General features: G+C 37.2%; 4 protein-coding genes, 1 long non-coding RNA gene and 1 pseudogene across 5 annotated transcripts; 1 reads left to right on the forward strand and 5 right to left on the reverse strand.

The window, feature by feature from the left end:
- Positions 1 to 8,736: 8,736 nt before the first annotated feature.
- Positions 8,737 to 10,049, reverse strand: LOC113295087. The gene is made up of 3 exons (XR_003332778.1): positions 9,793 to 10,049; positions 9,628 to 9,681; positions 8,737 to 8,960 (listed from the first exon to the last, which is right to left on the reverse strand). It is a non-coding gene; the product is annotated as an uncharacterized LOC113295087 (long non-coding RNA).
- A 5,786-nt stretch (positions 10,050 to 15,835) lies between these two features.
- On the reverse strand, positions 15,836 to 16,855 carry LOC113294194 (F-box/kelch-repeat protein At3g06240-like). Its single transcript, XM_026542606.1, has one exon. It carries the CDS (start codon positions 16,853 to 16,855, stop codon positions 15,836 to 15,838), a length of 1,020 nt encoding a protein of 339 aa, XP_026398391.1.
- A 6,813-nt stretch (positions 16,856 to 23,668) lies between these two features.
- LOC113300536 (hexokinase-1-like) lies at positions 23,669 to 26,837 on the reverse strand. The gene is made up of 5 exons (XM_026549745.1): positions 26,797 to 26,837; positions 25,063 to 25,435; positions 24,785 to 24,967; positions 24,574 to 24,648; positions 23,669 to 24,478 (listed from the first exon to the last, which is right to left on the reverse strand). The coding sequence occupies exons 1-5, from the start codon at positions 26,835 to 26,837 to the stop codon at positions 23,669 to 23,671; spliced, it is 1,482 nt and encodes a 493-aa protein (XP_026405530.1).
- A 4,143-nt stretch (positions 26,838 to 30,980) lies between these two features.
- LOC113292618 (hexokinase-1-like) lies at positions 30,981 to 32,357 on the forward strand. The gene has a single exon (XM_026541499.1). It carries the CDS (start codon positions 30,999 to 31,001, stop codon positions 32,355 to 32,357), a length of 1,359 nt encoding a protein of 452 aa, XP_026397284.1. The 5' UTR covers positions 30,981 to 30,998.
- Positions 32,358 to 32,881: 524 nt separating this feature from the next.
- On the reverse strand, positions 32,882 to 36,168 carry LOC113292572 (endoglucanase 13-like). The gene is given in 7 exon segments (XM_026541461.1): positions 32,882 to 33,199; positions 33,299 to 33,577; positions 33,668 to 33,817; positions 33,908 to 33,991; positions 34,090 to 34,503; positions 34,620 to 34,762; positions 36,132 to 36,168. Coding segments are annotated over 7 exon segments (1,425 nt in total).
- A 4,349-nt stretch (positions 36,169 to 40,517) lies between these two features.
- On the reverse strand, positions 40,518 to 47,363 carry LOC113294195 (annotated as a pseudogene).
- Between the last annotated feature and the right edge of the window lie 24,726 nt (positions 47,364 to 72,089).

Here is a 72,089-nt window from a genome sequence, read left to right on the forward strand (position 1 = left end):
TTGATTTTTGATCAGAATTCTCATATGAAATTAAATGGTTGTAAATGACGAATTAAATTGATAGACTCAAATTCCTCCAAACCATCTAAGAAAATAATCGAATTGCTCGAAGTTCATGGTTTAGTTAGTTTTCTGTTTAAGAAGGTGATGGTGATGGTTCCTGTTTCAGTGTTGTTATCATTGGGTTTCTTTAAAAAATCACAAGAAATTTTGAAGAAAAAAAAACACGAACAAGATCCACATTTAGGATTATGCTTTTATGGACTGAAAGTTAATTTGGGAGTAATTCGGACTCTTAGTTCTCTCTTGCAGTAGCAGTAATAATTTAGTTCATAGAAGGAAGTCAAGTGACCATTCATCCTCTTAATTCTCTGATTACTAATTATAATTTCAACTCCAGATAACCCCAACACCCAATTTTTCACCTATTTAAAGGAAACATCTTGATTTTGCTCTCTTTTGATTTGGGTATATTATTGTTACTCTAAAACCCTAATATTGAAGTCTCTGAATTTCATACCTGTTTTGATTAAAAAAACAAATTGAAATAGTAAAAGAAGTTGATGAAGATTGAAAAGGTGGGGGAGCTGTTTGGTGAAAAATAATCAATTGGATATCCAACAGTTTATTCTGTAAAATCAAACCCATTTTCATCTTCATCGTCTATACACCATCGTCATGATCTTTCTCTTCTTCTCTGCCACTATTATCTTCTTCATCAGGTACTGTAAGTTCAAGATCAAAAAAGGCATATCGTCGTCACCACCATCATCTTTTCTTCAACAAAGATTTGAAGATTTAAAGGAAAGAACCATCTTGATTTTGTTTTCTTTTTTTTTGTTCCTTGAAAAAGTAAAATTTTGTTTCGGTTTCTCTCTCCGGAAATCAACGTGTAACCACTTCATCTTTTTCGTTCAAACACGTCAACTAACCAGCTAAGCCCGCGAGCAAGTAGCGGGGAAAGAGCGATGCCCCTAGCGCGACTGGGGGAACAAACCTCAATTTTCAACATAGAATAACACCTACACAGACAAGAACTAATCTTCACTGGTGTACCCCTCCAAGAAACTTTTTTAAAATAAATTATGATGATTCTTTTCTTAATGAAAATAAAATTAGTGGAGCTGGACTAATTGTACGTGATTTTGATGAGGGCAAAATCCGACGTGGACATGAGAAACCAATAGGAAGTCCATATTTTTCCTTTTTTTTTTTTTTTTTTTGACAGATTCCAACAAATCTTAGTATGGATTTTATTATCTCATATGACCCTTCTCCAATCAAAAGAAAATCTTGTTAGTTATCAACTAATCTAAATTAGCGTCAATAAAAATCGACTATTGAAGGGAATGAGAAAAATATGATCTCCCGCATTAAAAAGAAGGAAAAAAAGTTGATCTCACGATTGAAAATCCTCCTCTTATAGACATTTTTGTTAACTTTTGAAACCTAAGTTTTTTTTTATTCTTATTTCAGCCGATCAACTCTGTATTCTGTAATAAGAAGTTGATTTAGCATCATATACATGTCACTCTAACAAATTTGTTTTTGTTACCCAGAGCAAGATAACAAATGATCCTTATGCCCCAATTCGGTAAGCAATGCAGTAATTGGTCCGACTCATGTGATGAATAATAATGAGAACTCAAATTGGTTGCAATATACTGATGTGACTGTTGCACATCACGCTGGGGAACTTCAATTTGCTGTTAATGATCCCAGAAGAACAGCTTTATTTTGGAGTGAAAGTTGAGGGAAGGTTCCAAATTCTTCTCTTCCCTTGCTTAAGTATTTTGTAAAACCAAAGCTCAGTTGAGGCTTTCAATCCGGTACACCCCACTTGACAGATTGCTTGATTTCAGTAGTGGAGTTGGGGCAATCCTGAATCTGATTACACTGGAGTTTTTGTATATATATATTCCTCTAAAAAAGATGGAAATTTTTATTTTATAAGATGCTCATATTCCCGATGGTTCTCTACGGTCTCTGAAGATTGATCACCAGCTACATTATGATCATGAGAAATATTGGAGTGATATTATGACAGCAATAAATCAGGAAAATCCTGTTACATCGTTGTGTACCATAAATTCAGATTGGTCCGAGATGCAGGATATGTTAAGATGTTTAAAGCTACCATTGATTTAGGAAAATATATATAGACAGTGAATAAGATTACCGATATTTAAAGGAAGGGTAATATAGGATGATAAAATCCATACTAAGAATTGTTAGAAACTATCGAAAAAAAGGAAGGGAAAATGCAGGATTCCTATTGGTCACCCACGCCCCCTTCGATTTTTGCCCCATCAAATATTTTCCCAAGGATCAAAATGCATCTACTTTGCAGAAATGAGCAGTCCGGAACATGCAGAATGAAAAGCTCTATGGGAAGAGATACGATGGGCTAAAGAGTTGAACTTGGAAAGGGTGGAATTTAATCCGGATTCAAAGCTTGTATCTGATGCAATTAACTTGGAGAGCTTTAGCATCGACTAGAGTATTCAAAATCTTATTCTAGATATAAAACATATTTATAAATCTTTAATATATTGACATTCTATCGAAACTAGCAAGAGTAGAAAGAATGAGCGGTATATGGCTTACGATTCTTCCTAGTATCATAGCTAATCAAGGAAATATTTCGTGTAAACACTCAATTTTAATTCAATGCAACTCTTCAGTTAAAAGAAAAAAAGGAATATTAGCAACGTGGGACTAGTGTCCTTCTACATAAATATTTTATTATTGCATGCAAATGCAACTACCAAAGCAAAACAAAGAATTATGCTTCACTTTGACAGCATCATTGCAATGTATAGAGGCCACGTCGACAAATATTTGTTGCTAATTGACATTTAGTGATGTTTCTGAACTGAAATGAAAGTCTGAAAGTGGTAGTGTCTAATATGCACAGACGTAAAGCTTCACAATTTCACTTTTATCTACCTTATTGCTTTAAAATATTTAAACTAGATAAGCATTGCCACGGTGGGACCGATTAAGAAACGCAAAATAAAGAAAACCTAAACATCATATAATTCTCATATTTATATCTATTTTAGTTAATATTACAAAAATATATAGATAACACAAGTAATGATGGGACCTAATAACTCTAAGATGTCTAGACCCCAAAGATAATCTTGGTATGTGAAACTTCCACACTGGCACTGCAAAACAAATGGTTCTTATTAACAAAAAATAAAAATAAAATAAAATAAAATAATAGATAAACATCTTAGCAAAAACACTATAATAGTAACAGAGAGAATTTCACCTTATGGCATTATATTGTTACATTTCATAGTTGTCTCGGTCTCTCTTCTTCTTTACGTTTGGAAGCTAGGCCTTTACAAGCACCGATTCTTGTAATTCGCTCGAAAGTGAACATGGCACAGAAAGCAAGGTCTCTCAGTTTTCTTGTCCGCAATAGTGCCGCACAGGTCAAACCAAGACTCTATCTTGATCATATATCCACCATAACCTGATCAAGTGTCAGTCCCTGACTTTTGTGAACCGTGATGGACCAACACAAAATGAGTGGTAATTGAGTTCGCTCACAAGTCACTCCTGAAGTTGATAGCCAGCTTGTTGTTTGGGGTGTGATTGGAATCACATTTCATTCTCTTCGAAATTTTGGACCAGTATATTTGTCGAAGTCCACCATAACAGCAACAAGCATTTTGCAGGCGACTTCTCTCCTTTTTTATATATAATGTCCACGACGTTTCCCCTCGAACCATTAACCAAACCATATTTTGTTGATAGGTTTTTCTGTAACATCACCCTTGCTCTCTCTGATAATAACAAAACTTATTGTAATCCTTTTGTTTCATCAGATTTTGCACGACTCGTTGTATCACAATTATTCTTCGATGTGATTCGTGAAACTGGTTTCCCAAGTCTCTTGAAGCATTCATGGTTGTAGTTAGACGCTTCAGACTAGGTGGGAAATAGACGAAGAGCATGCCTGAATCTATCTTGTTCTTAGTTTGGCAACAATGAAAGATCTCTAGTTCTAAACAATTGCCAATCCGTGGACATAGAACTGCCATCACTGAGTCGTTGTAGAGCATCTCTGAAAGCTGACTCTTCATCTCCCAATTGTCGGAAAACCTCTTCAATCCAGACACAGTGATCAAACAAAGAATAAGATACATATCCTAATAATTGGAGCGGACTATTCCCATCTTGAACATATAAGGGGGTATCAAAAACAGGTGGTAATCGTCGTATATCACCTACGAGCACAACAGACACATTGCCGAAAGGCTCACTATCTGCAAACACATCTCTACACCGCAGATTAATTTTTGCAAACATCTTTCTGCCAATCATACTGTATTCGCCAATCACAATCAACTTGGTGTCTTGAAAATCCTTTTGCATGTGTCTACACTGTTCATGGTCCAAATCTTTGTACGAATGACCTCTATCCATTGTTATTGCAAGTTCGTGGTGGATGGTTGCACCGCCAATGTTAAAAGCAGCTATACCATTTGGTGCCATAATATTAACAACTCTACTGTTTTGGAACAGTTTTCTTTTTGATTGGACAATAGCATTGATAAGAGTGGATTTACCTGTGCCTGCTCCTCCACTGACAATCAAGTGTATGGTTGAACCTTCTTTCATAGAGTGTAGAACCATATACACTGCTTTCTGTTGTGGGGACAAATAAATAAGAGGGACATTTAGATGGATAGGTAAATACTCTTGACCTTCCTTTTGCTCAGCTAGTCGCAATGTGTGAAAAAAATCTGCTATCATCATTTATGGAAGGGTAACGATCGAAACCTTCAGACCATTTATGCATAGCATTGTGAGTCCGTAACCCAAGTTCAACTTCACTTACCGGTGCAAAATTGGGAGCCAATCTTGATGCAATCATCCAATCCTCAGGTGATTCATCCTCTTGATAACTTTGATCTTCAAATTCATCATCAACAGTGCCAATATGTAAAGGTTGGATTTCAGTACCGAACCTAAGATCAAAATAACATTCAGACCACAAATGGAAACCTCGTTGCCCCTCTTGGTACTTTTGAAAAAACTATTTAACAAGACTGGTTGTCGGCAAAATGATTCCCATTTTTCAGTATTCGGCATGATATTACCATCCAACTCGGCATGATATTCACAATCTTATTCTAGATATAAAACATACGTTTAAATCTTTAATAAATTGGCATTGTAGTTATGTATCCAAGGAAGGAAAATAAAATCTCAGACATTCTATCGAAACTAGCAAGAGTAGAAAGAACGAGCGGTGTATGGCTTACGATTCTTCCTAGTAACATAGCTAATCAAGGAAATATTTCGTGTAAACGCTCAATTTTAATTCAATGCAACTTTTCAGTTTAAAAAAAGAAGAAGGAATATTAACAACGTGGGACTATTGTCCTTCCACATAAATCTACATAAATCTTTTTTTATTTATTGTATGCAAATGCAACAACCAAAGCAAAACAAGGAATTCTGCTTCACTTTGACAGCATCATTGCAATGTATAGAGGCCACCTCGACAAATATTTGTTGCTAATTGACGTTTAGTAATGTTTCTGAACTGAACTGAACTGAAAGTCTGAAAGTGGTAGCGTCTAAAATATGTTTCTCTTTTATCTATTTTATTGTTGCAAAATATTTAAATTACAGCTATTGACATGACTAGTGAGTCAACTAAAACCACGAGGGCTTCAGCAAAAACAAAAAAAAAAGAAAAAAAAAAAAACTAAATCCACATAGCACACACCAGTTTTAAATATGAAAACTCTTTTAAGTTTTAATGGGCCTTTTATTTTCAGGGTAAAAGCAGTACAACTTATTAAGCTCACTCACCCTCTTGTGAGTAGGAGAGTCCGATATCTGCTAATCGAAATATCGGTGGAATTCACAATTCCTTCCTCTATGGATATGATCAAATTAAAGAACTATTTTTTGGGACCATGATTTTTTTTGGGATCATCGTTTTATTTTGGGTAAAGACATTAGAAGTAAATCTAGGTCACCCCTTATCTAGATATTTATATTAGTATCTAAATTACCCTCCTGATTAATTTTGGGTAATGATTAGTTAGTGTAATGATTAGTGAGATGATTAAGTTAAAGATAATTAGTGAGATTAAAAAATCAGATGTTTTTTTTTTAAAAGAAGTAGAATTATTGAGAGAGTAAAGTTAGAGAAGATGAAGAAGGAAAACATGAAAAATGATGGATTTTACCAACCACAACCGGAGGAAGGGTATTTGAGTACCCACGTATGCTTCAAACTTAGATAATGTTGGTTGAATTGCTCCAAATTTTCAAAAAACTGTAAATTTTTAGAGTAGATTTTGGCTTGTTCGGTTACCTTATGTGAAGAACAGGTTACCGAACTCATCTGAAAGTGTAGTTCGGTTACTTCTTTCAAACACGCAGGTTACCGAACTCGCTCTTTAATGGAGGTTTTAATCGTTCGGAAAATAGACATGTTACCGAACTTTGTTTATAAGATTTACAGAGTAATGTTCGGTTGATTCGCAAACTTTAACCCAACAACATATCTAACCGAACTCCACATGTATGCAATTAGTGAAGAGTTCGGTTTGTCAAGATTTTTTGCGAACAAACTAACAGAGTAGGCAAAGTTCGGTTAAATCATAACTCGACATAGTGGGAAAAATAACACAATTCGGTTACATCTTTTTTTTTTGTATTATGGGTAGAGTTCGGTTACTAACTAGTTTTAGAAAATTTTGCGAACCAACCGAACACAATATATTCGTCTTAAATGAGGAGTTCGGTTGAAACTATTTTTTGCGAACCAACCGAACACAATATATTGGTTTTCAATGAGAAGTTCGATTAAAACTATTTTTCGAGTTCGGTTACGAAAGAATAAATTCGTGATAACTGAAGTCTTCTTCGTGTTTTTGGTTTCAGAATGTTCGGTTACAAAACTAGTTTGTTTTAAAACTATTCCTAACCGAACATGCCACTTTAACTTCCATTTAAACCATATTTTGATGATTTCTACTCAATTTACTCAATCATTTGATGATTTCTACTCAATTTACCCTATCAAAAATCGAATTAAAAACGATTGATGAGTTTTTCAATCGAACAAGGAACGTCAAGGAAAGAAAGAAGAAGAAAAAAATATTTTTTTTTCAAAACTAAAAAATTTCGATTCCCCTCCAATTTTTTATTTTGATTTTGATTTTGGTTAATAGATTCATTTAGATTAGATGTATATGATTAGATTTATATAGTTACTAGGTTAGTTTTAATTTAAATTAAAGTAAAGAGTAAATGTGTATTTACCTAATTTTAGGACACCCCTTATAAGTATAGAAAGGTTAGCCTAATAAGACCATGGTCCCAAAAAAAACTGTGGTCCCTAAAACCTCATTCAAAATAAACTGGAGTTTGAACTTGACTTGTTCCGGGACACGCCCAGTTGGGTAGGTTTGCTCGGAGGCAAGCCTGTACCCTTCAAGTATAAAATTGGAATAAAAACATAAAATGAGCAGACATTTAAACCAAGCAAACCGAGGTAAACTCTCATGGGCCATTAGATATGCATGTGCTACAAATTGCCCAAATTGACATGTCAATCAAAGTACAGAACACATCAAAGGGGAAGGCTCAAAAAAAATAATATTTTTATTGTCAGTCCCACAATTAATTTTAGATACCGTGACATCCAAAATTATCCGAAATTATTAAGAATCAATACATAACTCGTTATAGATACTATTTTCCACTCGTTATGCAACCTAATTTTTCAGGGGTATAATTGGCAATGCAACTTGGATATAACATATCTAAAAATTCGCGCCTTAGAATTTTACAAATTTTATATCATTGGAAATATTTTTAAGAGAACTACACAACGAGTACAAACAACAATATCAAATTTTTGTTTTTCATGAAAAAGTCGGAGGTGATCATCATCTTAGGCAAAATTTTCGAAAACTTGATACATAACCATTATGCAGCCACCAAAAAAGATGCATAACACATTCTGCAGACACATAACAAATTATGCAACCATTTTCTCGACTGCATAACAAACTATGCATCTGCATAACAAAGTTATGCATCTATAACAAGTTATGCATCCATTGTTTTGGTTAATTTCAATACTTAAAGAAAAAGTTGATGCATAATGTGTTATATATCCAACCATATTTTTGGATGCATATCAAGTTATGCATCAATTTTTTTATTTCAGTGCTTACAAAAAAACGGATGCATAATGCTTTATGCATCCGTTTTCACGACTGCATAACATGTTATGCAGATATTATTGTAGATGCATGACAAGTTATGCAGTCTTTTTTTTCTTTATTGATTCCAATAATCACAAAAAAGTTGTTGCGTAACGTGTTATGTAACTATTTTCTGGACTGCATAACAAGTTATGCAACAATTTTTGTAGATGCATAACAGGTTATGCAACCATGTTTATAGATGCATAACAAATTATTCGACCATTATAACCAACATGGACAATACATCCGTAACTTCCCAACCAGCAACACCAGCTCCTCAAACTCAGCTTATACAATCATTATCATCAAATACCACAAATGATGACATCTTAATAACAACTAGAACACTTCCGCAGCAGTGAGGGCCGACCAAACAAAAAAAATGACTAAAAACAAGTGATATTTGCCAAAACATAAAATACATAAGGAACCATATGGCACATTTGTGAAACCTCATACCGTATATTTTGAGGGGGTTAACCATCTATAATTTGTAAGAGAACTAGGAAAAATGTGGCCACAATCTAAAACATACAAGTTGTACTTTTAATAATACATGGCAATCATAATGTGCTAGTTACTCTCAAGTAGCAGCGGAAGTGACTTCATAACATCAATAAATAAGATTATTGGAAGCAGTGACTTCCTTCAGGACAGCATTAAGGCTCTCCTCAAACCCTCCACAAAATTTCGCTGCAGCAACTAATGAGCCCATGTATTAGCTTAAAAACAAGATATAGAAAGACCATATGCTAAATGAATTTGAAAGGAAAATAGACTCAATGGCTGTTCTTTTTTTTTTTTTTTTATGTTTGTTTCATACGTACTGCAAAGATTGATATGCTCCAAGCCTCCAACAATTTCACAACTTAAAACTGCACTAGTCCGACTATACTGTACTATTTTCATCCAACTATTCTAACTTAACCCGACTACTTTTTGGCTTAAATATAACTCCGGCAGTTCTATTGTAATACCAAGGGTAAATGTACTTTTTGGCAACAAAAATTGATCAAACTCGACATAAGTGATTGCTCTAAAACGAAACAAAACCCAGCAATCAAAACTATTTGCTACATGTTACGAGGATTTCACAACATTAAGTGATTTCTCTAAACTAAAAACCCAGTAACCAAAACCTCTTTATAATCAAATGATCCTAAAATTACAATCTAATTTCAGGTACTTGACAATCGGTTCTTTGAGGTATTTTATCAAACAATAATTGATCAATACTGTTTCCTTTTTTTTTTTCTTTTTTTTTTACCTATTTTGAGGAGGGGGTTGGTTGAATTGATGAGAAATCAAACCTTGAACACTTGTATTATAGCCAAAAAAGAGAGATCTGATATGAAAAATCCATACATACCTAAGTCACGGGAAATGGCCATTGCATTAAATTGACTCTGCAATTATGCTCAATCTATGTACAGACAACAATTAGAACAACTCCAAATAAATCAAGAGAAAAAACAAACAAGGGTTTCACCATTAACTCTTGAAAAAAGATTAGAGAGATGAGAAAAATTAGTACCTGATGTCTGTTAGTGACTCTGCTCAAAGTTCTTCAGTCTCTCAATTCTCCGCTCAAACCTCAGCCTCTTGTTTATCTCTGTTCATGACTCTAGCTGCTCAAAGCACAGATCGAAAACCTAAAAAGCATAAAAGCGAAATTGAGATTGGACTAAACCTAAAAAAGAAAATTCTAAGGACAAATCTCGGCTCTGCACTACAGAGGTTTTTAATTTTGAAAGGAGATCTCCTCTCTCTATCTCGGTGACATCCCAGCAAAGCTAGTGTTAAGAATGACGCAACTTAAGATCCAACTAAACCACAGAGTTAAACAATACGGAAAAACTGACACAAGTGCAGAAGTAGGCATGAAATGTGAGGCTAACTACAGTTATAAGAAAACTCATCCATTCATAAGAAGATGACAAAATCTTTGCTGCCAACAGATAATCATCCTTGATACTAGCATATCAGAAGCTCAGAGACATTACCAGTTAATAAGTGTATCCAGGGATTTTATCTTGCTAGATGCTTTGCAAGAAGTAGTAACATCATAAAGCTGGTTTTCATGGAAGAAAAAAATGCAACTGACGTTACTGACCTAGCTTAATGATCTGACAAACTCATGGCTTTGTACTCAACCCATCCCCTAACTAGAATAAAACAAAAAAAGTACCCAAAAGAAAGCAACAACGCAACATTCAAATCTCTATAACACACATTACGAAATGCCCCTTGAAGCTACCGAATTTAATCTAACAACATCAACTCTATGGTTTGGTTCGGAAAGCAACACTAATGAAATTCTCCTTCTTAAGATGAAAACCAAGTAATACATATTGATGCCATTGTTGAGCAGCTCGCCGGTCAAGTAGCAACATTGTTACAACGACATGAGCGCCGTCGTCCTCCTACGGATGAATCCAATTCGGATGGAACAGATGACGATAATGATACTGAAAACCCCTTTGCTGGGCTTGAGCGTGATTCTAGGAGTTGGGAATCGTCATTCCGCATAGAGATTCCTGAGTTTCATGGTAGTGGTTTATCACCAGAAGATTGTATCTACTGGTTCTCTACTGTGGAGGAAGTTCTGGAATTTAAGAGGGTTCCTGATGATCGAGTGGTTCCGCTTGTGGCTACGCGCTTTCGCGGAAGGGCTGCTGTTTGGTGGCGTCAGTTGAAAGCATCTCGAATTCAAAAAGGTAAAACTCCTATTTCGTCCTGGATTAGGCTTGAAAAGTGCATGCGTTCGGCCTTTTTACCGTTTAACTATACGAGTGAACTCTATATTCGTTTACAAAATCTTCGTCAAGGTTTTCAGTCAATTGATGATTATACGAAAGAGTTCTATGATTTGGTCACACGTTCAGGTATTACAGACACCGAAGAACAACTTGTCTATCGATACTTAGGGGGCTTGCGTGAGACTTTTCAAGATACCCTTAATCTGTTTGACTATTATTCTGTGTCTGAGGTTCATCAGCGTGCTTTGTGATTGGAGAAACAACTATCTCGTAAGTCGATTCGGGCAGCAAATGGCCGTCCTCCGACTTCGTCTTCTCATACTGCTTCCGCTCAACAGGTTGTTAGTACGCCTACAAAGTCTGGTCCTAAGTGCTATCGTTGTGGAGATCCGAATCACTTGGCAAACGAGTGTCGCAAGATTGGAAGACCGGGTAAGGCTTTGCTTGCAGAAGTGGATACTACTGCTGATGTCTTTGCTGATGCGGAAGAGTCCGCAGCTGAGTTCGATGAGGTGTTCCTGCCAGGTGACCAAGGTGAATGTTTGATGATCTACCGACGTTCGTTTCTTACTCCTAAAACTGACGCTGATGAGTCATGGCTAAGAAAGAACATCTTCCAGACAACGTGTACCATTGCAGGCAAGGTGTGCCGTTTGATCGTGGATTCTGGCAGCTGTGAAAACGTGGTTTCGGACGAGGCTGTTCGGAAACTCAAGCTTCCCACGGAAAAACATCCTAGCCCATATTCCCTTCACTGGCTTAGTAAGGGATCCTAGGTAACTATTTCCAGACGTTGTCTTGTGAAATTTCCCATTGGTGCTGTCTATGAAGATGCCGTGTGGTGTGATGTTGTGGTGATGGATGCCTGTCATCTGCTGTTGGGTCGACCATGGCAATACGATATGGAAGTGACTCATGATGGTACGCTGAACACATACTCTTTCATTTTTAAGCATACTCGTGTTACGTTGGTTCCTGCCAATATGACAGTACACGAACCTGTTTCTCCCATGGCTTCCAATTTTCTTTCTTGGCGTCTGTTTGAGAACGAGATGCTCACTGAGGGGATGGTGTTCCTCTTGTGTGGTCTCTCTCGTGAGGCTACAGCGGCTATGGAAGTTCCGACATGTGTGCAGGAGCTATTATCGGACTTTGAGGATATCTTCCCAGTTAATCTTCCAGAGGTTTGCCTCCTTCTCGAGCTATTCAGCACCGAATAGACTTGGTGCCTGGTTCAGTGCTTCCTAATCGACCTCATTATCGCATGAGTCCAAAAGAATATATGGAACTACAACGTCAAGTGGGGGAGTTATTAGCCAAAGGCCTTATCAGGGAGAGTCTCAGCCCTTGCGCAGTTCCGGCGTTGCTCATTCCTAAGAAGGATGGTACCTGGCGCATGTGCGTGGATAGTCGTGCTATTAATAAGATTACGGTAAAGTATCGTTTTCCTATTCCTCGATTAGACGATATACTTGACCAGCTTCATGGTGCTACGGTTTTTAGAAAATTGGATTTGCGTAGTGGCTACCATCAGATTCGTATACGGCCAGGAGATGAATGGAAGACCGCTTTTAAAACGAGGGAAGGACTTTATGAATGGTTGGTGATGCCGTTTGGTCTATACAATGCTCCTAGTACATTTATGCGCGTAATGAACGAAGTATTAAAACCATTTCTGGGTAAGTTTGTTGTCGTTTATTTCGATGACATATTGGTTTATAGTACTAACTTGGATTGTCACTTATGTCATCTTCGTGAGGTCTTAGTAGTTTTACGCCAACAACATTTTTTTGATGCTCCAAAGAAGTGTGTTTTTTGTACGGATCGTATTATGTTTCTTGGATACGTCATATCCAAGGATGGCATCTCGGTGGATGAGTCTAAGGTTGATGCTGTACGTACTTGGCCTTGCCCCCAAACAATCAATGAGGCTCGGAGTTTTCACGGGTTTGCGTCTTTTTATAGGAGATTTATTCCCCATTTTAGCACGATAGCAGCGGAAATCACCGACTGCATGAAGAATGGTAAATTTGCATGGACAGAAGAGGCGACAGCAAGCTTCATTTTGCTTAAAAAGAAGCTTTGTTCGGCTCCTATATTAGCTTTACCCAATTTTTCTTTGTCGTTCGAAGTTCACACAAACGCCTCTAAGGTTGGTATTGGTGCCGTCTTAAGCCAAACAGGTAAGCCGGTCGCCTTTTTCAGTGAAAAGTTGAATGGATCCAAACGTAATTATAGCACGTACGAATTGGAATTTTATGCCATCATACAGACTCTCAAGCACTGGCGTCATTATTTGATTCATTCCGATTTTGTTTTGTTTACTGACCACGACGCTCTCAAGCACATAGGTAATCAAGACAAGATGAATGCACGACAGGTTAAGTGGGCTAGCTATCTGCAGGATTTCACGTTCGTCCTCAAACACAAAGATGGCAATCTAAACCGTGTGGCTGATGGTCTGAGTCGTCGTCGAAGCCTCTTAACATCCCTTCGGACTGAAGTGTTGGGGTTTGACTCGTTTGCGACATTATACCAATCAGACCCATATTTTTCTGTCATATTGGAAGTTGTACGTGCAGGCAATAGTACACAATTCTCCTTGCTGGAAGGATTTATCTTCAAAGGTACTCGACTGTGCATCCCGTCCTGTAGCTTGCGGTTGAAGATCATCCAGGAGATACATAACGAAGGTCACTTTGGTCGTGACAAAATATTCCAACTGATCTCTTTCTCCTATTTTTGGCCGCGTCTGTTTAAGGAGGTACAACGATTTGTCTCCCGTTGTCACGTCTGTCAGATCTCTAAAGGGTCAGCTACGAATGCGGGTCTTTATATGCCGTTACCAATTCCTTCGAAGCCATGGACTGATATTAGTATGGACTTTGTCGTCGGTTTGCCGCGCACTCAACATGGAATGGATTCTGTTTTTGTTATAGTTGACAGATTTTCCAAGATGTCACATTTTGTAGCATGCAAGAAGACTACGGACGCGGTTAATGTGGCGCTATTATTTTTCAGAAATGTATACCGTCTGCATGGTCTTCCGGAATCCATCGTTTCCGACCGTGATTCTAAATTTCTTAGTCATTTTTGGAGATGTCTTTGGAAATTGTTACGTACGGAGCTAAAATTCAGCAGCGCTTATCACCCACAAACGGATGGGCAGACAGAGGTAGTGAACCGTTCTCTTGGGAATTTACTTCGTAGTTTGGTTGGGTATCACACTAAGCAATGGGATCAACATCTGTTTCAAGCTGAATTCGCTTTCAATAGAGCAATTCATAGAAGCACAGGGTTTAGTCCTTTTCAAGTGGTCTGTGGGTTTAACCCTCGTTCCTCACTCGACCTAGCACCGGTTCCAGACCTACAACGTGTGCATACCACTGCGGATGCGTTAGTGGAGAATCTTCACCACATTCATGAGATTGCTGCTCAAAATTTGGTAGCTTCTTCTACCAAATATAAAACGGCCGCTGATAAGCATCGTCGTCATGTTGAATTTGAGGTAGGTGATTTCGTTTGGGCTGTGCTTATTAAGGAACGTTTTTCGGCGGGTACATACAACAAGTTGGGTCCTCGCAAGATTGGTCCATTTGAAATAATTGAAAAACTCAACCCCAATGCTTACCATCTGAAGCTTCCCAGTCATATTCATACGGCTGATGTGTTCAATGTGCGTCATCTAATTCCCTACCACGGCGACTCGTCCGATGATGATCTTCCTAACCTGCCTAATTCGAGGAAGAATTTCCTCTTTCCCGGGGAGAATGATGTAGTGCAAGATATGGCAGAATCTTATTTGAAAGGAAGAGATCAGCGAAAGAATATTCGTTAACCATGCAAGAATATCTGCATGTTTGGTATTTTTGTTAAGAAATAAGAGATATCTTGCATGATATCGTATTTGGGTAGATTTCCTTTTATTTGCATTAATCTTAGAAGATATTGTCATTAAGCCTAATAAGGCCTATATATGTCCTCGTCTAAAAAAAAAAAGAGGACAGACTTTGAATAATCATATTCTTCCTTTGAGAAGTTTTATCTATGTGTGGTTTCTTCCGTTTCCAGTACTAACATCCTACACCATCAGACTTGGTGAAACTCCCGGCAACTCTTGTGTTAATAAAGGATGTGAATGATGCAAAATGGAATATAACTGACCCAGGGTTAAGCAATACGAAAATTGATGAAACTGCTGGCGCAGCATGAAATGTGCAGATAATTACAAGTTTAAGAAAACCAATTTGTAAGAAGATGGCAAAGTTTCGATGCTGACAGAATCATTATCCTGCATCTTGGTAGTAGTACCCTGTAAGGTACCTAGCCAGAGTTTTCCAATGCAGATGGAAAAGTGGCATCGCTTAAAGACAAAAACAGTAGCTTGGTCGTAGTTAAGACAGAGTTCAAATGTAAATCATGACTCCTATCACGCAGAACTCTGCCTACATGACTCTATTGTTCTTACTAGATAAATTGACGAATGATGACAAACATTAGTGTTGTTTTCTATTCATGCTTCTAGTCACTCGCTATGAAAGTGATTGGCTCTTAATATAACAGGCGAAGGTTTGAATTGCTACATTACCACCGACTATGCTAATAAGTATGAACAAAATAGACTCTCTCATAAGGCTAGGTGCTAGGGAAGTTGAGATTGGTGACATGTGACATAAAACAGATTAACTGTAAGCTTTATATGATAATGTGAAAACACAATTTCAAGTTAAACCGCATATGGATGTATATAATGACATAAATATAACTTTGGAAGCTCAGAAAATATTATCCGTTAATAGCATATTCAAAAATCTCATCTTATTTGCTGCTCTGTCGTGAAATCAAGGCTTTCTGTTCCTCAATTTCATCCGACTTCATTATTTGTATCTCCTCTTCTCCTAATTCTTTCAACGAAACTAAGGTGTTCTTGTGAGGGAATATACCTAAATATAAAGTTAATTCCAGGAGCTTCTTCGAGGTTGAAGATGTTGCATCGTAAACAGCCAGTGATTTATCATCAGAAAATAAAACACCGCCACTTTTGGTAAAGGTTAATGGTTTTCTTCCGGGAAGGCTAAACTCTTTCCTCCATCCCAATGGCTCGTGTTCCACTTGATCTTCCATATCAAGATTATCATTCTTCTCTTTTAGTAACCATATGTCAAAATGTACTCTGACAAGGTTGATACCATAATATAAAACCCTGCCCAACTCCCCTATAGTTTTATTAAAACTATAAGGCATACCGCCATATGGCATAGGAGGTGGTGAAAGATGTTGACGAAACTTTTCCTCAGTCAAAACGAAAACCAAAACCCCGCCTTTCACATAATCAAGCCAATGAACAGCTCCGTTTACATACACAGGGTCAGCATAACATAGACACATAAATTCCAACCTACCAACATTTCTCCGCCCATTGCCACTTCCCAAAGTATATACAACAACTTCTATAAATTTAGATTCACTTAATATATACAATTCAACAACTTTATACTCATTTGTCAAAGGAAGGTAACCAAATCCGCTCGAGTGATAAAAATGCTGATCACCAAAATCTCTCTTAATACTTGGTAGCATAACATATTCTCTGGTCACGCGGTTACAAATATAATAAGCATAATCTTGGTATCCATATAGACAGTCTAAACCATTAAAGTACCCAACAACTATATAATGAGAAGATTTAAATGGAGGGGTTAAAATTATATTGATCCTTCTAATATCATCATCATCATTATTATACTCAAAGTAGTAAAAGCCCTTGTTCTCATTTAAGACAAGAAAACCCAACTTACCAGATTCAGCAGTGGAGTGATTAAGATGAGATAAATACATTTGATAGAAGGACGGATGATAAGAAATCAGATTCCTCCATGGTTTACACACCAATGTTGCGATGCCAACTCCTAGTATTTAGGTTCTCTACGTATTTAGTATTTAGTTTCCTAGTTTTACAGGTTTCCTTAATTAGTTGCTTGATTATCAAGTCTGTTAAGCTATAAATAGCTCTAGTTTAAGCTTGTACAAGAAAATTATCAATATATTAAGAAGTTTGTTTAAGTTAATTCTCAAAGGCAGAGGTTGCTCTCCCCAGATCAAAGGGCTTTATCCCTGTTTTTGAGTTCTTTTGCAGTTTTTATCTAGTTCTCTTCTTCTTCTTTTCCCTGTGAAGACTATCTTCACAGCTTTTCCAGTGTTAAAAGGTTTGGAACCCTAACACCTGGATCAGAGCAGGTTTAGATCAAACCCTAAATTTATCAAAATTTTTTTCTAATGGGTCAAAATTATATAGAGAATCTGAAGCTAGTAAACGATGGTATTATTGATACGTCTACAAATATTGATAACCTAATTACTGCTTTGGCAAAACAACAACTTCAAGCTGATGAGAGGACCAAGGCTGTTGAACAACGTCAACAGAGAGAAGAAGAACGAGTTTCTCGTAAGCAGGAAACAACTGAGAACAACACAGTTCTATCAGAAACTATTACTACTAGCATGACTACAGCTTTAACGAATGCTCTCAGCACTCATCTTACACAAAATACAAAAACTATCAACAATCAACTAACCGCTTCTCTTCGCGCTGTTTTTGCTGAATTCATGCCTCAGTTGAACACCAATAATGGCGGGGGTAATGGTCATCAAACTCCTCCTCGACCCCCACCCACCCCTGGTGGCAATGGTCATACTAATATTGGTGCTGCCAGAGCCAATACAATCAATCTTAAATTTCCTACCTTTGATGGAGAGGATCCTGATTGGTGGATTTTTAATGTTGATCAGTACTTCAATGTACATCAAGCTGATGATACCCTTAAACTCACTATTGCTGCATCTAGTTTGAAAGGTGATGCTAATGTGTGGTATAGATGGAAGCAAACTAAAACCACAATTGTCACCTGGTTAGAGTTCTGTGCTCATATTCGTGCCCGTTTTTCGCCTGAGAAGTTTGTTGATGCTCGTCTGGCTATTACTACAATTAATCAAGTAGGCACAGTCCGAGAACACATACCTGCTTTTGAGAAATTGTTAAATTTTGTTGACTTTCCAGAGGACTACTTGATCAGCTGCTTCATTCGTTCTCTAAAACCTCATATTGGTAGTGTGGTTAAATTTATTGCACCACAAACTTTGAATGAAGCTTTTACAAAGGATATTGACCAAGAAGAGGCTTATGCAACAGTTAATAAGCTTCCTGCACGCCAACCTTATCGTCCCCCTCCACTTCGAGCTGAAGCATCGACTTCTAATACTCCAATCAAGAAGCTTAATCTGCCTCCTGGTTATAAGAAGTTATCATGGGAAGAGATAAAAGAAAAACGTGAGAAAGGTCTTTGTTTTAATTGTGATGCACCGTACAAAGATGAACAAATTTGTCCCAATAAGCCAGGCTTCTTATTTTTAGAGATGGATCCTAACTCTGTTGAAGACATCATGGAAATTGAGCATATCACTGAAGACCAACAAGAAAGTGACGCTCTTGCCATTTTGGAATCAACCCCAACTATCTATCTTAACTCTCTTTTGGGTCCTACGTTTCCTAATACTATGCGCATCACTGGTTATGTTAAGGCTCGACCTCTCACAATTCTCATTGATTCAGGGTCTACACATAATTTCTTGCATCCCAGCATAGCCAAGCACTGTGGTTACTGTGGGTACTGATCCTGTTTTACGTGTAACTGTGGGTACTGGTGGTTATTTAAACACTAAAGGATCTTGCACTGTCCCTATTCGATTACAAGGTACAATTTTTTAAATTGATTTTTATCTGCTAAAGATTAGTGGTTGTGATGCCGTATTGGGAATTTAATGGCTACGCACATTGGGGGAAATTATTTGGGATTTTGAAAAATTGACCATGCAATTTCGCATTAATGGCACAACCGTCATATTAACTGGTAACCAATCATCAACTGTAATGATTATGGATGTTTCTCCCATGCAGCGATTATTTTTCTCTCAAGAAAACTATGGAATTCTATTGGAACTAGTTACATTAACTACTTATGCCACCAAGAATTCAGTGTTGTTGCCTGAAATTCAACAACTACTTTCAAATTTCAGTGATATTGTTTCTACTCCAGCAGCACCACCTCCAGAAAGATTACAAGATCATAAAATCTCATTATTGCCTGAATCTGGACCTGTGAATGCACGCCCTTATAGATACCCACATTTTCAAAAAGATTAAATTGAGAAGATTGTGGGAGAGCTGCAACAAGATGGGTTCATAAGGCCTAGTTCTAGCGCTTTTCTTCACCTATTCTTTTGGTTCGAAAAAAGGATGGGTCATGGCGTATGTGCGTCGACTATCGTGCCCTTAACAAGATAACCATAAAAGATCATTACCCAATTCCGTTAGTGGATGAATTACATGGTAATAGAGTCTTTACCAAGTTAGATTTACGTTATGGGTATCACCAGATTCGTGTACATGAAACTGACATTCCAAAGACAGCTTTCCGTACACATGATGGCCACTACGAGTTTTTGGTCATGCCTTTTGGATTATAAAATGCGCCAGCAATATTCCAGAATTTAATGAATCATATGCTCTGGCCCTACTTACGCAAGTTTGTACTGGTTTTCTTCGATGATATTCTGATCTACAATGAGAATTTTGATGATCATCTTAAACATCTAGAACTGGTATTCGATATACTGCAAAATCATAAATTGTTTGTTAAGGAATCCAAATTGACTTTTGCACAAAACTCTGTTGGTTACCTTGGTAATTTGATTTCATCTGATGGAGTTTCCTTTGAACCAGAGAAGATAGAATACATTCTTTCTTGGAAGATTCCTTCAACAGTCATAGAACTTAGAGGTTTTCTAGGATGGGCTGGATATTATCGAAAGTCCGTGAAAGATTTTGGCAAAAGCAGTACTCCTTTAACTCCACTGCTTAAAAAGGATGCATTCAACTGGACTGCAGAAGCAACCGTTGATTTCAGATTGCTTCAACAGGCTTTAACTTCTACGCCTGTTTTGATACTTCCGGATTTCTCCAAGGAGTTCTATTTGTAGTGTGATGCGTCTGGTGGTGGCATTGGTGTTGTGTTAATGCAATCTGTGAGACCTATATCTTTTTATAGTAAACCTTTATCTGGTAAGAGTCTTAAATTATCTATTTATGAAAAGGAAATGCTTGCTCTTGTATCTGTAGTAACTAAATGGAGACACTATTTGCTTGGTTGACATTTTAAGATTTATACAGACCACAGAAGTTTGAAGTATTTCTTTGAGAAACGTATTTCTTCAATTGAGCAGTAGAAGTGGGTTTCAAAATTACTAGGTTATGATTATGAAATCATATATCGTAGTGGATCGACAAACAAAGCTGCAGATGCTTTGTCTCGACTTATTAACCCCCAATTATTGGCAATAAGTGCACCAATATTTTCTGATGTTACTGCCATATGTCATACTGATCTAAAACTTTGTGCGTTAATTGATCAGTTACAGCAAGATCGTACCAGTAAACGTCACTATTCATACGTTAATGGAGTGCTGCACTATAAGGAGAGAATTGTGTTGGTTTCATCTTCAGAATGGTATCGCAAACTTATGCATGACTTACATTCTACTCCATTGGGTGGTCATTTGGGTTATTTACGCACTTTCAAGAGAATACAACAAAATTTTCATTGGTCTGGTATGAAGCATTCCATAAAGGAATTTATTTCACAATGTGAGACTTTCCAACGCAATAAGACTGAAGCTGTAGCTCCTCCTGGTCTTTTAAGTCCACTACCAATTCCTTCAGATGTTTGGTTTGGCATATCTATGGATTTCATAAACGGATTTCCGCCTTCTCATGGTAAGAGTTCTATCTTAGTAATAGTTGATCGGCTGATAAAATATGCGCATTTTGTTGCACTATCTCATCCATATTCGGCTAGTACAATAGTTGATCTGTTTGTACAAGAGGTTGTCCGACTTCATGGAATGCCAAAGACCATTACAAGTGACAGAGATCCTGTATTCATGAGTAATTTTTGGGACGCCTACTTTACAATGCAAGAAACACAACTATGCAAGAGTTCATCTTATCATCCGCAAAGTGATGGTCAAACAGAAGTAACAAATCGTACATTAGAATGTTATCTTTGATGCTTTGCACGAATGAAACCAAAAGATTGGTTCAAATGGTTAGCATGGGCCGAATGGTGGCATAACACCAACTACCACTTCGCCATTAAAATGACTCCATATGAAGCTCTTTACAGCCGTCCTCCACCAGCAATATTGGCTTATTTACCCGGATCAACCCCTGTGCATGATGTAGATTTGAATTTACGTGCCAGAGATCATACACTTAAGCTGTTAAAGTCTCACTTGTCTAATGCACATGATCGAATGAAGAAATATGCTAATTCTCATAGAACTGAACGAGAGTTTTCAGTTGGTGACTTTGTTTATCTATGTCTCCATCCTTACAGACAGATAACAGTTTCTAATCAATCCTTTTCGAAGCTATCACCTCGTTTTTAAGGGCCTTTTAAAGTTCTTGAGAAAATTGGAACTGTGGCATATGAACTGGACTTTCCTGTCACTAGCAGAATACATCCGGTATTCCATGTCTCACAGTTAAAACGGAAGATAGGTCCTACTACTACTGTTGAAGCTATATTGCCTACTGTTATTGACTATGATAAATGGGAGCCAAAAGAAATTTTAAACAGACCAATGTATAATAAAGGAAACCGAGCTGCTACAAAGTGGTTGATCAAATGGAAGGGTCAGTCCAAAGAAGATGCAACTTGGGAAGATGCTTATGATCTCATTGCGCGTTTTCCGGAATTAGAAGCTTGAGGACAAGCCTTGTCTCAGGCAGGGTGGGATGTTGCGATGCCAACTCCTAGTATTTAGGTTCTTTACGTATTTAGTATTTAGTTTCCTAGTTTTAGAAGTTTCCTTAGTTAGTTGCTTGATTATCAAGTCTGTTAAGCTATAAATAGCTCTAGTTTAAACTTGTACAAGACAATTATCAATATATTAAGAAGTTTTTTTAAGTTAATTCTCAAAGGCAGAGGCTGCTCGCCCCAGATCAAAGGTCTTTATCCCTGTTTTTGAGTTCTTTTGCAGTTTTTATCCAGTTCTCTTCTTCTTCTTCTTTTCCCTGTGAAGACTATCTTCACAGCTTTTCCAGTGCTAAAAGGTTTAGAACCCTAACAACCAATTTGCAATCTAGTATTGATTCTGTTGGTAGGTGAGTCAGTATGTCTAGAGAAATGTCTGTTGGGAGATGATTGAAATTCCCCACTGAATTGAACAAGAGGGATTTACAGAGAGAAGAAATGTTAGGGTTTTGAAGAAGAATTGAGAATTTTGGTTCGGGAGAGAGTAAAGTTAAAGTGTTTTTGGGCTTATTGAGAGAAAAAACCAGTTCCCAAGGAAAAGGGTGTGCTTGCGATAATACAACAGCTACCGCGGCATGAATCCCGTGAGATTCATCGCAACACACATAAAATACGGGACCCACGGTGGGACCATAAGCCCACCCGCTGCAAGCTCCAGCGAGTCCCAGGGGCTGTGAGATGCGGTGAATCTCACGGTCCTCCACCGCGGTAGCTGTAGCATCACTCGTGTGTTTGTTTCCAAGGGTGCCCTCATCCTGTGACCTGGCTCAAAACCTAGTCTTTTGACCTACGAATGAAAAACTTGATCAATCCTGTCACTAGCTAGTAACTTATTGAGCTCACTTATTGAACTCAATTTTTTTTTACACAATCACATTTATTTATTTACATAATCACATTTATAGTACTATAGATACCTATGTGAGACTTTTGATTTACTACCATGTTTTACTGACCCCAACTAGTTAATTAACTAATACTACCCCCGATGAAAGAATTTGACCAGGTTGGATATGTATCGGAATCAACTGTCAGGGGAGATACCGACTAGTATTAGTTTACTTCCGTTGCTTACAGATATTTGGTCGTTTGTAAATGACTTGAATGGTGAACTGCCACCAGAACTTGGGTTGCATTCCAAGCTTGTGTATCTTGAAGTTAATGTCAACAAACTCTCCAGAAAACTGCCAGAGAATTTATGTTTTGGCGGTGAATTCTAAGGCATTTCAGCGTTTTTGAGAATAATTTTACTGGTGAAATTACTGACGATGTTTGCTTGAGTGTCCTAGTTTAGCTCGTGTTTTGTTGGACAAGAACATGTTGGGTGGTGAGATTCTCGCTAATTTTTGTTTTCCAGTGAATTTGTTGCGTGTTTATGTTTCTCGGGGGCACTTCCAGATAAGTTGAGTTCAAGGGTAAGCGCTTAGAGATTTAGAACAACAAGTTTTCAGGGAAGATTCCTGTGGACATTGCAAGTTTGGCGCAATTGGTGGTGTTCAGTGGGAGTAACAATCTTTTTCTTGGTGAGATATTGTGTTTGTAGATGTAGAACAACGAAGTACATCGCTGGCTAATTCTTTTTTCACTTCCTGTGTACGTAGCATGTTTGGGACGCCCGTACCAAATACAGGGGGTAGTTTTTTTTAATACTTTCAGGTTCTGAAATTATACACAATTCAATATTGCGAAACAAAATAGCCAGAAGGCAGACTGAACAAGACACCCTCAGGTTCTGCAGTTAGTTATACACATTAATTCATTACTCAAGAAAATATTTGTTTCAGGATTCTTCAACTTCTGGATACTGCGAATGAGAAGCTGCAAGAAGAGCAGCTCCAATTCCAGAGCCATCGTTTGCATGCTCAATAAAAACGGTGTGTGCAGCTTCATCTCCGAGTAACTCGTTGAGGGTGCTTCCCAAACAAGATCTAAATTCGGTGTAGTGCTCAAACAATCCTCCATCCACGGCTATAACAGTTCTCTGTTTCTCTCCTTCCTTGACCCTGTCTTTTCCCATCTTTTTCAAAATACCCAAGATCCCTGCGGCAGAAAGACGGGCACCACGTGTGGCTACAATGTTGCAGAGATCTAAAACCACTCTTCTTGTTTCAAAGGAAGTATCAGGTATCCCAAAGATGTCCTTCAATTTGCTTCCAACCACTCCCAAATCTGGGGATGTGTCATGATGCATGGCAGACATTTCAGGTGTCCTCAAAATAAATCGAGTCTTAAGTTTTGGTGGAACAATATCACCAAAAAATGAAGCCTCTTCAGCCATTTTGTGGAGGACTCTACGTACAATATCTCCCAAATACATCCCCGAAATCATCTTCTCAAAAATCTGATCACCAACGTTAAGACTGTGCTGGTCCAAATCCTGATCATATTCAGTCACAGGAAGGTGTGATGACCTGAAGTTACCCCACTCTGTGTTGATTACCATTTCTCCTGATTTAGCATGCCACTTAGGAATGGCGCACTGCGCACGCTCTATATATGCAGCGTTTGTTCCGGTTCCCAAAATAACTGCAGCTGCAACATCATTATTAAAGTATTTGCCTCCAGCTAAGGTACCAATTGTATCGTTCACCTGCATCAACAATGTCAGTTAAAAATCGAAGTCGAATAACCAATATGTAAGGATAGCATCAGAAAAATCTAAAACAAAAAACAAATGTAACTTACCAGAGCTGCCACACGCATATATATGCCCTGTCTGTCTAAGGCTTTAGTTAGTTCTACCACCACATCTTTATCAACCTAGCACAAGAAATCGATAGAATCTTTATCAGAAACATGAAGTGGTCTAGGAAGTACGAAAAGAAGAAAAACAAACTAAATCCTTATATATGCATGACTGAAGTATGAAAACTAGAGGCAGGTTTGAAGAACTAACCGCATCATCAATGGAGAATCCCTTTCCCCACCTAATAAGCGTTCCAGATGCGATTGATAACTGCTTGACGGGGAACGAAAAAGTAAACCCCAATTCCCTCCGGCTACCAGGAGGGAGGAAGAAACCTTCACCTTCTGTAGCTACAAATCTTGCGAGTTCTCTAGCAATGAAATCAAATAGTTCCTGCAATATTTAACAAACAGAAAACATAAGCAACAACCTTTACCTAAATCGACACAAAAGATCAAAATTATTATAACTACAATTATTACACATACAGTTGAAGTGGCAGTCATCAATTCAGGAGGTATTGAGATTTCAGTAGATTCTTGTTTAACTATACAGCCATATCTCCCACCCAATTGTACACGCAACACACGGAAGTTTGTACCACCGAGATCCAAAGCATAAAATAGACCACGTTCGTCACCGGTAGGGAGATTATCAACATAGCTATTAAGCATATTAAGCTTACTACCACCTTCAGAAGCAAGACCAGCATGCATCTCAGCTGTCATAGCATCAGCAACATGTCGAAGCTTCCCAATGGGTGTGGCACATTTTTCTTCAAATTCTTTAAATATTGAACTCCATCTATCTGAACTTGTCATCCTATGTCTTAAAATTAATGTAGCTGCAGGACATACTGCTGTTTGAGTATCACAAACACGCTTGCGCTTACTCAAGGTAGTGTTAGGTTGAAGAGTTCCTAGGAAAATAGGCTTGAACCGGGCGTTCGCAAAGAGGAGACTCGACTGCCAAATCTTGTGATCTTTTTGTTTCAAGAATTTAAGAAAAGTCTTTCTGACTTTATTATTAGCAGGCCAATCTGGCTGATCCATTCCTACTGGCATACTTTTGTTTCCGCTACAAAGAAGAAGAATATATTCACAAGACGAACAAGGGCAACACAAGAAAATAATAATACTCTTGAAAGAAAGAAGGTAATTGTAGTATGAAAGATGTGGTGAATCCTTTGTGTATTTATAAGATGTTCATTCATAGACTATTGTTTAGGAGCCTTTCATCTTCCTCTCGGATTCGTAATTCGGCTCTAAAATGGAAAAGCTATTCCCAAGTCTAAACAACATTGCCAATAGGGAACCTAATTTCTTGGGGTGTACAAATCTAATGCTTGGGATGTTTTGTCTTTTATGGATTTTTGTACACCCCCAAATCAAATTTGTTTCCCCTAATAGGGGTTGAAAGATGGTTTTTGCCGGATTAGGTAAGTCGGTTAAAAGCTAAAACCTAGCAGTTCCTCCTGTTGTTAAATCAGGAATAGGAGTCAGCATGAGAAGTCTAATGTGCTATTAACTCTCCAGTGAAACGCACCCGAGCATTAGAGACACTTTGGGATTTATGATTGCGCAAGTTACCAAAACATAATTCATTCTCCAGAGATTCTGCTCATAATCGCAAGATTTACGTTTTACACACAACCATTCAAGACCCCAAAATAGAATTAGATAAGGTTTAAACAAAATCAGAAGTCGGTAAATCTACTGTTGCTTTTTGGTCTTCTTTCTGGAAACTGAATGTTTCTCAGAGAATTAAAATTTTCTTGTGGAAATGCATTACTTGTTAGGAAGTTACTGGGTCAATATAGAGATAACATAGATACTCATTGCATTTTTTGTAACCATCAGTGCGAATCTCTGAAACTTCTTTTTTTTGAATGCCATTATGCTAAGTCAGTTTGGATGCTCCAATTCAATCTAACCTCAGACAGTCCTTTCATGAGCTTATACTCTAACTGAATTGCAGGAAAATCTAATGACAAAGTGATAGAAATAGTAGGTACAAAATGTTGGATTATCTGAAAAAGATAGGTGTTTACTCTGAAATTGACATCAGCTCATTCCATAGCTTCTTACTGTGATGCTCAAAACTCGATTGACCTTAAAGATATAATAGGATGGAAAAGATTCCAACCTAATCAATCAAAATTGATTTTGATGCTTCTTGGATTGATAATATCTCACCTGCTAGATATGGTATGATTTTGCGTAATGAAACAGGGGGACGCTATGCAATCTAAAGCTTGGTCCATCAGTGCCTCCACAGCAGAAGAAACAGAGGCTTTGAGCTTGCTGGAAGCTGCTTGTTGGGGAAAGAGTATGGAGTTAAGGAATATGGTAGAAATTTCTTCCCAAATGAGTCAAATCTAGTGGTCAGCGAACATGTCATAATTTGAATGATGATTCTATGTATGTGGCTTAACATACATAGAAGTCTCTTATGAACTTGTAACTGCTTGGATCTACTGGAAGAAAATAGCATTTGAAGTTGGAATAGAGAGAAGTAGCGAAGAACACTGCTCGATCCACTTTTTCTCTTCTGTTTCTGCTAATTTTAGCCAAGCTATAGGATGGATTAGTTTAGGACAAAATGGAACGTATCAATGTTTTTCTTGTACTGAGTTTAACAACCCATACAATGGTACAAATTAAATTTACATTCTGAAGGTCTATTTCCACCTTTTAAAGATGGCTAGGAAAATCAACTAATCAAATACTTCTGCTGTATGTACCGTTAAGACTTGCTGAGATCTGAAACCGATTCGCCAAAAGGAAATGGCAATCTCTGGGGGAAAATACAGGGAACTATTATATCTTTCATCCTTGACGCCAGTACAGAGCATGAAAGCATTGATTTAACATATTTAAACTATTAATCACAATGTAATCAGAAGTTTTGACTTGACACACAGCAATTAAAGACCCAGAATGTCTTCAAGAAAATTAAAGACCCAGAATTGAGCCGAATAAGGTTCAACATTCCTCCAAAAGATTCAAGTCATCTCACAGCTTCCATATACTCCTTGTTAGTTGTTATATGGAAGACCCCCACTAGATCTTTAAGCAAAATTACAGCTCCTGCCTGCTTTAGATCCCCGGTCCTAGTTGAGATCTTCAGATTTCTAAGCATTCTCCTGCACAAAATAATCAAATTCAACCCCATGCCTGCAACACTAGAATCTTAGTACGAGTGTTATTCTATCATGGATAGAGTTGGGGTTACTTGTGAGAACCAGCAGTATTGACATGGAAAACGGAATAGTTGGGTTCCTCGGGGAGCTAGAATTTTGTGAGATGAATCTCTTGTGCACCTACTGAATGGCCATGATAGTGTTATAAGGAGATTGGTAAATATTATGATTGGCTCATTATACATTCACAAGTAAATTTAAGTTTTCAGAGCTTGAAATTCCAATCAAAAGAAAAACAATAATCAGATATTACTTTCATTACCAACCAAACTCAGGGCTTGGTAATCAACCCATCCCCTAATTATAATAAAACAGAATAAATACCCCAAAAGAAAACAACAGTCAAATCTCTATAACAAGATTACGAAACGCCTCTTGAAGGTATCAAATTTGATCTAACAACATCAACTCTATGGTTTGAGTTGCAAAGCAACACTAATGACATTCTCCTTCCTAAGATGAAAACAAAGTAATACATATCGATGCCTCTGTTGTCAGACTCGGTGAAATTCCCAGCAACTCTTGTGTTAACAAAAAGGATGCGAATGATGCAAAATGGAATATAACTGAACCAGGATTAAATGATCCTTGATGAAACTGTGGGTGCAGGCATGTAATGTGCAGATAACTACAAGTCTAAGAAAATCAATCCATTTGTAAGAAGATGGCAAAATGTCAATGCCGATAGAATCATTATCCTGCATCTTGGTAGTAGTACTGTCTAAGGCACCTAGTCAAAGTTTTTCAATGCAGATGGAAAAGTAGCATCGTTTAAAGACAAAAGCAGTAGCTTGGTTGTAGTTAACGACAGAGTTCAAACATAAATCATGATCGCTATGACACAGAACCCTGCCTACTTGACTCTGTTGTTCTTACTAAATAGATTGACGAATGATGACAAACATTAGTGTTGTTTCGTATTCAAGCTTCTAGTTCTGCTCTATAAAAGTGATTGGCCCTTAACATAACATGCGGAGTTTCAAATTTGAATTGCCAAATCATCTACCGACTATGCTAAGAAGGGCGAACAAAATACTCTCTCATAATGCTGGGTGCTGGGAAAGTTGAGATTGGTGACATAAAACGGATTGACTGTAAGCTTTATATAATACTCACTAAGATAATGTGAAAACTGAAAAGGTTTATGCATTCTAAAGTTAAACCAGGTATTAATGTGTATATAAAGGACATAAATATAACTTCAGAAGCTCAGCAAAGATTACCAGTTAATAGCGTATCCAAGGATCTCATCTCGTTTGCTGCTATGTTGCCAAATCCCAGCTTTCTGTCTCCTCAATCTCATCTGACTTCATTATTATCTCCTCTTCTCCTAATTCTTTTAACGAAACTAAGGTGTTGGTGTGAGGGAATATATCACTATATGATGAAGTAAATCTCAGGAGCTTTTTTCAAGGTTGAAGCTGTTGCATCGTAAACACTGAATGAACTACGATCTAAACATAAAACACCACCAATCTTGGTAAAGGCTAATGGTTCTATTCCAGGAAGACTAAACTCTTTCCTCCAGCAAAATGGCTGGTTTTCCACCTGCTCTTCCATATCAGGATTATCATTTTTCTCTTTCAGTAACCATATGTCAGAATGTCTGCCTCTAATAGCACAATATAAAACACCGTACAACTCCCCGATAGTATATTCACAACGATGCGACATATAGTCTTGTGGCAAAGAAGGCAGTGAAAAATGTTGACGAAACTTTTCCTCAAACAAATCGAAAACCAAAATCTTTCTTCCTATATCATCCATCCAATGAAGAGCTCCGTTTGCCTACACACCAGGTTTATGACAAGTTGGAAACATAACTTGCTTGCCAACATTTCTCCACCCATTACCATTGCCAAGAGTGTATACCATAACGTTTATAATATTAGGATATAACCTTGAGGCATAAAATTCAACAACTTTATACTCTCTAGCTACAGAATCGTAGCCAAATCCGCTCAAATAATGACAATACTCATCAGGATTTATAAAATCTCTCTTAATTTTTGGAAGCCTGACATATTCTCTGGTCACAGGATTACAAATACAAGCAACATTATCATCCCGGATTTGTACACTACCTGATAATATTAGGATATAACCTTGATGCTTAATAGCTATGTTGATCATCTCCCTACTGGTGATGAACATGGACTGTTCTATGCTTTGGATCTTGGCGGCACAAACTTCCGTGTGTTGCGTGTACAATTGGGTGGAAGAGATGGGCGTGTAGTTAAACAAGAATTCACCGAAGTCTCAATTCCTCCTGAATTGATGACTGCCACTTGAAAAAAGCTATTTGATTTCATTGCTAAAGAACTCGCAAGATTTATAGCGACAGAAGGCATGGTTTGACACGTAAGGAAATGCCTTCAGCTTACTCATTGTCGTCGAATGTAGTTTTATTTCCTGCAGGAAGGTCGTAGGTTCCATGTTTTCCTAGGCCAGCACCATCAACACTTTGGAGCCATCATCAGGAAGGTCGTAGGCTCCAGTGAATTATGTTGTGGTAACTTGCGTTGGATGCACATTAGATTTCTTAATCAGGAGGAGGTTTTAGAAAAGAGAGGCAGCTCACATTGATTAGTTATTTTCCAGCTTCTTGCATCTCATCGTTGCTTTGGCGTTCCTTGACTATTAGAGTCTGGTTCATGGCTTCATGGTCTTCTAATTCTAATCTAATTCTTCTTTCTTGTCTTTCAAAGTGTCTCTAATACTCAGGTGCGTTTCAAGGGAGCGTCAATATCGTTCGATGCACATTAGACTTCTAAATCAGAAGGAACCAGTAGCGTTGAATGCACATTAGCTGAATCCAGCAGCATCCCGGATTTGTACACTGCCAAAAACTTAGGTACCCTATTAGCAATGTTGTTTAGACTTCGGAAAAGCTTTTCCTTTACAGAGACGAGCCGGGAATCCGAGAGGAAGATTTTTTTTCCCAGATCCAAGTCTTTCAGCATCTTATAAATACACACAGTATTAACCACACCTTTAATATTACAATTACATTCTTTCTTCAAGAGTCTTGTTGTTTCTTCGAGAGTACTCTTTTCTTGTAAAGATCACAAGATTTGGCAGTCGAGTCTCCTCTTCGCTAATGCCCGGTTCAAGCCAATTTTCCTAGGAACTCTTCAACCTAAAACTGCCCTGAGTAAGCTGAAGCGTATTCGAGCAGCAGAAGTACCTGAAACGCATAGTTCAGGTAGACGGAGTAAAGCTATGTCGTCTATATTAAAAGAATTTGAAGAGCAGTGCGCTACACCAGTTGGAAAACTTAGACATGTTGCTGATGCTATGACTGTTGAGATGCATGCTGGTCTTGCTTCTGAAGGAGGTAGTAAGCTTAAGATGCTTAATAGCTATGTTAATCATCTCCCTACTGGTGATGAACATGGACTGTTCTATGCTTTGGATCTTGGCGGCACAAACTTCCGTGTGTTGCGTGTACAATTGGGTGGAAGAGATGGGCGTGTAGTTAAACAAGAATTCACCGAAGTCTCAATTCCTCATGAATTGATGACTGCCACTTCAAACAAGCTATTTGATTTCATTGCTAAAGAACTCGCAAGATTTATAGCGACAGAAGGACAAGGTTTCTTCCTCCCTCATGGTTGTCGGAGGGAATTAGGTTTTACTTTTTCATTCCCCGTCAAGCAGTTGTCAATCGCATCTGGAACTCTTATTAGGTGGACAAAGGGTTTCTCCATCGATGATGCGGTTGATAAAGATGTGGTTGTAGAACTAAGTGAAGCCTTACATAGACAGGGAATAGATATGCGTGTTGCAGCTCTGGTGAACGATACAATTGGTACATTAGCTGGAGGCAAATACTTCAATAATGATGTTGCAGCTGCAGTTATTTTGGGAACTGGAACAAACGCAGCATACGTAGAGCGCGTGCACGCCATTCCTAAATCTGTAGAAATGGTAATCAACACGGAGTGGGGTAACTTCAGGTCAGCACACCTTCCTGTAACCGAATATGATCAGGCTTTGGACCAGGACAGTCTTAACGCTGGTGAGCAGATTTTTGAGAAGATTATTTCTGGAATGTATTTGGGAGATATTGAACGTAGAGTCCTTTGCAAAATGGCTGAAGAAGCTGAATTTTTTGGCGATATTGTTCCACCAAAACTCAAGACTCGATTCATTTTGAGGACTCCTGAAATGTCTGCCATGCATCACGACACATCCCCAGGTTTGAGAGTGGTTGGAAGCAAATTGAAGGACATCTTTGGGATATCTGATACCTCCTTTGAAACCAGAAGAGTGGTTGTAGAGCTCTGCAACATTGTTGCGACACGTGCTGCACGTCTTTCGGCCGCAGGGATCTTGGGTATTTTGAAGAAGATGGGAAAAGACACGGTGAATGAGGGAGAGAAACAGAGAACTGTGATAGCAGTCGATGGAGGATTATTTGAGCATTACTCCGAATTCCGCACCTGTTTGGAGAGCACACTCAACGAGTTATTCGGTGATGAAGTTGCACACACTGTTGTTATTGAGCACGCAAACGATGGCTCTGGAATTGGAGCTGCTCTTCTTGCAACTTCTCATTCTCAGTATCCCGAAGTTTAGGAATCCTGATAAGAAAAATACCCGGAAGTTTATAATTGTTTAACCTGAAAGTGTCTTGTGATGTCGCACTTCGGTCTGTCTTCTTCCCATTTTCTTCCTTCTTGCTGTAAATTACAAACATGGTGGCTTTGTATAAGTGAAATACACTGTATTTTTTTTCCTTCTTTTCTTCCAGGAAGACTAAACTCTTTCCTCCCTCCAACCCAATGGCTCGTGTTCTACCTGCTCTTTAATTTTAATATCATGATTATCACTCTTCTCATTGGATAACCATATGTCAGAACCTATGTCTCCAACAAGTTTTATAGCATAATATAAAACTCCGGTTAACTTCAAATTTGATTTTCATAGGTGAACAGCGACACATGTGGGAATAAAATGAAATCTAATGGCATAATCACTATTGCAGCCACACCAGGCATTTAAACTTCAAATTTTAGCGAATATCAAACTGTCCTCTCCCAAAATTTTACAAAAAAGAAAAGGAAAAAAGGATGTAACATAAAAATAAAAACAACTGTTAGCTAGGCCAGTCTTGCCAAAACACCAACAAATGGAGCTGTATTGGCGGTTGCGGGTTCGGCCTGTTCGTAGTTACTTCTTGAGTCATCATATGCATCTGATGCATCAGGACCTCCAACGAGTGCACCTTCCAAAACATTTGGATTTGGTGCATCTTTGTTAAACCAGCTGTCGAAACCTCCTTTGCAAGTCACTGGTGTTGGATCTTTCTTGATCGAAACAATTGAAGCACCCCTGTGATGAACTTTTTGTGGATAACTTGATCCCATGCCCACCATGTAACTCATATTTTTCGAGTTTGAACCTAAAATGTAGTCCGCCTTCAAGCAACAGATCAAGTAAATGCGGTTAGCTAATTTTAATTCATAATGTAAAAAGCGGATTAAATTAAGATATTAAAAGTACAATATAATCAATACCTGTGATTTGACAAACTCGATAAGTTCATCAGGAGTAACTTCGCCAGATGGGCAACTGAGAGTGGACTTTGCAGACTTTAGGTAGTCGGAATAAACAGTGGTGACAAAGATAGCAGCAGTAACATACTGAATATCATTCCAAGGTTGCCAATAGAGTAATCCTCCTCCAGACATTTGAACATTGTTGTTACCCTTCTGAATGACAGAACAAATAAACTCTTCCGCATTTTTTTTGTACTCAGCACATTTATTAGTGTTTAGTTTTCCCTCCAATACAAGCTGAAATCAAAAGAATATAATCATATCCCTAATAGTTGCACGATTTAGGTGTTATACTTTGAATAAGTTTGGCAAGCAAGTTATAGGTACCTTGGCCATTAGGACATGAGCGCCGGCATACTTATTGTCCCAACAAAATGAGGGATGCATGCCGCCGGTGTCTGCTGATTCAAGGTAATCCAAGTACATTTGTTCGTTTGTGGCACGGTAAAGCCAAGCTGCTGCCCACAACAACTCATCCTGATGGTAAAAAAGAAATATAAAATCAATTTGAATATCAAAAAATAGGAAAACTAATTGGTCTACTGTTTAATTATTATTATTTTTTACCTGGAACCCACTGCTAACGTAAAACGGTGCTGCCGGAATGGTACTTTGGTACACTCCTTGGTGATTGCGAGCGAACTCAAAGAGCTGCATGCAATAAAGAAATTAGATGTAATATATTATGATACTGCACATTAGTAGTAAGTAGTACTTTTTAACTACAATAATAGTTGATTGTTACCAACCTGTTTAGCATGGGATAGAAGTTGAGCAGAATAACGAGGCTTATATGTCTTAAAAGCGATGGATGCAGCAGCAAAGGCAGCCGAGGTTTCACCAGCTAAGTCAGATCCAGGATGCTCCGCGTCAATTTTATAAGCAGTCCTTGGAGTTGTCATGTCTTCTGGCCTCTGCCAGCAATCGTGGTCAGGTTGACCTTCTCCAACTTGACCGTAAAGAACATCCGACTCTGGATGAGCTTTGATCATGTAATCAGTCCCCCATTTTATTGCATGCAAGGCATTCCGAAGTTCTCCCTTTGCTAACAATTGGCTTTTATATTCAATAACACTCCATGACAGCATTGTAATCGTGAATGCCATAGGAAATCCAAATTTCACGTTGTCTCCAGCGTCATAGTACCCTCCAGTAAGATCAACCTGTTGTTAGTCATCAATCAACCTAATTGTTAGCCGAGTTTTAGACCATACAACAACACCTAAAGTTATCTGTAAAAAATTTCAGTAAAATAAGAGAATGGCAAGGATGAACTTACACCAACGTCACTACCATCTTTCAGACCGGAATCGCCTCTCCATGAGACTCTTTGAGTAGGAGGTAACTTCCCAGACCTTTGAGCCTCATAATACAGTATGGATCTTGTAAGAGCTGTGCCATAATCAGCATGAGCAGCAACTGCTTGAAGCAGCAATAAAACAGAAAAGCAAAATCCTAAAGTATGTTGATGCATTGTGTCAGAAAGTGAACGCAAACTGAATTCTGAAAACAAAATAAACCCCAAGGCTAGGAGTGCCAAATTTATAGAGAGAATGGTTTGTACTGATATGGCAATTCTTTGGTAATTAAAGAAAGAATAAATGTACACAACTTAATTATGGTAATGTAACATAATATTGCCTTTTTATCTTCCGTTTTTTGGTTTGAGAATTAAATTGGGAATTGGTTGCCATTGTTGAATGATCTTTTTACTTAAAACGTAAACTCATATTTAATGTAACTAAAGAATAATCTTAAATTGCATGATGATGCATATAATTCGTGTGTATAACATACTTCGCCATTGTCATCGTCCGGTAATTTTGAACCGTCAAACTTGCTTTTATAGAGACATGCATATATAAATGGATGCGAAATTTAACAACTTCGAAGTGCATACCTATTTTACTGATATATTTCCATTGTGTATCTAAACTTCCTCCGACTTCAGGCCCAGGCAGTTAATCAGCTTCCTCAGTCTTAAGCCCTGCTCCACTACCGGCACCCATTGAAGAAGAACGATTTGTTGGGGACCATCCTATTTTTGGGATCATTGTTTTATAAATCCATCTACCTTATACTTATTAGGGATGTCCTAAACCCGATACTTTACTAATTTGCACCCAAACCCTAATTTATATTATAACTAAACTAATGACTACCGAAATATAAATTTAATCTAATTGAATCTATTAACAAAAACACAAAATCAGACTTACCTTACCCGCCGCACAAACTCGTTTTGGGAGAAAAAAAAAATTTCTTCTCTTTTTCTTCTTCGTTTCAAACTCGTCTTCATCGATTAATCGTCGATTCATAAAATTTTCATCGTCGATTAGTCAATCAACTATATAAACGGTTCGTCGAAAGAAAACCAAAAGACTCCCAGGAACAGGTCCACCATTAGGACATCTAGCTAATAAAGCAATGAAATTGAGGAAGAACTTGAACCGGAAGGTGAACAATTGATTCGGCGTAACAGTCGCAGGAACGACCCTGAGTCTGCCATGGGACAGATTCGCAGGTATTTCCCGACAAACCCATTACTTTTAATTTGATTTTCATCGATTTAATTGATTAGAAATCATCAAAATAGGGTTTAAATGGAAGTTATAGTGTTGAGTTCGGTTAGAACGTGTTTTATTGTTGTCATAGTTTCTTAACCGAACTCCATGAAATGAAGAACACGAAGAACAGTTCGGTTCTATAGGATTTAAAACTAGGTTACCGAACTCATGAGTTCGGTTGTTTCGCAAAAATATGTTGAGCTTCCATATAACCGAACTCTAGCCATATTATCAAAACAATAATAAAATAACCGAACTCATAGTTCGGTTAGACTCAAAATTTGATGTATAATCGAACTCATAGTTCGGTTAGACTCAAAATTTGATGTATAACCGAACTCAACTCTAAAAAAAAACTCAGAAGTTCCAGTGTTGGGTTCGGTTACCTGGTAAAAAGTTCCAGGTTACCGAACTTATTTGTTCGGTTTCCTGCAAAAAAAACAGTATGTTACCGAACTATGGGGTTAAAAACATTGTCCTAGACAATGTTTTGTTCGGTTACCTGCAGAAATATACCAGGTAACCAAACCCAACACTGGAACTTCTGATTTTTTTTTAGTGTTGAGTTCGGTTATACCTCAAATTCTGAATCTAACCGAACTTTAGCTCTGAGACAACAATGTACTTGATCTAACTCAAGGAACGACTATTTTTATATCCGTTATACACCTCAATGGTATATATGTGTCTCATAGTTACCATTTGTTTCAAAATTTCATAAAAATGGTAGTTCCTAGTCATAAATTTACTCTAGAAAAAGATCTTTCTCTTTGTAGAAACTACGTACTATGCTATCCAAAGAGGGGTGACGAACGAAGAGTGAATGGTATTATGAGTAATAGTTTTTGGAGGAAAATTCATGAGAAATTCTACTTTGACACAGGTAACCCTCATAACCTTGACCAAATGGCTTTGTTCATTCGATTTCAAAAGATTAGAGAAAGAGTTGTGGAATTTGCCTTTATTTCGGATTGTAAGGAGGAATCGACTTCGGGGAGAAACATACGAGGAAATTGTTTTAACATCAAAAAATGAATGGCGACGATGGAAAAGAAAGGATTTCAAATATGAAGATCATTTCCACATCCTTAAAGACTTTTTCAGAGCGCGTATGGGGTATTAAGTGTTATGTAATTTAATTTTGGCAATGTCCTGTAATTTCATTTCCTAACCGGAGTTATGTCATGTAATAGTTCGAAGATGTCCTGTAATTTCATTTCTTAACCGAACTTATATAGGATGCATTTCAAAAAACACAAAAATATGACCAAATAACCCAAAAATAAGACCAAATTCCAAAAAACACAATTTTTCATTCTTATGTTCATGTTCAAAGCATACTTAGTCTAACTAATGGTACATTTAATCAGCCTCAAGTGAAATTGTTCCTCAGTGTATAATTTTTTCCGATTCCCGCAAAGCTTTTCACATCTCCCTGTTATGTTCATACATAATGCACCAACCCAACATTGTGTCGGGGTTAAATTCATTCCAATAAGAGTGACTGCATATCGGAGGAAATGGAAAATTTTCTTGTAACCGGAAACCGATAAAATGGTTGTTTTCAATCAATGCAATCACCACTCTTCTACGTCTAAGTTGCTCGACACATATGGTTGTTTTCGGAGTATATGTGAAACTAGCACCTTTTGAGAAATAGTGAACCACGCAATTGAATGTGTCGTCAATTAAGTACCCACGCAATCACCATAGACTTCATCATATTGCAAACACACACCTCATCCGGATTAGTTCCCCATATGTCGATCAAATTCACCTCAACCATTAAAATCTTAATGCAAGCATGTGAAACATTATAGTGTAGTCCCTTGAAAAACCGAAGGTCCTCCGTTTTCTTGATGTTATCACCTTTGTCTACAATCTTTTTGTACTTCATGATGCGGATTTTTTGAAACTTCTCTTTAATTCTCTCAATATCGCGGTTGAAGTAACTCTCCATTGCGTTAAACACAACCACAAAATTATCGACACATCCAAAGAGATTTTTCTTCAACCGGTGGTGAGCCGATTCTACCAAACTTGTGTCTTGATTCCCAAAGTGTTTATGGTGGTTTGTAAAAGCATAAACGAAGCGCTCTTTGTGCGGTTCCAACCATTGCTCCACCACATACGTTATTATATCCTCCGGATATTCGGGGATAGACCAATATTCTCTAAATTCAGCAAGATTTAGATGATACTCTTTTTCGGTGAGAGACCAAGCCAATGCCTCCCATTCCCCAGAGAAGGCAACCCATTTCGCATGATTTATGATGTATTGTTTATCGAATGCCTCTTTTGCATCCGCTTGTTCATCTTCCGGTAGCTTACTAATCTCTTCCAATCCTATCCTCTTAGGTGGACAAAGTTGAGGATTGCACCTATTCATAACATTGCACCATATATGAAATGTACAAAGCATATTATTTGCCAATAGGGAGACTTTCTCTATTGCATTCATCAATGCTACCTCATTGTCGGTCCCGATAACCCCGGGGATATCATCATCTCAGTAGATCGCCTTCACTTGTTGTAGCGCCCAAGTGTAACTTGGTTCTTTCTTGTCCTTTAGAAAACAAAAAACAATGGTAAATGGTGACTTCGTCAACTTACGATCAACAATGTTCAACAATGGCATCTCGTATTTGTTTGTCTTGTAAGTGCAATCCATTATAAGAACTTCATGGAAGGATTGAGCCAATTGAACACTCTTCGGATGAGCAATGAAGAGATGAGTTATTTCTTCTCCCGGACCTACTTTCTTTTGAACCGCGTAGCCTTTCTCTTGAGCCAAAGAAAAAAATTGTTGCATTACTTGTCTATCCTTCCATTCATTCCTTTTAATTGTATCAATTGCATTGGAAATGTAAATGGTTTGCAAACCTGATACGTTATCCAGGTTATCTTCCTTTAATAAGTGAAGCATAACAGTAGGTGGAATACTCATTTTCCCATACTTAGCAATTTTTCCATTTCTTGAGGAGTGAGCCTTGCGGCCATTGCATGTCCTTCAAGATCTTCCGGACGAGGGTGGTTATGTCGACCTACCACCTTATCCATAGCTAGAAACCATTTCTTCGTTAATTTGCTCTTGCTAAATACTAGCTTGAACAAGCATTTAATTTTCTTTGAGCATGTTGTGTTCTTCCTGGTCGTCTTTCCTTTATACTCATAACCCTTCCTATTGTGACTAACATCGGGATATCTACTTCTCTCACAAACCATTTCAAAACGAGTTTGGCTTTCTTTTCCATTCAAAACTAGGACGCAATTGACTCTCTTAGCATGTTCTCTAGCCCAATTCTTTGCATCAATAGGCAAGTCAAATACCAACTCAATAGCATAGTGATGAGATGTATCTTTGAACAAAATATTAACGGGAGAAGGTTGATCATCCATTGGTATAGGTTGGCTTTCCATCTACAAGAAATGTAAAAACATCAATTGGAATAACATTAGAGTTCGGTTAATTGTAAACTTTATCGCAATAACCGAACTGAAGGTTCGGTTTATAAAGTAAAGTTAACATATAACCCAAAAAGTAACAAATAAAACGTTCAGTTACTTCTTATTTTATATAGATAACCGAACATTACACTGTAACTTCAGATATTTTTTTTTCCTAAGTTCGGTTATTTACGCTGTTATTTCGAGTTTGCGAAATAACCGAACTTAATACACTAAGTAATTTCTAATATTACGTAGAGTTCGGTTATCTAGTTCGTAAACATGCAGTTTGCGGAACAACCGAACTTTGTACACTAAGTTAATTCTTATTTTTACGTAAGTTCGGTTAGTTATTGGTTACGTACCAACCGAACTTTGTACACTAAGTTAGATCTAATTTTTACGTAAAGTTCGGTTTGTTAATTTGTAACGAATCAACCGAACATTACACTGAAATCTCGGTAACCTGCGTGTTTGGAGAAAGTAACCGAACAACACTTTCAGGTGAGTTCGGTTACTTCCGTGTATAGCTAAAGCAACCGAACTGCACTTCCAGATGAGGTTGGTTAGCTGTTCTTGACATAGTGTAACCGAACTAGCCCAAATCCACTTTAAAAATTTACATTTTTAGGAAAGTTTTGACCAATTAAACATACATTATCTAAGTTGGAGCATACCTTGACACCCAAATACTCTTTCTCCGGTTGTGGTTGATAAAATCCATCATATTCATCTTGAGATTGAGTTTTGGGAAGAATAGAAGCACCATCTAAGAAATAACTCATATCCGGATCATTGTGGATATTAACAAATACTCTAGGAGAGGATGGAGATGAAGAATCAAATGAGTTTTCATCACTTGAATACCTAAACTTAGTGAATCGGAAAAAAAATTTATTTTCCATGTTTTTTCCTTCATCTTCTCTAACTTTACTCTCTCTAAAATTCTACTCATCTAATAATCATACCATCTTTTAATATAACCTCACTAATTATTATTAACTAAATCATTTAACTAATCATAACCTAAAATTAATTATTAAGGTAGTTTAGGTATTAATATAAATATCAGATATGGGGTGACCTAGATTTACTTCTAATGTCTTTACCCAAAATAAAACAATGGTCCCCCAAAAAAAAGCTGGTCCCCAAAAAATCGTTCTTCAAGAAGCATCCTCATCTATGCCACCAACACCCCCCATGTCAGGTCCAACACCACCTTGATACATTTTAGTGATGATTGGGTTGCAAAGGCTCTCCATCTCTTTCATCTTGTCATCAAATTCTTCCTCCTCCGCAAGCTGGTTGGTATACTGAATAGCAGATTCAATAGCATCCTCAATTTTCTTCTCGTCAGCTGGTTCTAACTTCCCAGCGGGACATTGGCTGGTTGATCGATGAAGAAAATGTGAAGGGGGATTTGGATCAAGATTTCAGCGGTGGCGGCAGATTTGGGAAGATGTTTAGGGTTGTGTTATTGGGAAGGACTTTTCCTTGGGATGGGTCTCTATGGGATTTCATTGCTTTTAAGGGAAAGTGGGGTTTTCTAAAGAACCCTCATTTTGGGCATACCTAAATCTTTCTAGGCATACAAAACAATAGTCCCATCTTGGGTGACCTTATAAGGGGTATCCTATGGGTAGTTCAATTCCCTATATACCCTTAATACAAAAATCTAAAATAAGTTTTTTAAAAAATTAAAATCATTTTCCCTTAACATCTCTTCTTCTTCCTCCTCCTCTAGCCGAACTATTCCCCCTCCTGCAAAAAAAAAAAATTCATCATCATGATTAATTGTCGATTCGTAAAATTTTGATCGTCGATTAAACTCAACCACATAATGACTCGTACAAATAAAATCAGGTACTAGGAAAACCAAATCGTCTTCTAATCCATCAATTGAAGAAGAAGAACCAATTGAAGATGAAGGTGTAGAAACTGAAAATCAACCACCAAATGAACCAGAAATTGAACCAACTGCATCTCCAACTCCGGAAATGAGGATAAGAAAGTAAGTTTTACAATCCCAATCTCCTATTTGATATTTTTCATCGATTAAATGACGGTTACACTGTTGGGTTTGGCTCCAAATTGAGTTGCGTTTTTAGCCGAACTGTTCTTTAAAAAAGCTTCCTGTAAGTGTATATGAACAGTTCAGCATGAAATTTCATGAAATTTCAAGCCGAACCTAGTCACAGATAGAGATGCATAGGGGTTCGGCGTATTCGATAATCATAATATGTGTCGAACCTAGCACATTTACGAGGTTCGGTTATTACGATATTCTCAATATGTGCCGAACCAATAACAATATTTTAACCCAAAAAATAACAAATTGATGTTCGGCTCATACGATTTTCGGAACATAAGCCGAACCAGTAATTATTTTTTTTCCGGGCTATTCAGGATGTTGTTCGGCTTACTATGAAACTTTCATATAAGCCGAACTAGTGTCTAGCAAAAGGGTTGGAATTGAAAATTATACGTTCGGCGCATGCAGTAAACAGATTCAGTGAGCCGAACCGTTCATCAATTGGTAGATTCGGCTCATAGATGTGAGCCGAACCTCAACTTGTTTCGCCGAACCATGATCCAAAAAATCATCTAAACAACCTTTATAATTCTGAAAATTATCTTAATCACTAAACAAAATATTTAATCACTAATCAATATTACTAACACTAATACGTAAAGGGCAGATTTGCCATTAAAAAAAATTGGGTTAAGGAGTAATCTAATTTTTCTATTTCACAACCTTTTGTCTCTATACAGTATGCCTAGTAAGATTTCAGTATGCCCAAAATCAGGGTTCCTTCTAAATGGCCTTTTATTTGGTCCATGGGGTGTCTAATTGTTCATGTTAGACGTGGGGTTATCTTCTGTTGTACACGGGCACTCACTCTTTGTGAGTTGCACTTGTATCTCTCATTGTTAGCTTTCCAGTGCATGGTGGTATTTACAGCTTTGTAATTTGCCAACTTTCCTAATACAATTTTATTTACCGAGCAAAAAAAAAAACTTCCCAGCGATCATTTTGACCTTGATAGTATTCCTCATTTTATAAGCACAGTTCTCCAAAGCATTGTTCAACTCTATTTTCTACTTGTGCTGTCTTGTACTTCTCCTACACCATCTTATCAATCTTCCTTTATCATTAGTGATTGTGATTTTGTTTTTCTGCCCTGTAGTTTTATTCTCAGCAGAAACATTTAAAATACCATTTGCATCAATGTCAAAGCTAAAAATGATCTGAGGGACACCACAAGGCGCGGGTGGAATTCCAGACAACTTGGATTTACCAAGCAAGTTGTTATCCTTGGTTCGTTCCCTTTCGCCTTCGTACACCTGAATTAACACTCCAGGTTGGTTGTCTGCGTAGATAGAGAAAACTTGCTTCTTCTTCGTACATCTGAATAGTGGTGTTTCTTGGAATCAATGTATTCATTACCCCTCCAGCTGTCCCGAGCACAAGGGGGAGAGGAGTAACATACAGCGGAAACAATCCATCCAAGCTCTGATTAGCTTCACCACTCAAAACCGCAGCCTGTGTTGGATTATCTTCAACATAGAAGTCATTAACAAGCTGGTTAGGACAAGATTAAGAAATTGATGTAATCTTAAGAGAATTAGAAGTCATCTAGTTCTAAGAAAAGGAAAGACATGTAATAAGGTAATAGGACTAGGAAAAGGAATTCATAGTTCTATATATATATGATCACCAAAGTTGTGGTTGATCATATGAACAAGATTAGAGCTTGTGTTTAGTTTTGAGAGATTTTCTAAACATCAATAAAGAGAGTTGTCTTTATATAAGCTAAGTTTCATCTTGCAGTTGCCATTAATTGGTATCAGAGCTAGTTTCTGAGCCATGGAAAACGAAACCACCATTGTGGGTGCAAAAAAGTTCATGCCACCATCAATACAAGTTCCAATCCTCAACGCCACAAACTACACAGTATGGGCCATGAGAATGAAGGTACTGATCAAAATCTACAAAGTTTGGGAAACAATTGATCCTGGTACGTTGGACCCAGACAAAAACAATGTTGCCATTGGATTACTCTTTCAAGAAATACCAGAATGTCTTGTTCTACAAGTTGGTGAACTTCAAAGAAAATTTGGGTTGCAATAAAGGCACGTAATCTCGGAGCTGATCGAGTTAAAGAAGCCCGTCTACAAACCTTAATGTCTGAATTTGAAAGAGTGAAGATGAAAGACACTGATACTATTGATAGCTTTGCTGGAAAGATATCAGAGATAGCCTCAAAAGCTGCGTCACTTGGACAATCCATAGATGAAGATAAACAGGTAAATAAGTTTCTCAATAGTTTACCAAGATCCAAGTATATTCATATCATAGCTTCTCTCGAACAAGTCTTAGATTTAAAGAAGACTAGATATGAAGATATAATTGGAAGATTGAAAGCATATGAAGAGAGAATCCTTGATGAAGAAAACAATGGAGAGACTCAAGGAAAACTCTTGTACACAAACTCTTACCAACAAAACTCTGCGACAAGAGGAAGAGGTCGTGGAAGAGGAGGTAGAGTAAACAGAGGCCGAGGAAGGGGAGGAAGGTTTAACTCACAAGATACAACAACAAGTCAGAATGATCAAAACCAAGGGAAAGAAAGGAAGGATAGATCAAACATTATTTGTTACAGATGTGATAAAACAGGATACTTCTCCTCTGTATGCCCTGAAAGAATACAAAAGATGGAAGAAGCAAACAAGAATGATACAAGGGAAGCAGATACAGCTCCTTTAATGCACGAAGTTGTATTCTTAAATGAAGGGAAACTAATACCAAAGAACTACGAATCAAAGGATGGAGAAAAAGGAATTTGGTATTTAGATAATGGAGCCAGCAGTCACATGACTGGTAAGAGACACTACTTTTCTGAACTCAATGAGAAAATCAAAGGACAAGTGAAGTTTGGGGATGGATCTTCTGTAGAAATTGAAGGGAAAGGATCAATTCTATTTCAGATCAAGACCGGAGAACAGAAGCTTGTAACAAACATCTACTTCATCCCAAACTTACAAAGCAACATTCTAAGTTTATGACAAGCTACAGAAGTTGGATGTGATGTTAGAATACGACAAGACTATCTGATAATTCATGAACCAAGTAGAAGACTTTTAATTAGAGTCTCACGCTCACAGAATAGACTCTACAAGATAAGTCTCATGATTGGAAGGCCATTGTGTCTGAATATGAACTGGAAAGAAACTAATTATGGACCAAGTAGGGATCCAGGAATGTTTCACATGATATGGGGTCAAGTAATTGATGAAGGCAAAGAACCCATAATCATCAATACCAATGGAAACAATGATGTTAATCAAGAAGAAGAAGAAAATAATGAAAACACTGAGAATAACGAAGAAGAAGAAGAAGAAGAAGAAGAAGAGGAGATCGATGAAATAACTCAACCCATTCCACTAAGAAAATCAACAAGACAGATACAAAATACACAATATCTAGGTGAGATTATGCTACTTTCTGTAAATGATGAACCAAGGAATTTTCAGGAAACAAAGGTCTCGACTAAATGGACACAAGCATGTAGAGAAGAAATTATTTCAATTAACAGAAACGAGACTTGGTTTCTAGTTGATAGGCCAGGTGGGGTAAAAGTGATTGGCCTCAAGTGGATCTTCAAGGTTAAAAGAAATGATGATGGAACTATTAACAAATATGAGGCAAGACTTGTAGCTAAGGGATACGTTCAAGAATCAGGCATAGACTTTGATGAATTTTTCGCACCAGTTGGTGGACTAGAGACAATTCGTCTCTTAATAGCAGAAGCTGCATCAAACTCTTGGGAAATACATCATTTAGACGTAAAGACGGCCTTCTTGCATGGTGAACTAAGTGAAGATGTGTATGTTGAACAACCAGAAGGTTTCGAAGTAAATTGACAAGAATATAGAGTTTACAAGTTGAAAAAAGCTCTCTATGGTCTAAGACAAGCCCCTCGAGCCTGGAATACAAAGTTATATCAAATCTTAAAAGGAATGAGATTCATAAAGTGTTCCAAAGAAACTTCTGTATACAGAAAAGAAGAAAAGGGGAAACTACTAGTAATTGCAGTCTATATAGATGATCTATTTGTGACTGGCAATTCTGTCAAGGTGATCTGTGAGTTCAAGAAAGATAAGTCATCTAAGTTTGAGATGTCTGATCTTGGGAAACTCACATATTATCTAGGCATAGAAGTTCATCAAGGGATAGATGGAATTCAGATCAAACAAGAAAGATATGCAAAGAAAATTCTACAGGAAGCAGGACTTGAAACTTGTAATCCAACAAGAATTCCAATGGAATTTGGACTGAAAATTTCAAAACCACAAGAGGAGCCTGAGATTGATTCAACAATTTATAGAAGAAATGTTGTATGCCTAAGATACTTATTTCTCTGTGGGAGTAGCAAGCCGTTATATGCAGAGTCCACGCAAGTCTCATGGTGATGTAATAAAGCAGATATTGAGATATCTAAGAGGAACAATCAGCTGTGGATTGAAGTATGGTCGAGGAGGATCAAAAGGAATTGTTGGGTATAGTGACAACAGTCATAATATTGACCAAGATGATGGAAAAGGTACAACTGGTCATATATTTTATCTAGGTGAAGCACCTATTACATGGTGTTCACAGAAGCAAGACACTGTAGCCCTCTCATCCTGTGAAGCTGAGTTTATGGCCGCAACAGAAGCAGCTAAACAATCAATATGGCTTCAAGAACTGTTGGGTGAAATCAAAGAAAGAGAACCTGAAAAGTTCCCATCAACATTGATAATAAGTCTTCAATTGCACTCACTAAAAATCCAGTGTTTCATGAGAAGACGAAACACATTCACAAAAGGTATTATTTCATACGAGAATGCATCGAGAAGGAGGTCATTAACGTTGAACACATACCAGGAACTGAGCAGAAAGCAGATATATTGACAAAGGCATTACCTCGGATCAAGTTTGAAGAAATGAGACAACTGATTGGAGTACAAGATATGTCACAAGCACAGTTGAAGATTAAGGGGGAGAATGTTGGATTAACTTCAACGTAGAAGTCACTAACAAGCTGGTTAGGACAAGATTAGGAAATTGATGTAATCCTGCATTTTTGAACTGTTTTTTGCTGGATCTTTGAACCCAACCTGACTCAACTGAGCCAGACTCGCATATACATGAATAAGTTCTTAACAAGGCGAAAGATTATGTTCACATTCTGTTCAAATCAAATCAACCAGCCAGATTTAGATAAGTCTCGCTCGGTATAAGCCAGTAGTAAATTCTGCATTATGCTAAATCAGCCAATCTGCCTCGGCCAAGTCAAGCTAGAGAAATCTAGTTCAAGTCATACAGATATGCATGTTTCAACACATTGAGTCATACAATAACATCCAACATGCAAAATCAGCCAATCTTGCCTCAAACGAGTCAGACACTAATCACCCAAACCAAACTCTAACAAAATTCACAAATCACTGAAAGAAACATTAGCAAAGAATCAGAAATCTACTGAAGACAGTGTTAACAAGATTCATAGTTCATACTTCATAGCAACTTGATTCTTAGCAGCATCACCAAACAAACATTCAGTATCAGTAAACGCAACATAAGAAGGCGTAGTCCTATTTCCTTGATCATTAGCAGTAGTCTCAACTCTATCATGTTGCCATACTACACATGAATATGTTGTACCCAAATCAATATCAACTGCGGGCCCTTCCTGCCATTCTCTAATACTATATTTATGAAAACTCACAAACAAAAAATTTGCTTAGAAAGAAAAAAATTGTTTTAGGAAAACTAGCAGAATTTTGTTTTGAGAAAACTAGCAGAAGTGAGGGGTTCTGATTGTTTATTTAAGAACTTTCTGGTGGTTTCTATCTAATAAATGTTGTGTATCCACAGAGGCAGAGAGCTTATAAACTTTTTCACCTGAGAGCTGACCTCTGATTAAAACATCCAAAGCTTGGCTAGCTGACAAAACTGAGCTCATGATTTTTCACGGGGATCTCTCTCGCCGTTGACGGTAGAGAAAAGAAAATGGTTTCAGGAAAGCAGTACAGACTACAATAATGGTTTATGAAAAATTGAAAATGTTCTGTTACTAGTGTATCTATCATAGAAAGCAGTGAAGACTACAGATTGCTAATACAAAATTAGAGTACCAGTGAGACCCGTTATTGCAATTTAACCTCCATGATAGGAAGATTGACTGGTAAAGCAAATCCAAACCACAACAACCAGGTTGATGTGACGCAGACAAAGATGTAATAAGTGTAAATAAATGAGCTAGATGGCTGCATTGTTATGACTTATGACAGTTTTCAAAGCTTGGGAGAATACAATTCGTAAAGATACTAAAGATGTTCAATGGAAATCATCTCAGCGCAAAAGGCACGGTCAAAACGAGAGGAAAAGAAGCATATGTGAGAGGAATATCATCTCACCACAAGTGGAAGGTTGCATCACGGTGTTAAAATGTGATCAGGCTGCCGGAAATTGGCAACATAGTCTCTTATATGCATGGGATTGTTGTGCTCATAATGCAGTAACTCATCTCTGTGAAACTCAAACAAAATACCAATGTTAACTAGCAAAACATAGTAACATACCAGTAATGGAGCAAGCTACTTCTGTTGTTGCCTTGCTGGGTTCGAAAAATTGGCTTAGTGATTACAAGCTTAGCAAAGTAGTGAGAAAAAGCAAGAAAGATCACGCCATTACATGAAGTTATGAACCAAGAAAGCTAATAACAATACCAGTAAAACTAAAATAGTTATTGAGGTAGTGAGATATCAAGCAGTTTTTAAAACTAAAACTAGACAGTGGATCATTCTCTTCTTTCATCTTTGATTCCAGTATAAAAAGCATGAAAGCATAGAGTAGACTTATATAAACTATTTCTAGCAGTGCACAATCAACAGTTTGACTTGCTTGTTTTTTGGCCCACAACCATTAAAGACTCAGAAAAGAGCTATTCTACATTCCTTAAAAGATTTGAAGTCCTCCCATGTGTACCAAAGGTAGAAGTCATAGCTTCTATGTCCCCCTTGTTAATTGTTATATGGAAGATCCCCTCCACATCGTTAGAAAAATTAGAGCTTCTGCCTGCTTTAGAAATTAGATCCCTGTTCCTTGTTGACATTTCTGGACTTCTAACCATTTTCCTGCACAAATTCATAAAATTAGACCCCATGCCTGCAACATTACCATTTGAGAAAGTATGAAAAATCCGCATTAAGTTTGAGGCAGTTAGGTGGAGGAGTGGAATTTGAATGTTGTGACTAAGAGTGTTATTTCTATCATAGCTAAATGATTTCTGCTGAGAACCTGCAGCATTAACATGAAAAATGGAATAGTTGCCAAGCTAGAGTTGTTTGAGTTGAATCGCTTGTGTGCCTAGTAGCCATGTTGTCAGAGAATAATAATGTTCCACGCATTGCTAGAATAGAATTAGTTTCAAAGTTTAAACCATAGAGCTTTTGCATGGTGACAGTGAATTCAAACACGAAAGAGAGTTTCTACTGCATCATCTGTTCTTCTATAAGGGAACTATTTTGACTACTGCTGCTGCTATGTTGAGAAAATTAAAGCTTGTATAGGAAAACAAAGGTACCATAGGAAAATCAGAAACGGCAAGGGGAACACATAAGTCAAACATACTATAGCTTTACATAATTCCGTATATTTTTGGAGGGACTAGGAAAATCATACAAGCTGGTATTTATTGGTATAAACAAATTCAACAAACCTAGTGCCAACTGTTACAGGTTAGCCATTGTTTGCGGATAATGTCAATGTCCAAGTCACCAATTATCATGTATCTCCTTCAAAATTGGATGATCCATCTTAAGACGGTAATGATGAAAATATATCGTAATGCCATTGTTATTAGACTCAGTAACATCCCCAGCAACTCTTGTTGTATGAGACACGAGGCGAGGCGCCCACGCAAGGCATCGTGCACCTTGGGCGCCTCACTCGGCTTTGACAACATAACTCACACTACATATGAATTAATTGCACGTCTTTGCACATTAATGGCGAGCCGCCCACACAGCGCATCCTGCGCCCATAGACGCTGATGTTGTGTTAAGAAATGATGCAAAATGGAATCTAACTGACTCAGAGTTAAGACACTACGAAAATTGATACAACTGGATTCAGTCATGAGATGTGTGGAACTCCCAATGTATAAGAACATAACAAGTTATGAAAGTAAGCATCACATCCTCCAATTGCAAGGGGCAACAGATCACACATTAAAAATAGAGTAACTGTATGTTTTTTGTAATAGTATACTCATTAAGATAATGTGACAAGGTTTATGCGATCTCAAGTTGAAACCCATACATATATCTAGAATGACATTGATATTACTTGAGATTCTTAGTAAAGAGTACCTGTTTAGAAGTGTATCCGTGGATCTCATCTTGCTACATGCTTTGTCATCAAATCACGGGCCCAATTTCAGCTGACCCCATTATTTTTATATATTCTCCTAGTTCTTTCAATGAAACTAAGGTGCTTTTGTAAGAGAGTGCATATTCTGGAAGTAAATCCCCAAGTTTTTTCGAGGTTGAAGTTATTGGGTCATAAATACCGAAAGAGCCATCGTCGAAATATAAAATAGCACCTTTCATGGTAAAGGCTAATGGTAATGGATGTCTTCCGGAAAGAGTGAACTGTTTACTCCAACCCAATGGCTCGTGTCCCACCTGCTCAATCATGTCATGATTATTATTCTTCTCTTTTAATAACCATATGTGATGAGTTTCATGCTCCCGCATTCCTAAAACCCCACCCACCTCCCCTAAAATACATATATACAGCTTATCTTCTGGTATCAAAGAAGGTAGTGGAATAGTTTGTGGACCAAACTTCTCCTCAGTCCGATCGAAGGCCAACACCCTCGTTTATCTATCAAATGCAAGGCTCCATTCACAATGATACCATCGTAAAAAGATACAGAATTCAACCTCCCAACATTTCTCAACCCCTTACCACTGCCAAGAGTGTATACCGCAAGCTCCGTAAAACTAGATTCTCTCTCTAATTTATACAATTCAATCACTTTATACTCATTAGTTAAGGGAAGGTAATCAAATCGGCACGAGTAATGTAGGAAATACCAATTGGTCCTACAAATAATATATTAGAGAGAGTCTAATCCAATTGACCTAGTCAATTGTCTGTTTGGTCCTATTTGGCAATATAAATTATAGTTTGTTCCTAAAAGTTATAGTTTGGTCCTAGGGTGATGTCATAGATGATGTAAATGTCATCTTGTAGTGGTAGAAATACCCTTATATTATTGTTTGGTCCTAGAGAATAATGGTTCGGTCCTAAGGTGACCATATATATACAAAAATTTAATAGAAAATATTTCATTCTCAGATTTACTTTCTCTCTCCTCTTTATATTCAGATCTAGTTTCTCTCCTCTCTTTTTTTCTGCTGCTGTAAAAAAACAATGAATATTTGAGTTTTTTCTAGGGTTTTGATTTTCAGAAATGATGAATACGATTTGCAGAGATGATGAAGACGATGAATCATATAAAGATGATGAAAATGACGAAGATGAAGATGTTGTTGAAGACGACGAACTCAGTTTTGAAGATGTTGTTGCTGTTTTGATGATGAAGACGATGGTGTTTTGAAGTTTCTGCTGCTGTGTATGATGAAGAAGAAAAAAACAATGAAGAAAACGAATATAATCTTGAATCTTCATCTCGGATATCTGTTCTTGATTTTCTTTCGTCTTCTTCATCATTTTGATGTTGGTTGCTCGAGTTGGTGATGATGATGAAGATGAAGATGAACTCAAGATAGATCTGCTGTTATTGAAGATTTAATTAGGTTTTTGGTTTCTTGATGTTGTTGCGATTGGAGATGATGACGAAGATGGAATGAACTTCATTACTGAAATGAACTTCATTTTTGGAATGAATTCTGTTTTTATATAAATGAACTCTGTTTTTTTAGCTTTTTATATGGAGTTCATTCCTGGAATGAACTCTGTTTTTTAGCTTTTTTATATGGAGTTCATTTCTGGAATGAATTCTGTTTTTTTAGCTTTTTATATGGAGCTCATTTCTGGAATGAACTCTGTTTTTTTAGCTTTTTATATGGAATTCATTTCTGGAATGAACTCTGGTTTATATGTTTTCTGAAAAAATAAGTAGAAATTAACAGGAATTCATTTTGACGAATGACCTGCTACAAGAAAATAAATAAAAATTAACACGGAAGGGTACTTTTGTATGTTTTATATTTTTAAATAATTATGGACCAAACAATAAAGGTGTTTTCCCAAAGGACTAAACAGACATGGGCCCACCTCAAAAAGGACCAAACTATATTTTTCCCTAATGAATATACTGATCAGCACCATCTCTCTTAATACTTGGAACCGTTACATATTGTTTGGTCACCGGGTTACAAATAAAATAAGGGTAATAATCTCGGTATACATAAAGACAGACCAGACCATTAAACAAACCAAGAATCCTATAAGAATATTTAAATGGAAGGGCTAAATTGATCCTTCTAATACTATCAATAGGTTTTTCATCATGATTCTCATTATATTCAAAATAATGTTTTTATGCTTTGCGAAGAGAATAAAACTCAACTTATCAGGATCTGTAGAATGGTTAAGATGAATTAAATGCAATTTTGAGAATGATGGATGACGAAAAACAAGATATCTCCAGGATTTGTAAACTGATTTGCAGTCGAGAATGGATTCGGTTGGTAAGCGAGTGATGATGTCGAGTAAAATGTCTGATGGAAGATCCTTCAAATTACCCATTTAAGAAGACGGATTTGCAGGAGAATAAAATAGATTTGCAAGAGAGAAGAAATAATCAAAATTCTAGGGTCCGAAAAATTGGGAATAATGTTGGTGTCAGAGGAAGTAGAGAGCTGGGGGTTTTTAAAAAAGGAAACAACTTCTAGACCTTGACGAGCCGAACACTTTTGAGTCTAAATTAATGGGATGGCCCAATGTCAACAAAAATGACATTTCCATTTCATGGCTGTGCAGAGGGGTGAGCATTTGACCCATAACCCGCGGACTTAACCTAGACCAACCGTCCATTTGCGGATGAAGATGGATGCCCAAACCGTTCGTTAATGGGTTGGATGCGGATGGAATTTCTAAAATCCAAGGGAGTACGGATCGGGCTTGGATGCAACTTTGAAAATCCGTTGGACATCCATATCCGTTAAATTAAGGGCATTTATATAGTTTTAGAAAATACTATGGATCAATTAGGAGTATTTAGAGCATCTCCAACAGTGGGTGCTAAAAATCCTATGTGGAATTTTTATTTAGATCCTTATTTATGGGGTCGTATGTATGTGGCAAAAAGAGTAATGCTTTGTTCATGAACTATCTCCAATAGTGTGAGGTTTTATTTTTAAGATTTGTTGTTTTGGATAATGATAAAATTGATTTCCTCTTTCCTATTGGTTCATAACCATTTATTTAAATATAAAAAATTAAAATATAGTTAAAATGATGATGTGGAGGTCATTCCCAAGGTCTAAATAAGACCTTCTCCAAGACCTTCATACTTATTTTAACACTCTTCCTATTTTATATGTCCGACTGTTGGAGATGAATTTAATGTAAATGAGGGTCTAAAATTCTATGTGTCATAAAAAAATAAAACCCTCACCTTCTGTTGGAGATGCTCTTAAGGTGTTTGTTTGGGTTATTGTACATGACATTTTTATATTTGCATACATATGTATGGTAAGTAGGTTTTATAAGGAGTCATTTGTGTTGGTTTTACTTTCTTTATTATAAATTTTAACAAAAAAAATCCATTGGATTATCCGTATTCGATCCGTCCAACCGTGCATCCAATGGATGTAAATTCGTTGGATGTTGGATTGTATGTAGATGCCAAATTTGAAATCCGTAATGTATTGGATTGGATGCGGATGGAGTGAAAACCGGTCCACACCGGCCCATGCTCACCCCAAACTGTGCTTTGACTGCATGAGTATACATGCCTGGAGTAGGGCGTGCAAACATGGAGATACTGAGGTTAGTCCTCTAACAGTTGCTGGTGATGTAGTCGAAACAAAATTAGGGGTACCACGACCTGGCTCAGTTACACTCCAGCTGGACAGTGACATTGATATTAATGCTAAGACAATGGACGTGGTCTTCCGAGATCCTATATGAAGAGCATTCCAAAAGGGTGTAGGCTATATATTTCCCACGCTTTAAAGGCTGCACTTCTGAAGGTTGTAGCAGAACCTAATCTGATCAGAAACTGGGTTAGATTGATTTTACTTCCTCGATGTATGCTGCGAGTTTTCAGACCTCAGTGTAGAGCATACTGTGATTCAGGGAACCGTAAAAGCGATGCAACGGACACAAATACTTTGTGCATTGGAAACTTGGGGTGAATCTGGTGGAGCACATCAGCTTGTTAGGGAGATTCTACAGATACCCGAACCATAGGTTTTAAGAATGCTGATGCTGACGCTAAGGGGGTAGAAAACAAGCTTACCAATGTTTCAACCTGTCTACGAAAAGTAGCAGATGGACACTTCACTACTGCAGTCAAGGCCATCGATTCATCGGGGGTAGCGCCAAACAATGCGGAGACACGACAAGCGCTTGAAGATGAACATCCGACCATGCCTCCTCCATGCAAATCAACCATTTCGTTGCATGAGACATCTTTGCTAGAAGAAGAAGGGACTGTTTTAAGTTGTATTAAGTTGTTTCCCAAAGGAACTTCGTGCAGAAAAGATGGCTTTGGAGCACACCATTTGTCGGATTCGTTTTATGGTGAAGGTTCTACTGTTGCTGCAGACTTAGTCACGGCAATAACAAGGGTGTTCAATTTGTGGTTGAGCGGCAGATACCCACTTAACAATGCGGAGTTCATTGCATCAGAACCCTTAACACCTCTCTTTAAACCGGACAAAAGCAATCGTCATATTGCTGTTGGGACGATTTGGCGTCGTATTGTCTCTAAGGTAGCAATGAAGGGGGTTGGGGTGGGTGTCTCAGGAGGAGCTGAGGCAATCTTACACGCTATGAACAAGTATGTCAGTAAGCATCCGTCGTCTTATGTCAGATGTTATCCTTACCATGTTAACTATGGACTTAACCAATGCTTTTAATTTAGTCGACCGAATATCCATGCTTCTTGAGGTGTATAAGCTTTGTCCATCTATATCGACATGGGTTGAATACTTGTACGGACAAGCTGCAAGATTGCATATAGGAGACTATTATATTTATTCGTCTACAGGAGTACAACAAGGGGACCCTTTGGGGACATTGTTGTTTACGTTGGTGCTTCATCATCCTATAGCAAAGATAAATGAACAATGCACACTATCCTTATAGGCTTAGTATTACGGTGATGTAAGTGACGCATAAAAATGATGCGTTACAGAGTTGCAGGCCAAGTCAGTATAGCCGTAATGGCGCATCACGGATCCATAATAGCGGTATAAGGTATAGACTATCAAGTGCCAAGAATGGCATAACCTCGCAGGGTTAATGAAGTGCAAGTACAACACTTCATTGTAAAGACATTTGGATAAAGAAGGAAGATATTGACCGACACAATGGAGCTTCATTAAGGAAAAGGCAAGACCAGGCCAAAGTTGCAAGATGCAATATGCAACATGCGAGTTGGCATGTTGGCATGTCCATAGAATTGAGTTAGCCCAAACTCAAGGACGATGCAAGCAAGTTGAATAGACTAAGAGTTAGTCTATGCATTAGTTCCAAGCAGGGCCAAAATCTTGGACAAGTGCAAACAAGTTGGTAATGCAAGAGTGGCATTGCCATTGTTATGCAAGTTGGCATAGTGAAGCATACGACGCCAAGAGTAACTAGAGTGATTTTAAGGAGTTTGCATTGGTGATGACAGCATAATAATGGTACGTGCATGAGCTTAGAGAAAGAATTTGGCAGTGCCAAGGTGGCTGGCATCAGTTTAAGGACAAAGTCCAGTATGGGGGAACAAGTGGCAGAATACAGCTCAAGTGACGGTTATGGGTTGGTTGAGAGCTTCACAAGCATGACAAACACGCAAGACAAAGAGGGAACAGTTTTAAAGAGAGTTTATGATCGTGGGAGAAGGTTTACAACTGGAAAAAGACAGGTGTCGGATGATTGGCGCGAGTTAGAGAAGAACTGGCCAGTTAACAAAGTTATTGGTGGTTATGCAACTATTTCATGGGACAGATGGTTGTCCCTGGCGTGTCCATCAGTTGTGCACGGTTTTGGCAAGTAAAGTTATTGTATAAATACTCCTAAGGAAGGGTAAATTTAGCAGGCTAGTACATGAGAGTGTGAGACTCGAATTGAAAGTGTTTTTGTAAGGTTAAGGCTTGGTTCAAGGTGAACAAGTCTGTGCAAGTTCCTAAGTGGGAAAGTTTTGTATATCTTCCCTTTGATGCAATAAAATGAGATGATTTTGTCATGTTCTAAGTGTTCTTGGTTGGATGATTGTTGTTAATTATGTATGGCATGAATTGAATGCATTATGGGGTGCATTTGAGAAGCTTATTGAAGAGAAATAAAGGTAAATACTTCCGCTAAGAATATGAAATGTTGGTTGTTTACATTGGTGCAAACGTATAAGGCTGAAGTGAAGGTGGGCGAAGGTTTATTCGTAGAACCACTGTAATGCCGGGTTACACTTTTGCATAAAATATCTGGGGTGTTTAAAGGTGTGACAATTCGAGTATCAGAGTTGCGTTTGACAGTTCAAGCGTATTTGTTGGATAATACGTTGATATTTCTTTCTCGCTTAAGCTATCTTCTTGTGATCAAGTAAGTTGTTGCATTGAATTCAGAAAGTTTGCATTAGATATGGGTTCTAATGGCATGGTGATTGACGAAGAACTACCGTGTTCGTTTGATCAACTAGAGGAGTATGGTGATCTTGGAAACATAACCATTGACATTGGTGTAGAAGGCCTTGATATTCCTCTTGTTTCTTAATAGAATGGAAGGTTGGATTTACTTGAAGGAAGAACGTCAGATTGGTTTAAAGAGTTTGACGCAAGGGTAGGAGCAGTCGAGGACAAGGTGTCCGATGTAACCCTGTTGAATTGCGATACGAATGCCGAAGTGACTGAATTGAAGGGTCAATTCAGTGACATAAAGACCATACTAACAAGTCATGCAATGCAGATGTCAGATGAGATGGAATATATTCGCAATTTAATCAGTGATGGCATGTTTGCAGGGGAAAAGGTGCATAGAAAAAGCGCTAATCTTATAGCCGAACCAAGAGTATACGCTGGTTCCAGAAATGCTAGAGAAATTGAGAATTTCTTGTATGACATTGAGGCATACTTTGAGGCGAATGGAACTGGGGAAGGACAAAAGGTAACTCTCGCATGAAATTACCTTGGTGGTGATGCAAAGTTTTGGTGGAGAACTATGTTGTAAGAATATGAAGCTGCTGGTTATACCAATCCTATGTCATGGGATGACATGAAAGATGGACTGAGATGTCAGTTCTAGCCAAGCAATGATGCTTGGTACGCAAGAGAGAGTTTACTAGGCTAAAAATGACTGGTACACCACAAGCCTATGCTGAAAAATTCCTTGCATTGGTGCAAGAAGTACGTGGCATGAGTGAAGATGATCAGATGTTCTAATTTCTGGCTAGCGCGAGTTCGAGTGTGATTGTTGAACTCAAGAGGCTCAAAATCCAGAATATCCAGATGGATATTCAGGCAAAAAGAGAGCTTACTAGTTGCACAATGACAGAAGATGTGCAAAGCTGTGAAGGTAAGGCCAAAGAAAAGGAAAAATATGTTGGCAGCAAGCGCAAGCATGAACCAAAGGAAGATGAATTATTACCTTCAGCCCGGAAGTATAGGGGATGTTTCATTTGCAAAGGTTTTCATTTCGCAAGAAGCTGTCCACTCGAGGCGTAACTCAATGCATCAGTTGGGGATGACTATGGGAGTCATTCTAGCAACACTCGTGAAGGCCGAAGTGAAGGGTCAAGGAAGAGACCACGCAGCGAAGTTGTTGCACACTTCGACAAGAGTAGAAACTAAGCTAAAAACAAGAAGGTGTGTTGTTGTCCCCTTTGGCAACACCTAGTGCAGAAAATGTATGAATTTTCTGATCTTGTTTGGCATAGATTTAGTTTGTTAGATGTTACAAACTCTGTGTGTAGAGTTTGGTTGTACAGACTTTTACTTGAGTCTTCAAGTTTGTATATACTTTGTTTTGGTGTAAGCAAGTTGATTTGTTAATGAAGTTTTAGCTTTCCAAAAGTGATCAAGTGGATCAATCATGTAATGGTACATGGTCTTGTTGCGTAAGAGCGGTAATGAATGAAGGTATTTTCGTTTATAAAGTTTTGCCTCTTTATTTACAATGTAAAGCTAGTTCATGGGGAGATGCTGCAAGTAGCATACTTAGCCTAACGTATGCAATAACAAGACAAGTTGAAAGCTAATAAGCAAAGAATAGTTCAGGGGTTCTAGTTGATGTAGAAGTGATATTGTTGTGTGGGATTGCAAAATGGCACGATAGCAGATGGACGGCGATAGTGCAAGCAATACAGCAAGTTAGAAATCACATCATCAGCAAACATGAGTTGGGTAGAACTTATGGCCTTGGTGAAAGACACACACTTTCCAGGCAACAAGCAATGCAGTTAAAAGAAGTATTTGGAGACATATTGGCTTTAAAGGCATGGAGAATGGACATCTAAAGAGTTATCTAACGTTATGTCCAAAAGATAGTTAGTCACAGTTTTGTAAATGGGTTGTGCAACTCAATAGTTTTGCTGTATGGAAGTTGAGAAAAGCAAACTTACCATTCTAGTACGGGTATGCAAGATGGCATAAGTATAAAGCTTATACTTTGTGGCCACATTCATAGAAATGAGTCTTGAATGAAATTTTCATAATCAGAGCTTGGCGAGGCATGAAGTATTGAATACGAGTGTCTTATGCAAAGAGACCCTATGTTTACTTTCTGACGTGCTTAATGAGGATCACGGAGAACAACAGTTCAAAGGCGGGTTGCCATCAAAATTGATTGAAAATAAGGCCAAGTCGTTTATAAGTCCTTGTTATGTTGAGTAAAAGGAAAAGACGGGAGATAAAAGGCTATAACGATGATCGTAGTGATAAAGTTGAGAAGAATCATTATGTGCGTACACTTAGGCGTAAATGATTCGAGGCGAAATTCAATCAAAATTTGGAGGAATTGGCAAAGGAAGAATTAAGGTTGCATTTGGGTATTGATGCATGATTTGGGTGGCAGCGGAAGCGTAGTGCACAACGCTAATGTGTGGCTCAAATAAATTGGATCAATGGAAAAGCAGTGAAGCTAAGTGATGCGGATGCAATCGGAGGGGACCATTGGCAAGGGTTTATCCGAAAGTATTTGCCGATTTTAAGAAAAGATTCTGAAAGCAAATGAAGCAAAGTTAAGACAAGTATGGTGTTCAAACTGGGTCGCTTTCAACGAGGACGTTGAACAGATTAGGTGGGGGAGGACTATTACGGTGATGCAAGTGACGCATAATGATGACGCGTTACAGAGTTGCAGGCCAAGTCAGTATAGCCGTAATGGCGCATCACGGAGACATAATAGTGGTATACGGTATAGACTGTCAAGTGCCAAGAATGGCATAACCTCGCAGGGCCAATGAAGTGCAAGTATAGCACTTCATTTTAAAGACATTTGGCTAAAGAATGAAGCTATTGACCGACACAATGGAGCTTCATTGAGAAAAAGGCAAGATCATGCCAAAGTTGCAAGATGCAACATGCAACATGCGAGTTGGCATGTTCGCAAGTGGCATGTTGGCATGTCCATAGAATTGAGTTAGCCCAAACTCAAGGACGATGCAAGCAAGTGAAATAGACTAAGAGTTAGTCTATGCATTAGTTCCAAACAGGGCCAAAATCTTGGACAAGTGCAAACAAGTTGGTAATACAAGAGTGGCATTGCCATTGTCATGCAAGTTGGCATAGTGAAGCATACGACGCAAGAGTTACTAGAGTGACTTTAAGGAGTTGGCATTGGTGATGACAGCATAATAATGGTACGTGCATGAGCTGAGATCAATAATTTGGCAGTTCCAAGGTGGCTGGCATCAGTTTAAGGCCAAAGTCCAGTATGGCGCAACAAGTAGCGCAATACAGCTCAAGTGACGGTTATGGGTTGGTTGAGAGCTTCACAAGCATGCCAAACACGTGAGAAAAAGAGGGAATGGTTGTAAAGATCGTGGGAGAAGGTTGCCAACTGCAAAACAGTTGTTGGATGATTGGCACGAGTTAGATAAGAACTGGCCAGTTAGCACAGTTATTGGCGGTTATGCAACTGTTCCATGGGACAGATGGCTGTCCCTGGCGTGTGCATCAGCTGTGCACGGTTTTGGCAAGTAAAGTTGTTGTATAAATACTCCTAAGGGAGGGGAAATTCGGCAGGCTAGCACATGAGAGTGTGAGAATCTAATTGAGAGTGTTTTTGTAAGGTTCAGGCTTGGTTCAAGGTGAACAAGTCTGTGCAAGTCCCTAAGTGGGCAATTTTTGTATATCTTTCCTTTGATGCAATAAAATGAGATGATTGTGTCATGCTTTAAGTGTTCTTGGTTGGATGATTGTTGTTAAGTATGTATGGCATGAATTGAATGCATTGTGGGGTGCATTTGAGAAGTTTATTGAAGATAAAGAAAGGTAAAGACTTCCGCTAGCAATCTGAAAGGTTGGTTGTTTGCATTGGTACAAACTTATAAGGCTGAAGTGCAGGTGGGCGAAGTTTTATTCGTGGAACCACTGTACTGCCGGGTTACACTTTCGCAGAAAATATCTGGGGTGTTTGAAGGTGCGACACTTAGCACCTTGATGATGGTACTGTTATTGGTGACAATGCAGAAGTGGTCAAGGCACTCACGATTGTCCAGGCAGAAGGGTCTGGGATGGGGCTTATAATGAATATTAAGAAAACCGAATTTTTTTTGGCCCTCTTGTGATGGACGGAAGGTAAGGGATGGGATGTTTCAAGCTGGAATCTCAAGGCCAGGTAATGGGGTCAAACTATTGGGTGGTGCGGTCATCCTTGATGATGGGTTTTTGAAGGGACTTGTCATTAGGAGAGCAGAGAAGGCAGTACATTTAATGCAAGTTTTATCCAAGCTCGGGGATCCTCAGATCAAATTGTTACTCCTTCGTGCGTGTATGGGAATCTCCAAGCTTCACTTTGGGATTTGTATTTGTTTCCCATAATACACTACAGAAGCAGTAGACATTTTTGATAAAGGATTGATAGAGGTGGTAGAGGACATTGTGGTTTGTGGGGGTCCTTTTTCGGGGAGTTACAGTGGAGGTTATCCACCCCACCTGTTAGATATGGAGGCCTTGGCTTATACACTGTAAATGAGGCGTCATATTATTCCTTTCTAGCATCACGTGCGCAATCCTGGGGTTACAAGATCACATATTAAGGGATTGTGGAGTGGAAGGCATGGATGACAATTTTCATAAGACACTACAAGCAACTCTTCCTAATTATGACTTTAGCAGCTTCACCAGTAAGAACACCGCCTCCCTTAAAGCACAAAGAAACCTAGCGAGTGCTCTTTTTGGTAAATTGGTTAAAGACATGGATCGAGTGTATGAGTTACCAGACAGGCAGAAAGTTGTCTTTGGTTGCTTGCGAGCAGCGCATGCCCAAGACTTTGTTCTCCTATTCCGATTGAAGGCCTTGGACAGAAGATGTCACCTTTGGAGTACCGATCCATCCTTAAGTACAGGTTAATGACCCCTTTATACCCTTCAGATTCACGCTGCCCTGCTTGTTTCATAGGATGCTTAGACACGTATGGGGAACATGCAGTCCATTGTAAGGTAGATCCTGGATTTAAATATATACATGATCATGTGAGAGATACTTTATATGATGTATTATGGCGAGATGGTATTTTCGCAAAAAAAGAAGCGTTTGTCAACTTTTTTACAAACCCATTGGAGGGAAAATCCACACTCAGGCCAGCATACATTCTTATTTTTGGATGGGCTAATGGAAAACACGCATGTATTGACCTCACTGGGGTTTCTCCGTTAGTCGGCATTGGACATGGCACTTTTACAGTTGGTCGAGCAGCGCTGAGGGATGCCTCAGGTAAGATAGTGAAGCATGAGAAAGCATGTATCGATAATGGACGCGCTTTTATCCCCGTTGCTTTTGATACTCTTTGGTTCTTGGCTCCAAAGGCGGTTGGACTCCTCAAGAGAGTCCAGAAAGTCATGCACAGTAATGTCATGACCCCGGATTCAAAAAAGTTCGTTTTTAAAAGGATAGGCTTTGCAATTCAAAAAGATTTTGCGGCGCAGCTTGCTGTTCACTTGACTGTTACGTAAGAACTTGTTAAGTTTTATGTGTTTTCCAGTACCTTTACAATAATTTTTTTTTTCCAATTTCATGCTTGACTTGAAATTTTACTGAACAACTAAAACCAAAGTCTTGTAAAGCCAATGAAATTCAGGGATGAGAAAAAGTAGGAATTAATAGTTAATTCATTATAGAAGACCTTTAGTGGTCAATCCACACGTTATGCTCATGGAAAAGATCTTCCCTAGCTGTCAAAACCTGGCAAGTTAACACTAAGCGAGTGCTCTAACATACACGCTTTTTCTATTTATTTCTCCGCCTAAAGTGCCTTAGTCGATTAAAAAAATGATGATATATAACTTTTATGGATCCTTAGAAGAAAAAAAATGTAATTATTATGTGGCATGGTAAAAGTGTTGCAAACCTTAAAAAAAAGGGTCTAAGCATCAAGTTTTCGAGAGTGCGAACATGGCGTTACTCTCCAAATGGTGGTGGCGTTTCAATAAGAAGAAAACTGCCAACTGGAGGAACGCTATCTTCACAAAGTACGGTTCTTATAACTTCAATAGGGAAACAAAAAAAGCATAAAGCCTATAATGTTTTGTGGTGTATGGAAAAGTATATTCTCTCGACTTAAGTCTTTTAACCATGGTACTACTCTTAACGGCGTGCAAGGCTTGGTTCGGTTTTGCTTTTGCTCAAACCAAAGCCAAAACCATTACTCAAATCAAAACCATGTTATGAACCAATAGTTCGGCTTTTAGTTTTACCATTTGCTTTCGGTTTTGTAATTATTTGGTCATGAAACTAATTGGCAGTTAAAAAAATATATATACCAAAAAATAAATAAAATGAAAGGTTAAAATATAGTTACACAAAAAATACACATTAAAAGTAACTAAAATTAAATATGGACTTTTATAGTTTAAATATATGAATAAGATTGAATATAGTTAATCTAATGTAGATATAATGGTTGGTATTTTACATCAAAACTAATCGGTTTTATCATTGGTATTCGGCTTGGTTTTTACATCAAACCAAAATCGGAACCACTACTATCGACTTTTTTCTTTATAAATTAAAACCAACCATTAATAAATGGCTCGGTTCGGTTTTTCCTAATCGGTGCGGTTCGGTTCAGTTTTAATGGATAACCATTACCATATTGGTGATAGAAATTCCATTAGGTTCTGGGAAGATGTGAATGGAGAAAAATATTTTACGACAAAGTACCCAAACATATATGCAATACCAGTTTGGAAAAGAAAAACTTTGTTGACTCGTGAACCAGGAAGGTACGCATAATTAGTAGGCAAACCGGAAAAGATCTGCTGGTTTCTAAACAGAAAAGGTATGCATAGTATGCAAACCATAAAAGATCTGTGGATTCCTGAACCCATTTTTTTATTAAGGGTATACATACCCGGTACATGTACCATGACAAAAATACTCACGAACAGGTACACGTACTTACTCTGTTGAATATTTTCAGATGCATCAGAATTATTTCTATGAGATAATCGACATTTGAACAACTCTCTAAAAATACTATCTAGACATGTTTGATCACATTTGTGACTCAAGGTTCAACTTTTAAATTGTTATATGAAAATGGTTAAGTTTATCGTTCGATTGGCTAGTTTCGGCTAACCCTTCATGAACAAGTCATTGTACACGGTTCGGTTATCGTTAATCCTAAAAAGAGTGTAATTGTATTATGTTAATCTCAAGTCAAGTTTTTCATCTAATGGTGATTATTGATTGTTTGATTCCAAAGCTACCTTAGCTTAAATCTAAAGCAACTTTAATCTTGAAAGTCTATATAAGGAGAACCTCAAGCAACTGGGATCTTTGAATCCCTGAAAATATTCTTGTGTGTCCTAGTTGTAAACTAGAGTCGTCCTCTACTTTAAACCATTTTAGATTTAGTGACTAAAAAACTTCACCTAGGGATTCATGAATCCAAGACCAACTATCTTTATCTTGATAGTTCGTGTATCCTGATCTTGTTATGATGGTTGAGCATTTAGCTCCAACAAACAAGATAGATAGAAATCAAAAAGTTTCTTCGTCTCAGACTTTATGGTTCTACAAGTATCTAGCTTGTGAGATGAGTAATAATCTAGGCTGCTCTTCGGGAGTCTTAAAACCAAATTTTGAGGTTTGCTAGGCTTTTTCTATTGCAATCGATTTCCTACCTCACCTTGATCTTTGATCAGAACGGAAATCACATATACGCTTATTTGTGGGAGGCATATTGGTTTAAATTCTTCAATTGAGTTGAATCAACACTTTGGATGTAAAGGGTGTCAGCTAAGGGAATCAATTGCGCGGTGTCTTGCGGGATTCAAGAGCCGTAAGGAGCGCCACTGTAACTGAATTGTAAAGGTGATAGTAAATTCGGTCTCAACTACATTCCAGTCCGGAATATTGATAGTAGGCTAGTATCTGTAGCGGCTTAATACAGTTTGGTATTCAAATTTGGACTAGGTCCCGAGGTTTTTCTGAATTTGCGGTTTCCTCATTAATAAAACTTGCGGTATATGTGTTATTTCTTTTTCGCATTATATATTTTATCTTTATAGTTGAAAAATCACAGGTTGTAAGTAAAATCAGTCCAAGTAAATAATTCCATTGAAATTGTTGGATACGAATTGATTGATCTTGGATATTGATCTTTGGAATTGTCCAAGTACTCTCACGGGATAATCAGGTTCACAGACTTGTCTCTGTTGACATTCTGATTGTAAGAGAAAGGGATATAAGATCTTCATATAATTCCTCATCGAGATTCATTAAGTTGTAACTCTCGGAATTGTATTTGAGTTTAGTCCATACATTTTGCCTAAAAAAAAGTTTGTGGTATATTTTGGTACCCACGTATATTCAGTATTATAGCAGACATCCTCACACTATTATGAAGTATGGGATTAGATGCCTTCCAGATGAACATTTTCACTGATGGTGTTATCTTCGTTTTCCAATACCTATTCCAATCCATGTTGTTACCTCCATTTACAGTTGATGTTGTTATATAGCGATTTAACAGTAAAGTTACCTTTATCAGTTAGGGACCAGATAAGAGCATCCATTACTCCATTGCCTTTGATATTTAAACTTTTGATGATTTGTATAGTCGGCTTATCAAAATAAATGTTCAATTTTGCACAATTCCAAGTGTAATTATCAATAAAAATGTGACGAACTTTAGTGATTATTCATGTTTTTATTTCAGGTCTATGAAGTAGATAGGTTAAATTTATCCAATGATCTTCTCAAATGTTTATAATCTCCCAGTTTATTATCTCCAAAAAGCATGTATACGTGAGCATGTATCCATTAACACATTTATAATCCTACTTAATGATGACAGACACAAACACACATATATATATATATATATACATACAAATTTATAAGGTGTTTACTATATGACCGTACAAACAAGTAAACACCTACCCAAAATCTTTATTATCATCCAATACTAACCAGACCTCTAATACATGGGTGTATCATTAAAGCATAGCAGCGGTGCTTATAAATGTGCTAATTAGGTAGTACTACTAGTACTCTATTAAATGAAATAAGAGATCGGTGGAAAATATATAATAATACATAACTCTTGAAAAAGCGGGGGCATAACAACCACGCCCAATAATTCGTTCTGCAATCTGTATGGACTAACTCCAATTTCCAAGTGCCAATATATCCAACAAACAAGGTCGGATTTACTGAATGAACTACGCACAACCTGTGATATTTCAATTAAATAAACAAATATAATGTGAAAAATAAATAACACAGACACCAGAATTTTGTTAACGAGGAAACCTAAAATGCAGAAAAACACTGGGACCTTGTCCATCTTTGAACACCACATTGTATTAAGCATCTACATACACTAACCTACTACAAGTTAACTTCGGACTGGAATGTAGTTGAGCCCTAACCAAGTATCACATCGATTAAGGTACAGTCGTGTTCCTTACGCCTCTAGAACCACGCCGGATTATGCGCACTTGATTCCCTTAGCTGATCTCACCCACAACTAAGTGTTGCTAAAACCCAAATTCGAAGACTTATAAACAAATCTGTCTCCCACAGATATGTCTATTTTTTATTCTTTTTGTTCCGTGTTTTGATAAATAAAGGTGAACAGTAACCAATTGATATTCCGGTCTTATATTTTCGAAGAGAATCCTAGAAATATCAATCACCTCAAAATAACTTAACTATATGGCGATAGAAGAAGTTACTGCAGAATCACAAAGTCCGAGATGAAGAACTATTGTGATAACTTTTTATATCTTACCTATAAGAGATAAATCTCGACCAAATCTTAGATAAGATAGTACTCAACAGGATACAGCAAGTAAGATCGGAATACGCAACTACATAGAAAATAGGTAGATCTGGCTTCACGAATCCCAAATGAAATTTTCAAGTCGTATAATGGCTTTGCAAAAAACTAGGTTAAAAGAGAATCGACTGTAGTAAGAAACTAGGAAACAGGAACGTGTCGGGATTAGGTTTTCCAGTTGCTAGAGTTCTCCCTTATATAGTCTTTCAATTCAGGGTTTCTTTCAATCAAAGGTAGGTTTAGCTTAGTAACAAAGAAATTGATATCCACCATTAGATGAACTCTTGATTTAAGATTCAAGCTAAGTCTTCTTAGAAATTAAATAATATCTCTCTACCGTTATATGGTCTTAGCTTGTTACACAGAAATGAAATATACCTTCATTTAGATATAGGTATTCGGACCTAAACGTGTATATTGAGTTGGCTCAATAACAGTTAACTGAAGTTATCCATATGAACACTTTTGTCTTAACCATATTCATCCAACACTTCTAGACCAAATATGATGATCAATCAATTATGATAGATAACCAAATGAATCTAATTGTGTTTCACATATAGTTGTTCAAATATTCATCATTGAATATAAATATATATGAACCATTTGAAACAAAATCGGTTTGATTCGTAATCCTACAAAGTACTTATACAAGAATCAGTTCATGAACATTAAGCCACAATTTGAAAAGATTGCATTCCTTAATTCATAAATGTTTTAGTTCATGAGTATGAAAAACATACATGACCAATTTCATAACTTAACCACTGTGTTCCAAACTGTAGTTCCGGACCTTGGCATGTCAAGCCATTCGCAAACCAGGTTCGCAAAAAGCCAACTCAAGATAGGTAGGCAGTCAATCGACCAGGTCACGGACCCAACTCAAGTAAAATCGTTTGCATACTAGGTATGCAAACAAGGTTCCCGGACCTGAATCATACCAATACAGTTCACATACTAGGTATGCATACTGTGTTTCATCCAGACATAGGTAATTGTTCAAAAATCATTGAGACATCCTTAGAAGACGACAATGGATGTCTTACACATACCATTATCTTATAAGTAATTTTCTAGTGATTGAATGATCAATATGAGACTTCCCAACCTAACATCAAATGACTGTCTCACACAAATCATGTAAGATGTTCAAGGTAATTTTCACATGATCATCTTTTGACTTAACGTTTAGTTTCCAACAAATAGATTGTTTCCAACTAAACTCGTCAAGAATATGATGAACATAGATAAAGCAAAAAACTTCCAACACATACTTCGAGAAAAAAATACGCGAGATAAACTCGGCTCGAAATATCAAATGTGTATAATATAAAAGTCTATATAGCTATACGACTTAGTCTCATTAGAAGATAGAATTGAATAGACTTCTGAGTAATAGATAAGTTTTATTCTCCACATTTTGTTGATGAAGTTCCTCCAAGCTTCCCTCAGTGGATCTTCGTCTTCATTTGGTGAAGGTCGTGAAGTCTAAATATCAACTACACATTTTATCCTAATCCGAGGCATACCGCGCTATAAGTATACTAGAAATCAAGTATATAGTTTTGATCAACTAAACTTGACAAACAAGCTTGAGATAGCAACGCTTGCGAGTTAGACTGAGCCGTGCTCTAACAACTCTAACTTATTTTTCGAAAATCACGTGAGAAAACAAACAAAAAACTGACTGACCTAGAACCCTAGGCTTTAGTGCAGATATTATACTTTTAACCCCAATAGACATGTAAACGACTTTATTGTTGGAATTAAAAGTTGGAAAACTAAGAAAAGACAAACACGAACATTCAAGTCAATATCATATAAAATAGAGGTACTAGAAAAATGTAAATAAGGTTAAGTTAAGATATTGTATAAACACCTAGCTTGATGGTATATATATATATGAGGACAAATCCAATTGACGCGTGTCAAGAAATTTAATTTAAACATACGTCGCAGCATCCTATCAGTCAATAGAGTAATAGTTTAGTTAAACTATCAACGTTTCAGATGTTTTTTCAAATATAAAACCTTTCAGTAATTGGTGGAACCAACCATATATTGGGAAATAAAAAGGAATTCAAACTTTGGAATTCATTTACGAAGACATTGAGTAATACTTTATTCCTTTTCATCCTCTCTTCCTGGCTAGAGATTTATTCGAGCATCAAATTTTCTTATTTTTCTTATTATTCTTCTATCTAGTTGAAATTCGTTTTTGTTATTTGTGTTAGTGTATCATGGCTCTTTTGATCTGTTTAGTTGATGAAATTGTTTTTTTTTGTATGAAAAATTTGAGACATTGATGTTGGTTGGAAACTCATGGTTCTTTCAGTTTAAGATAAATTTAATAAACATATTTGTGTATGATTTTACACTTCTTAATCTCTTCATGGAGTACTATATATTGATTTTGATAATCTATTTCTTTCTTTTCTTTTGTTTGTATGTTTTTTCTTTTCTTTCAAGTTTTTTTCTTTAATCTCAGTATTTCAACGATATACTAATATTAGTAATACTCAGTTGTTATTTTATACAATACCATCACCATCATATTGATGGATCAGTGATAATAGTAAGACCTATTAAGCTTGATGGTCTGTGAGGACAAACCTGATTGACGTGTGTCCAAAAAATTAACTTAAACACACGTCACAACATCATATCTGTCAATGGATTAATAATTGAGTTAAACTATCAAGTTCGGATGTTTTTCAATAAAGTAACACTTTCAGTAGGTTTTGTGGACCTAGCCATAAAATTTTGGGGAAAAAAATGGAAATTTTGGAATTTATTTTCAAACACACCGAGTAATATTTTCTCATTTTCTTTTCATTATATCTATTCGAGTAGGTAATTTTCTCATTTTTATTCATTATCTAGTTGAAATTCGTTTTTGTTGTTGGTATCAGTGATGTTTGTGGAAGTGGTAAGAAAAACATGGTTTTTCTGATGTCTTTAGTTGATCAAATTGTTTTTTTGATGAAAGTTTGAGACGTTTATGTTGGTTAGAAACTCATGGTTTGTCAATGTAAGATAAATTCAACAAACATATGTGTATGATTTTGTACTTTTTTAATCTCTACCAGTAGTACTATATACTGGTATTGATAATCTCATTCTTTTTTTTTTCTGTATTCTTTTTTCTCTTTCAAGGTTTTGGGTTTAATCTCATTCTTTTATTGATATACTAATATTAGTAATACCTAGATGTTCTTTTATATTATACCATCATCTTCATATTGATGGATTAGTGATAATAGTGAAACCTAGCTCTAATTTTGTATTTTCACCTTGAATACTGCTTATTCCTTCTTCTTCACTGTCAGATGTTTTAACCATCAATAACAATAATTCCAGAAGGATATATTTGGTTATCTTCTTCCATTAACAAAGTTTCTTGAAATCAATTTGTCAAAGCTTTTCTTAAAATCGATTTGTCAAAGCTCTTCGAAACTAACTTTTCAGAATTACTTGGGTTTCATTTTATTAATATCTTAAAATATGAGTGTTACTGTAATTACATTGTTCATACTATAAATATATTTTTATTATTAGGTTATTTGTTCATAATCCAATTATATGAGTATATGTCTCTAATTTATAACTATTACTAATACCTAACCTTTTTAATTTATAGCTATGAGAAAAATGACTTCGTAGGAACATGTTAATAAGATGGAAAGCAAGGTAATGGCGAAGAATAAGTTATCATATCGGTTGAATGAACTATGAACTTCCAATGAAAAAAGGATTTACCTATGCAATGTCCTAGTAACTGAGATTCATGTCATTCGTACTCACAATGACCAACACATGAATAAGTCAGTATTTCTATTTTTATGATTTCACAAAGATTAAGCACGTGTATCTAACTTTTTTAATGTATATAGGAAGAAATACAAGAATACTATCAATAGCATTGAATAGGAAAAAATGATAAAGACGAAGGTTCAGAGGAAGCTTCGAAGCATGGCTTGGATGATAATGCATGGGGACGCTGGTGCAGATGATGGTGATGCATAAGTGATGTTATAATCATACTAGTTATTGATGTTTTACTTTTATTTGGAGGGATTCCTATAGAACGTTATTCTGGATTACTAGTTTCAACTGATGAACTTTTTATTATAATGCTAAACTAGTACCAATTGGTTTCAAGCAGGGGAGGACTGCATAATACTTGGACAAATAATTAATTTATCTGCCTCTTCTCTATTGTTGTGTGATATTTGAAGTTTGATTAATGGCTCAATTTTTTCTAAGACAACGAAAAAAAGAGAAAGAAAAGATTAATTACTGGATCGATGATTATGCTTAAAACTCCCAATCTTTTGCAGTTCCAAAAGTTTCATGGAAGTCGTCTCTAAACTTAAAAGGAGACATAGAAACAAAACATGAAAATATCTGCAATGGTTAAAGGACAATAGAAACAGGCCTAAAAGTGTGTCAGTAGAGTAGGTTGTTCTACCAAGCATTATGCGGGGAATGGTATTTTGTAAATGAATCTATAGTACAAAGAAGAATGGTTTCTGATATTTTCACGGACGAATAATATTTTTGGAGACAAACGTCGCATCCAACCATCCACGTCTCATCCCAGCCAAAGATATCTAAATATGCATTGATTATGTTCTCCGATAATTATGATCATAAAATTCATACTATACATAAATTAACACAATTTTTTTAAAAGAGTACTCTTAAATTTATATCTTTTATCTTTTTCTTTTTCTTTTTTCGTAGAGGTTAAATATCATTAATCAACCAGTATCATTAAGGATACATGATTTTTTTATTTTTTTCTGCAAATGGGTAGACGTATGTTGTAGATTCTTGATTCTTGATCCTTGATCCTTACAATTTCTTTGCTTCTTGACCAAGCATATGTCTTTTACGATTACAAACTGATATAATTTATATTATTATTATACAAATCATCCAAGCTTCATCAACACCACACCAAATATGGGGTTTAGAAACTCAAATTAGCAACAACTTAGCAGCTGTTGCGAATTTTCAGTTCCTAATTTTTGTTGCAAAAAAATTTGTTCGATTCAGTTGTGATTCGCAATTAAACCCAGTTGTACGCATGCATAAAACTAGTGTGGCTGCCTACACTTTGAAACTGACTCATTATTCAGCTCACTCAGATACTCGGGAGTCTGACTCGGTTCTCTTATCTCTATCATTATCGAATCTAGATCATTCATTCTCTATATCATTCTCTTCTCTTTCTCGTTCCTCCTGTGAACCCTAATGAAACCCTAAATCCTTTTTCCCTCTTTTGGAGAAAGTTCTGAAATCATTCAAATGAAAACCTATGTTCTTCATCACTGTCTTGCAGCTTCTCGGTTGAAAACCCAATATCTACCCCCTAACCTAAATTTGCTTAAAACAGATTTGATATTTCTGCTGCTGAACAAGACGAAACAAGCAAATAATTTTTATATCTGAAACTCACTAATCTCGTGTAGAAGATTTACAGTCTCTGTTACATTACTGAACAAATCGATTAAGTGGTTTGATTCAAGCACTGGTGGTGGTGAAGAAGAAATCAATATCATCAAACAAAGAATCGATTCATTGGAAGCTTTTGTTGTGAATGATAAAATCCTTTTCGCGATTAATTGAGTAATTATATATGACTCATTCTTCTTCATCATCTTTAATTTCAGAAATTTAATTTTTAATATTAGAGTTAGGGTAAATTTTTAAGCTTTTGATTTTCTTAGTAATAGTTTCGATTAAAGTATTGTTTTTCTTAATTAAGGTTGCAGGTTACTTAAACTGGTGTTGATGGTAATTTTTAGCTTAGGGTTAAAATCGTATAACCGTACAACTGACATGACGTCACTATGACCACATTTATTGAATCGATCAGCATGCCTACATAAGAATTACCAGGGTACCTTTTTTTTATGTGTCATGTTCCACTGCAAAACCCTTAACATTGACATACATCATCTATGCCAAACCCTAATTCTCATGCTT

This window comes from Papaver somniferum, chromosome 7 (assembly GCF_003573695.1).
Source record: "Papaver somniferum cultivar HN1 chromosome 7, ASM357369v1, whole genome shotgun sequence".
Lineage (NCBI taxonomy): Eukaryota > Viridiplantae > Streptophyta > Magnoliopsida > Ranunculales > Papaveraceae > Papaver > Papaver somniferum.

Bases quoted from the DNA above. Each gene is read 5' to 3' on its own strand.
- LOC113300536 (XM_026549745.1), bottom strand. From the start codon at position 26,837: ATGGACCAAGCTTTAGATTGCATAGCGTCCCCCTGTTTCAT. The intron at 24,968-25,062 runs GTATGTGTAATA...TAAATATTGCAG, and splicing joins TGATGACTGCCACTTCAACT to GAACTATTTGATTTCATTGC. The intron at 24,649-24,784 runs GTTAGTTCTTCA...TTCTTGTGCTAG, and splicing joins GATTCTCCATTGATGATGCG to GTTGATAAAGATGTGGTGGT.
- LOC113294194 (XM_026542606.1), bottom strand. From the start codon at position 16,855: ATGTATTTATCTCATCTTAATCACTCCACTGCTGAATCTGGTAAGTTG.
- LOC113292618 (XM_026541499.1), top strand. From the start codon at position 30,999: ATGTCGTCTATATTAAAAGAATTTGAAGAGCAGTGCGCTACACCAGTT.